We start from the raw sequence: 57,879 nt of genomic DNA on the forward strand, positions 1-57,879 counted from the left end.
TATCTTTATCTGTTGTACAGAACAGTCATGAAAATCTTGTGCAAAATATTCTTTTTGTATATTCCTCACTCTATAACTTGAGTACAGACGTCACAGATCCCAAATATCCAGTAGGAAAGTGTTGTTGGGGGCTGAACGTAGCGCTTTATGAAGCTTCCTCAGGTCACTGCTTGGGATATAAGAATATGTGACAGAGATAACAATAAACAACACAAGACAAGTTGTATGTGGCATCACTGTGGGGGGCAGGATGTGCCAAACAAGGAGGAGAAGAGATAAAATAACACAACGGAATATAGTGTGATACAATAACAAACACTGTTTCCACAGTCAGTGTGAGTCCGGCATGCCCTAGGAACTCAGGTCTAAAATGGAGTCAATGGGAGACGGCCTTCCTGTAATTCGGAGCTTTCTGGAGTTTCCCAGATAAGGGATCCCATATCTGTATAGACATGTGTTCCTTAATGGAGTAGCACTAGTGCCATGGAAAAGACAAGGTTGGCCAATAACTGTGTTTCATACTCCAAACCATAGTACGTTAAGCTGAAAAAAGACACGTCCATTAGATTTAACCGTTTCAGTCTAAATAAAACCTGCCTATAGTTATAGTTATATATATCGTTATATCACCCCTTAAGCGCCTCTTCTCCAGCGTGAACATGTCGAATTTGGCCAGTCTTTCCTCATAGCTAAGATTTTCAATACCTTTTATCAGCTTAGTTGCCCTTCTCTGTACCCTCTCTAATACAATAATGTCCTGTTTGAGTGATGGAGACCAAAACTGTACGGCATATTCTAGATGGGGCCTTACAAGTGCTCTATACAGTGGAAGAATGACCCCCTCCTCCCGTGACTCTATGCCCCTTTTAATACAGCTCAAGACCTTATTTGCCCTTGATGCTGCTGACTGAAAGGTGCTAATACTAAAGGGAAAGAAAGCTGCATAAGATTTACAGCCTGGAATTGTGGGTAAACATACAGCACCCCAATGTGGCTGTTATAGATTCTGCTTTATGGTTCCATCATCCCCAGACACTCAGTAGGTTATTATGGTTAATGGTGGAGAGGCGGAGTATTCACTACCCACTGAAATAAAGTTATAATCACCATATACTTCATAATTCCAGTGAAAACCAGTTGAATGGGATTAGGACTCCATCCACAATCCATTACAAAGGGGGAGCTACTTTGTGGGAGACCTTCCAGGGTTCCCAGTGTTTATTAAAGGGATGTGATCAACTCAACGAGCCCATGGTTACCCAAAATAACTACATTGAGTCCCATTATTCCACGGGGTAAATCTAAATCCATTATTTATGTAGCACATTTCCCACTAATTTCAGCAACAAAACAATATTATGGGCCACTGTTTAGACTTAGCAGTTATTACACATGGAATATGTATTTGGTGCTAAGGGTCAGGCTGATGAAATCTTTATTGTGTGAGAGTTAAACCTCGTCTTTTGGGCTGAACTGCCCTTGAACTTCTCCCTGGTGCACTTGCTCTGGGGGCTGCATTCTTGCAAGGAAAGGGCTGGAAAACCAAGGAAGGAAAGGAAGAAAACCTTAAAATAACTTCGTTTTCTATAGTTATAAGTATGTAAAAGGGGAATCACGTCTTACAAGAATAAAAACCACCCCACCCCTAGACCAACACAGGGTCTTGGATACTCCCTATGCAGGGAAAGATGGGCAAAGATGAAAAGATTTCCCAGGCCAAAAGTCTCCCTCAGGGATGGAGGGTTTCAGTGGTTGGTAATGGAATAGAATCAAATATATAGACTGGGTCATTGCACAAACACTTAAAGGATAACTAAACTAAACCCTAAAAATATGGCTAAAAATGGCATATTTTATATACTGAACTTATTGCACCAGCCTAAAGTTTCAGCTTGTCAATAGCAGCAATGATCCAGGACTTCAAACTTGTCACAGGGGGTCACCATCTTGGAAAGTGTCTGTGACACTCACATGCTCAGTGGGCTCTGAGCAGCTGTTGAGAAGCTAAGCTTAGGGCTCATCACTAATTATCCAGCAGAAAATGAGCTTCCCCTGTAATATAAGCTGATGCTACAGGGCTGATTATTAAATTCTGATGCTAATTGCACTGGTTTCTGTGCTGCCATGTAGTAATTATCTGTATTAATTACTAATCAGCCTTATATTGTGACATTTCTATTCTATGTGTACTGTATATTGTGAGTGGGTCCCTAAGCTCAGTAAGTGACAGCAGCACAGAGCATGTGCAGTGAATCAGCAGAAAAGAAGATGGGGAGCTACTGGGGCATCTTTGGAGACACAGATCTTTACTGCTAAAGGGCTGTGGTTGCTTTGGGCTGGTACAGAAGCACAAAACATAATGTACAACTTTTCAAGCTACTTTTTTTAGTTAAGTTTTAGTTCTCCTTTAAAGGGGTTGTTGACCTTGTATGTTGACTTTTAGTATGATGTAGAGAGTGATATTCCGAAACTATTTCCAATTGGTTTTCATTTTTTTTTTTATTATTTGTGGTTTTTGAATTATTTAGCTTTTTATTCAGCAGCTCTCCAGTTTGCAATTTCAGTAATATAGTTGCTAGCGTCCAAATTACCCTAGCAACAATCAGGGCCGGAACTAGGGGTAGGCAGAAGAGGCACGTGCCTAGGGCGCAATGAAGTGGGGGCGCCAAGCACGTACCTCTTCCTTCAGCCTACCCCTGGTCCAAACCCTTTCTCTTCCATTGGCACTCGTTCCCCTCTCCACAAATTTAAATATTGACTGCAGATGTGCATTTCGGGATGTGTATCCTCCATGACGTGCACACTCCGGGATGCGTGCACACTCTGTGACGCGCGCAATGAGCTGTGCACTTGGGAGCTGTGCCGGCAAGGGGGCGAATCGGCCAGCCGAGTTGCCTTGGGCGCCCAAGTTGCTTGGCCCGGGCCTGGCAACAATGCACTGACTCGAATAAGAGACTAGAATATGAATAGGAGAGGCTTGAATAGAAAGATGAATACTAACAAGTAGTGATTAAAATACATTTTTAGCCTTACTGAGCATTTGTTTTTAGATGGGGTCAGTGATCCCCACTGGAAAGCTGGAAAGAGTCAGGAAAGAAGGCAAATAATCTGCAAAATGTTGCAATTGTTACTGCACCCAACCAATACCTGCACCTTCTCGCTCTATATATGTTCTGTGCACCTTCTAGTTAAAACACAGGGAATCTCTGGGAGCAGAGAAAAAAAATGTACTTCACCAGCCTGACCCGCACCCTACCAAATCAATCCGAACCCACCCAACTGGCATTAACATTTTATTTGTTGTTTCGAGAGATTAGAGCCCAATAACTTGTAACTACAAGTTATTGGACCCTCCAGCAAAACACTTCCCCCATGCCCATTGCACATATATACAGAAACTGTGCAATATTCAGGACTTTCAAAAGGCTCCCAGCAACCACTGGGTCTAGTTTAATACTCATATTATTAGCCTTAGGAACCTTGTGAGACCCCGAGTTTTGAAGAAAGTCAATAGGGCCCTGCCTCAAGAATTCTTCTGTACCTCTCTGGATACCCATGGATTGACGTACCAATATTACTATATAAACTATACAGCCAAAAGTATTTGGACACCCTCCATGCACAAAGTCAGAGTTTGACCACACAGAGCCCTGACCTCAACCCAATAGGTTGGAAACCCCAGATGTGACTCTGTTCCCCAATATCACTCAGTACCTTTTAGGTATGAAGGAAAGCAAATCCCACCAACATCTATTTGAAACCTTCCCAGAAGAGTAAGGGACGTTATAGCAGCAAAGAGAGCGGCAACTTCATATGAATCCCTTTGATTAGGGAATGAGATGTTGGACAGACAGGATCCCCATACCTTTGACCTTCTAGTATATGTGTAATATTAGCCAGGGCAAAAAGCAGACTGAGGGTTTAATTGCTGCCCTGGGAACCCCTGGAACTATATCAGGGTGACTGTTACCCCAGTGTTTCTATATATCTGTAATCTTGTTATGAGCTAAGGGGGCCCAGCCTGAAGGCCAGTTAGAGTGAGATTTGGGGTGAGTGTTTAATTGTGCCCTGGGTACCCCTGGAACTATAGCAGGGTGACCGTTACCCCAATGTTTCTATATATCTGTAATCTTGTTATGAGCTAAGGGGGCCCAGCCTGAAGGCCAGTTAGGATGAGATTTGGGGTGAGTGATTATTTGTGCCCTGGGTACCCCTGAAACTATAGCAGGGTGACTGTTACCCCAATGTTTCTATATATCTGTAACCTTGTTATGAACTAAGGGGGCCCAGCCTGAAGGCCAGTTAGGGGGAGATTTGGGGTGAGTGCTTATTTGTGCCCTGGGTACCCCTGGAACTATAGCAGGGTGACTGTTACCCCAATGTTTCTATATATCTGTAACCTTGTTATGAACTAAGGCGGCCCAGCCTGAAGGACAGTTGGGGGAGATTTGGGGGTGAGTGCTCATTTGTGCCCTGGGTACCCCTGAAACTATAGCAGGGTGACTGTTACCCCAATGTTTCTATATATCTGTAACCTTGTTATGAACTAAGGGGGCCCAGCCTGAAGGCCAGTTAGGGTGAGATTTGGGGTGAGTGCTTATTTGTGCCCTGGGTACCCCTGGAACTATAGCAGGGTGACTGTTACCCCAATGTTTCTAAAATACTGTAAATAAAGGTATAGTTGCCTTAAATGGGTTGTTCACTTTTGAGTTAACTTTTATGTATGATGTAGAGAGTGATATTCTGAGACAATTTGCAATTGGTTTTCATTTTTTATTATTTATGTTATATATATATTTTGAGTTATTTAGTTTTTTATTCAGCAACTCTCCAGTTTGCAGTTTCAGCAGTCTGGTTGGAAGGGTCCAAATTACCCTAGCAACCATGCATTGATTTAAATAAGAGACTGGAATATGAATAGGAGAGGCCTGAATAGGAAGATGAGTAATAAAAAGCAGCAATAACAATACATGTGTAGCCTTACAGAGCACTTACTTTTTAGATGTGGTCAGTGACCCCCATTTGAAAGCTTAAAAGAGTCTGATGAAGAAGGCAAATACTTCAACTATAAACATAAATAATGAAGACCAACTGAAAAGTTAGAATTATCAAATACTAAAAGTTAACTTAAAGGTGGATCAACCCTTTAAACACTGTGAGAAAATTCTTTGCTGTCATAAGTGGTCACCTCTTAAAGAGGTAGCTCACCTTTAAGTTCACTTTTAGCATGTATTCTAAGCAACGTTTCAATTGGTCTTTTTTATTATTATAATTTTTGAATTATTTGCCTTCTGACTCTTCCAGCTTTCAAATGGGGGTCACTGACCCCATCTAAAAACAAATGCTCTGTAAGGCTATAAACGTTCTGTTATTTCTACTTTTTATTACTCATTTTTCTATTCCGATCTCTCCTATTCATATTCAAGTCTCCTATAACTCTCCTCAATTATAGGAGGGTGCTTAGCGTTATTGGGGTAGGACTAAGTAGTAACTAGGTGGTGGTTGCCCTTCCCCTTTTAGATTGTAGGCTCTGTTGCACAGGGCCTTCCTTACCTTTGCACTGGTACTGGTTGCTATGTATGTAATTCTGTATGCTCTATGGGGAAAATTAACTAAGCACGAAAATGCGCTAATGGCGGCTTCGCCACACTTCGCCAGGCGTAGTTTCGCCAGGGCTGCTCAAATCCACAAAAATCCGCCCAGGGAGGCAAAAGGTAGCGAAGTTGCGCTAGCGTTAATTCGTCAAGCAAAGCGAAGTTACGCTAGCGATGCCTAATTTGCATACGGCGCCAAGTTAAAGTACAATGAACGTATATGTTGCAGCAACTACATTACACTACACAAGCCTGGGAAACCTTAATAAAATAAAATAAAGTTGTTATATTGCCCTACAAATGTGCCCAGTGTATAGTTTATGTGCCATATGTAAGGAAATGTAGAGGGGAAGGAGGGTACCCAAAAAAAAAATTTCTCTCTTTTTCAGCCTATCACCCTGAAAAATGTAAAAGACACCAGCGTTTTTTGGGACTTAGAAAAAATTTCAACTATTTATAAAGATCCTCCTATCTACTCTATTGCACTTCACCTGAGCTGGCGAAGTCAAGTCTGACGCAAGAGGTAACGTTCAGTAAAATCCGCAAATTTGTGAATTAGCGTAGTTACATCCATTCGCCGAGCGCAACTTCGCCTGGCGTTAGGGTGCGAAGTAGCGCTAGAGTATGTCTTCTTCCCTAGTGAATTTACGCCAGCACCCGTTAGTAAATCGGTGAAGTGCCAAAATGGCGTCACGCTGGCGAATTTTCGCCTTTTTTTCCACTTCGCCCTTTAGTAAATTTCCCCCTGTGTGTAATTCATGTGGTTAATTACACAGTGGTGCACAATATGTTGGCTCTTTTAAAATTCATGTTAATAAGAATATTAATAATAATGCATGGTTGCTAGGGTAATTTGGAACCTAGCAACCAGATCTCTGAAATTGCAAACTGGAGAGCTGCTGAATAAAGAGTGAAATAAGTCAAAAACCACAAATAATAAAAAATGAAAACCAATTGCAAATTGTCTCAAAATATCACTTAAAGTAAATTTAAAGGCGAACAACCCCTTTAAGAGGAACATTTATGGGTGCAACAACGGCCCCGGCAATGAGGCCAATGGGCTGCTGAATCAATGTTGGGGGGTTGTCAACCAAATCAAAAGTTTTCTAAGGTCGAAATCTTCTATAACTAACACTGGGGTCCCAGGCAATGCACTGGAACATTACACTCACACAATGATAATTATAATAAAGACTTTAATCTCAATAGAGACGTATGGAGAGCTGGACATGAGAAGGTGAGTCTATCTGTGTGAGGCAGAACCTCTAGCACTGGAGTGAAATCTTGGCATCTGCAACAGATAAAACAAGGGTTAATATTTATTCAATACCTGTTTCCGTGCTCACCTGGGCAATAACCCATGGCAACCAATCAAAATATTTACTTTCATAGTTCTAGCCCTAGTTGGTTAAAAAAAATAAATCACTCTTTGGTTGCCGTTTGTTACTGCCCAGATGCTAATTTGTCCCCTCAGTGTTGGGAAATGGGTCAGAGTAGAAGTATAGGATCCATTATCCAGAATGCTTGGAACCTGAGGATTTTTGGATAAAGGATTCTTTCTGTAACATAGAGCACCGTGTCGTAAGGCTAATAAAAAAACATTTAAAAGGTCAATAACCCCATAACCTTCTTTTAGCAATATATATACACAACAAATTCACTTGACTCTATCTTCATAACAGAGATCCTCCATGCCCTTTATTCATTTAGTTGCCATTTCCTGTCCTGTGTTAAGATCATTCTAAGCACTGCATACTAGAGCTACACCTTGGAGATGACTATCTCAATAAAAAGACTGAACTATACTCCCCTCCTCTGATGTTCCTCCCCTTCAATGACAGGCAGTACTCTATTATCAACAAATAGCCCAATAAAGGCTTTCAAGCTCCATATAACTTATTTACACTAAATGCCATATATACCTTAAAGGGATACTGTCATGGGAAAACATGTTTTTTTCTAAACACATCAGTTAATAGTGCTGCTCCAGCAGACTTCTGCTCTGAAATCCATTTTTCAAAAGAGCAAACAGATTTTTTTATATTCAATTTTGAAATCTGACATGGGGCCAGACATATTGTCAGTTTCCCAGCTGCCCCCAGTCATGTGACTGGAAAAAAAACATGTTTTCCCATGACAGTTTCCCTTTAAAGGAGAAGGAAAGGCTAACATTAAGTAAACTTTATCAGAAAGGTCAATATAAATACACCAGTAAACCCTCAAAGTAATGCTGCTTTAGTCAAAAGAAACACAGCATTTCTTTCCTTCTATTGTGTATACATGGGCTTCTGTATCAGACTTCCTGTTTTTAGCTTAAACCTCCAGGGTACAGGCTTGAGCATGCTCAGTTTGCTCCTCTCCCACCTCCCCACCCTGCTGTAATTTGAGCCCAGAGATATGAGTGAGCACGGAGAGACTCAGGCAGGAAGTGATGTCACGCCAAGCTAATATGGCAGCTGCTATCCTAAACAGAGTTTCCTAGAGCTGATACTCAGGTATGGTAAAGCATTCTACAGAATAAATATTGTGTTATTGCTTGCACTATTGTGGCTAATCTATTGGAAATAAACTGATTTGATAGCTTTCCTTCTCCTTTAAGACAACAAAATCGCCAGTTTGTCCAAATCCAAGGTTGGCTTTGATTACATAGAACATATAGAACAATGAACGAATTCATAAGGAACGCTCCAATAAGAAAACAGCACACAGCAGCAGGTCCGATTTGTTACGTATATATTTTGAAAATAAGTTATTATATACCAGGCAACTTAAAGTAAGACTTGTGGATGGTTTGCTTAGAGTCCGCTGTCCATTCTGGTGGCCCGTTTGGCTTTCATTGGCAGCTGCGGATAACATGGTTTCTGTAGCGCCTCTGAGACTGAACTTCCAGAACAGGAATTAAGGGCCTTGAACACACTAACGTTTGGACATGGGACGCCCCACCCAGTCATAGTTGGATCACTCTTGCTTCTATTGATGATTTGGGAGACTAAAGTCCGACTGGCGACATTAGTGTGAATAAAGCCATAATGGAATGGAAGGGGCCCTCAGATGTACAAACTCAAGCATATCAAGACCATGAATGGGTAGAGAAAGCTCATTATTCTTCCAAAGTAAAGAAGCAACACGTGTGTAATGTCCCCAGAAGTTCACCTGCCGCCCCACCTGCTCCCCATACCATCACGTCAGCCATGTTTCTTCACATCTTATACACAGGACAGTCATTTCTCAGGAACATATTCACAGTTTGGCCTATTCCGACACATTGCTAGGACTGTACAGTGTAAACTCTCACTACAGGGCAACTGTGTGATCCCAAGGGCTGGATATCGCATCCCACAGCACAAATGGAGAATAATACCTTGAACTGTCATTTACATGTACCTTCTGGTCTAAAATAAAATAATTGTTGTGCACTTTATAATAAAAAAAAGATGACTCATTTAGTATGTGTTTCCCCCGGAGTGATAATGTTGCTGAGATCGGATGGTTTGGTGGTACCTGACTCTATAGGAAGAACTCATTTTACAGGAAAGATTAGGGGAAAACAGATCTTAAAGGAGAACTAAATCCCCCATTAATCAAAAATCGCCATCCCCTTGCGTCCATTGGTCCCCTCACTGCATTCTCCCACCTTAGTAACACAATGGAAAAAGTATCCATGTCATGTACCTTGGCATAATTACGCAGTGGAGCTCTTCTGCGCCATCTTCTGTATCTTCGGATACTCTTATTTTCCTTCAGCAATCTTCGGAGCTTTCCGCGCATGCGCAGTAGGCACGAATACCAGAATGGTCCCAACTGCGCATGTGTGAAAAAGCTCAGAAGATTGCCAAAGGAATAGAAAAGTATCCGAAGATACAGAAGATGGCGTCGAAGAGCTCCAGCTGCGCTACTCTGCATGAATACGCCAGGGTACATGATAGGGACACTTTTTCCACTGAGTTACTAAGGAGGGAGAATGCAGTGAGAGGGGCCAATGGACGGAAGGGGAAGGGGATGGGGATTTTTGATTAACAGGGGTTTAGTTCTCCTTTACCTAACACAGGGGTGTAGATTCCTACTAATGAATATGACAGAGATGAACTTTACTGAAAAGGGTACGGCACCTCCTGAACTGAGAGATTCCACTAGAGGGTGAGGCTAGAATACTCTGAAGGCAGCGTATGGGTGACAGGGAGTCTGTGACTCAAGCAGTGGGTGGGATTAGAACACTGATGGCAGCTTAAAGGGGAACTATCGTGAAAATGAAAATTTAATATAAGCTTCCTCATAAGTAGGAAAACTAAATATAATGCATTGTTTCTGAAATAATCAAGTTTATATTCACTATTCCTCTCTCAGCATCTGTTTCTCTTCATTCTGTCTTCATTCAGGAGTTGGGTGTCAGATGAATGATCCAATATATCTCATAGAGGGGGGCTCCCTTTCCTAGCAGATCCGCCAGAAGACCCTATACATGGGCAGATAAGCTGCAGAATCGATCTAAAGGACCAATATCGGCAGCTGTAGTCTGCCCATGTATGGCCACATTAAGACAGAGGCAGGGAGTCTGTGACTCAAAAAGTGGGTGGGACTAGCACAGAGGCGAGGTACGAAGTCTTTAACTTAAGCAGTTGTTTGGACATGAATACTCTGATAGCATCTTACATAAAAACATCAGGGACTATTTAACTTAAAGGGCAACTATATGTATATATAGAGAATAAAGTACCCCTTATTGTAAACTCTAAGGATATTATAAGTTACCGAGGAGCTCCACGACCATATAAAAACACAAGGCTGAAGGTCATGGAACTCCGAGGTGACTTCTAATATGTATTTTGCAACAGGGGCTACTTTATATATTATAATGCACAAGTTTTAGTGAGTCATGTGACAGAAATGACATCACTAAGATCCAATTATAACCAATGACATCACTAAGCACCATTTATAAAGATATAATACACAAAAGCCATGAATATCTTGTAAATTATATCCTTATAAACGGTGAGTTCTGATGTCATTTCTGTCACATGACTCACTGAAACTTGTGTATTATAATAAATAAAGTACTCCCAGTTGCAAAATATGAGGATATTAGAAGTTACCTCGGAGTTCCATGACCTGTATAAAAACACTCGGCCTTCGGCCTCGTACTTTTATATGGTCATGAAACTCCTCTGTAACTTATAATATCCTTATAATTTACAAGAGGGGGTACTTTATTCACTATATAATTTACAGGATATTTATGGCTCTTGTGTATTCGATGTATATAAATAAAACTTCCAGTAAAACTGGCAGTAGTAAATTTATACCCTAACACGTGACCTGTCAAAAGATTTGATCAAACAGGAATATGTGGGAGTGTTACTTCAGTAACGGCAGCGTTTCATTTTTGGATAATTCGGTGGCACTTATTATTTGAAGAATAAATCCTAACAGGCGTTACTTATATGTTTTTCCCTTTGAGGAATAGGACAAACACTGTCAGACTAGGCTACACAAAAAAATACATGACAAGGTTTAGTTCTCCTTGAAGTCGCTCAATAAAGGATACTCATTAATACAGACAGTTAAAAAGAAATAGCTTAATATCATTGGAGGTATCTGCCCATGGGATACACAGAGGCCTCTGTATCAACGCTCCAACTGCCAGTAATACTCTGCCGACACTACAATGAGGTGTCCCTATCGCATGAAAATAATAGAATACATAACACGGGCTGGAGAAATGGAAAGTCCAATGTCTCCTGAAGTCCATCTTCCCTTTGGGTTTAGTACATGTAACGAGCATGAAAGCAATAAGGGTTACGTTGTTAATGGAAGCTACATTTTGGTTCAGCATTTTGGATATATGGAAGAGCCATTTCACATTAGGTATACAGGTAACAAGGAGAAGAGTTGGCTCTCCGTCTCTATCTCTCATTCTGCATTCTATTGTTTTATTCGTGCACCTTTCGCTTGGACGGGGGGACGAGGTGAGAAGGAATGTCATTGGGAAGCTCGTGCCCCTCTAATTTAACCTTAATAAGATGATTGGCTAAAGCAAATTCCTCATCGTCCAACATCCCGTCCTTGTCTATATCGGCCAGTTTCCAGATTTTCCCGAGCACCGAGTTGGGCAGCTTGGACTTCACCATCTCTCTCTTTGCGTTGGCGCCCGTGACTTTTCCATTGACGGGAGAGAGGGTATAAAAGATCTCATCGTACATAGGTTTGTCCCTGGATACCACCCAATCAGCATCATCAATCCCTTCTCCTGCCCCCTCTCCATATCCGTGGCCAAAGGGCCCGTTCTGGGTACCATCAAAGGCTCCTCCTTTCACCACCTGAACTGGTTTCTGCGTCTCCTCCTGCCTGACTAGTACCATCAGGTGGGAAATATCGTGGGCAAGCATATCATCCACTGTCTCGAGGAGCTTGCTCTTCAGTGGCTGGAACTTGTTAAAGTCTTGTGCCAGCAACTGATCCTGAAGGAGAGCAAAAAGAAAGGGTCACTAGATTATGAAAGGGAAAATTTGCCTTAAAGGGTTACTGTCATGTTAAAAAAATGTTTTTTTCAAAACGCATCAGTTAATAGTGCTGCTCCAGCAGAATTCTGCACTGAAATCTGTTTCTCAAAAGAACAAACAGATTATTTTATATTTAATTTTGAAATCTGACATGGGGCTAGACATATTGTCAGTTTCCCAGTTGCCCCCAGTCATGTGACTTGTGCTCTGATAAACTTCAGTCACTCTTTACTGCAGTACTGTAAGTTGGAGTGATATCACCCTCTCCCTTCTCCCCAGCAGCCTAACAACAGAACAATGGGAAGGTAACCAGATAGCAGCTCCCTAACACAAGAGAACAGCTGCCTGGTAGATCTAAGAACAACACTCAATAGTAAAATCCAGGTCCCACTGTGACACATTCAGTTACATTGAGTAGGAAAAACAACAGCCTGCCAGAAAGCAGTTCCATCCTAAAGTGCTGGCTCTTTCTGAAAGCACATGACCAGGCAAAATGACCTGAGATGCACATACGCACCAATATTACAACTAAAAAATACATGACAGACACCTCCCACCTATAAATATAAATTGCCTGTGGCTAAGTTCAACTACGCTATGGTACATAAATAACCCCTTCAATTTTTGCACCCACACCTAACCATTATTCATTATATCAGATCTAAAGAAGGATAACAAATACAACACGGGACAGGCTCCGGTATTTACTTCTCTAGCTCATCTCACTAATTAAAAACCTGCAAGTCTCAACACGAGAGTCACCGGCAATGAGCTCATGACAGTGCCAGGCCTGGTCTATGTTGGCAAATCAGAAAATTCCATTAGGAAAATATAATGAGAAAGAACTACAATGGGGTATATTTATCAAAGAGTGAAGTTAGAGATTGCCACAGTCCTCTAGAGTGAAATTCCACCACTCTCCATTCATTTCTATGGGATTTTGAAAGGCGTATTTATCAAAGGATGAACTTTCACTTTCCCCCATTGATAAATACGCTTTTAAAAATCCCATAGAATGAATGGAGAGTGCCGGATTTTCACTCTAGAGGACTGCGGCAACCTCTAACTTGCAAGGATCTTTATAAGACAATTTGCAGTCTGCAATCTGGTTGCTAGGGTCAGCAATGATGTGGAATGTTTACTGTACCTGCATCTTCTTCAGGTTGGGGAAATCTCCCGGGGAGATCTGGTGCTCTCGTTCAATTCGGGTGTAAATCTCTCCCAAACTTGCAATGAGTTCCTTCTTCTTGTTGTCCTTCCCAAACACGGCGGGCATCTCCTTCTTCAGAGAACTAATGATATAGGCATGGACCTTGGGAGGAAACAATGGAAACATTATTTACCATTCTAGAAGCGGGAATCTATATGCTTAGGCAACATGACTGCCACTACAGGGAAATTACTGTTCCTGCTGAATTGTGCTTAGTACAGGGGAATACCTATGTTGCCATAGTTTTATGGTATCTCTCTGTACAGACTATGAGCAAACTTAGGGGCTGTTCCTGCTGAATTGTACTTAGTACATGGGAATACCTATGTTGCCATAGTTTTATGGTATCTCTCTGTACAGGCTATGAGCAAACTTAGGAGGCTGTTCCTGCTGAATTGTGCTTAGTACAGCGGAATACCTAGGCTTAGTTTATTTCAGTACTGCTGCTTCTTAATGTAAGAAGCTTTTTAAGCCCAGTCGTGTAATTAATGGAAGAGGTAATATTATATGGCTGACTACCATTTAGCTAAACAATCACTGGTACCAGGAACCCATTAGAAGGTGTAAGGAATGACATAATCTTTTCTCCAGATGCTGGAAGAATTTTTTCGGGTTACTGGAATCCCTTAAATTTGTGAGAATGGACACAGTGACCCACGACTGAGACTGTGCTCACAAAATGAGGAATCTAAAGGGAAAGTACGCCCTCAAAGTGCCGACAAGCAGGATGTGCCATTTCACTGGCTGGAATCTCTATATTTAGCCACAAACACCAGTAAATAGACCAGATGTAAACAAATTGTCGATTAACTAAAGTACTCCTTCAAAAGCACGGCTAAAGGCCGCCGTCCCTAGAGAGGCCATTCACTGCCCAGCCATACAGCCATGAATTTATCTCACAACTAAGAGTACAAATTGTGAACCAGCACAGGAAATAGCAGTCGTGCATTGCTGGTGTATGGAGGAGACCACCAATATTGCTATTTCCCAGGAACACTGCCCTGGTTTGATTTGTGTATATTTATGGGAATGCACAGAACAAATACTTTCCATTATTCCCTAAAATATGGAGCTTTCTAAATGTTTATTTATATGAAAAGCCCCTAAACTCATCATTATTTAAACACACTTGTTTTTTCTTACATATATTTACATATATAATGACTTATATGTAAATGCCTGTCACTGAGAGATTTCCCCTGCTCTAATTGGCTGATTCCAGCATGTGTCAACGAATTGCAATGCACTACTGACACACAGCAAGGGTTGTAACTATAAGTATGATGTAGAAAGTGATATTCTGAATCAATTTGCAATTGGTTTTCTTTTTTTATTATTTGTGGTTTTTGAGTTATTTAGCATTAATTAAACCCAAATAGGCTGGTTTTGCTTCCAATAAGGATTAATTATTATATATATTAATTAAAGTACAAGATACTGTTTTATTACTGCAGAGAAAAAGGGAATAATATTTAAATGGATTTAAATATCTCACATTTGAGAAAGGGCAATTACAGCCCGAAACATGTTGTGTATAGCAGCTTAAATAAATATTAATCACAAGCAGTTAATCTGCGTCAGAGTGCTCTCCTCTCTCCTACTGATAGTTCAATATTTAAATGGAGTCTATGGGAGACAGCCTTTCTGTAATTCTGAGCTTTCTGCATAACAGGTTTCCAGATCATGTGATCAATATACAGTGCAACCTACCTTTGCCAGACGGGCTCTTTTGATCAGGTCGTTAAGTTTCCTGAGAGCCGCATTCCGCGGTAGACTTTGGATATCCCGGAAGAGATCTTGCTCTTCGGCCTCAAACAGCTTGCGATTGTCGGGGATGAGGAGTGGGTGGGACCAGAAAGATCCGATGTAAACGCGAATAACTTCTGGTGTGTTAACGATCTTTCCTAAAGACCACATGAGGGCGCCGTAAACCCTCATCAGCTGTTGGGTCTCGATCTGGTCGGCTTTGTTGAGGACCACACGCATTTTGTCTTCATGGTTCTTCAAGGCCTTTATGACTTCTGAGAACTCGTCGGAGATGTCCAACTTGTGCGCATCAAACAGAAGGATGATACGGTCGACTCTTTCTGCAAACCATTCCAGCACAGCAGCAAAGTCATACCCTGAAGTGGAGACAAGGGTTCCAATGAGTTAATTAGCAACGACCCCCAAATAGGACTGGATGTGAGGCCAAAGGAATAAATAATCATTCAAATCACTACTGCATATAATACGTTTATTAGGAACAATAAAACAGAGATGTACATTTATTCAGACGATTCAGAACATTTTATTATAGAAGTATAATTTAAATTTGCTCAATTCTTAAATATATTTTTGCTGTGACTAATGGGCAGGATAGGATCTGTGCAGCCACTGGGACAGAATGTTCTGTTATACAGATTGCTAGAATCTCAGCCATAAAGCAGGGCAGGACTGCTGCTTACAATGGGGATCAGATCTGTGCAGCCACTGGGACAGAATGTTCTGTTATACAGATAGCTAGAATCTCAGCCATAAAGCAGGACAGGACTGCTGCTTACAATGGGGATCAGATAGGATCTGTGCAGCCACTGGGACAGAATACTCTGTTATACAGATAGCTAGAATCTCAGCCATAAAGCAGGACAGGACTGCTGCTTACAATGGGGATCAGATAGGATCTGTGCAGCCACTGGGACAGAATGTTCTGTTATACAGATAGCTAAAATCTCAGCCATAAAGCAGGACAGGACTGCTGCTTACAATGGGGATCAGATAGGATCTGTGCAGCCACTGGGACAGAATACTCTGTTATACAGATAGCTAGAATCTCAGCCATAAAGCAGGACAGGACTGCTGCTTACAATGGGGATCAGATAGGATCTGTGCAGCCACTGGGACAGAATGTTCTGTTATACAGATAGCTAGAATCTCAGCTGCCATAAAGCAGGACAGGACTGCTGCTTACAATGGGGACCAGATAGGATCTATGCAGCCACTGGGACTGAATGTTCTGTTATACAGATAGCTAGAATCCCAGCTGCCAGCAGGATAGGACTGTTGCTTACAATGGGGATCAGATAGGATCTGTGCAGCCACTGGGACAGAATGCTCTGTTATACAGATAGCTAGAATCTCAGCCATAAAGCAGAGCAGGACTGCTGATTACAATGGGGATCAGATAGGATCTGTGCAGCCACTGGGACTGAATGTTCTGTTATACAGATAGCTAGAATCTCAGCTGCCAGCAGGATAGGACTGCTGCTTACAATGGGGATCAGATAGGATCTGTGCAGCCACTGGGACAGAATGCTCTGTTATACAGATAGCTAGAATCTTAGCCATAAAGCAGAGCAGGACTGCTGATTACAATGGGGATCAGATAGGATCTGTGCAGCCACTGGGACAGAATGCTCTGTTATACAGATAGCTAGAATCTCAGCCATAAAGCAGGACAGGACTGCTTCTTACAATGGGGATCAGATAGGATCTGTGCAGCCACTGGGACAGAATGTTCTCTTTTAGTGGGGGGAAAAACATTGCGGAACAGTTATCGTGACTATAAATTACATGTCGGACACTAGAATGTAATTCTCTGTTTGAAAGAACATTTCCGGGGTTATTGGCCCCAATGATACACTTAAACATTAAGTTCCTCTCCGTGATTGCGGAGACTCCCAGAGACCATATGTCATTCTGTTCCGCTGGTGCTTGTGAATCCCTGAACCCTGAGAGCTTCTCTTCCTCTCTGATAATGAAATATATATTGTGGCTGTCAGACAGTAGGAAACCCGCTCATTCCTTACAGGGGATTCTCATGGGGCCCTGGCAATATACTGTGTGTATGTATATATATATATATATATATATATATATATATTTTTTTTTTTTACCAGAACTTAACCCGTACCTTCATAGAAAAGGTGCCCTTTCTTCCCTGCACTGTAACCTTGTATTGAATTCAGTGTATGATAGGAATGGGCCCCTCTCACTACGGCTCCCAGTATCAGATTTATTTCATTTCAAATGAGAAACACAAGGGGGCGAGGGAAATACATGTGGCAACAATTCCCATTTTAAATGCCACTCCCACTTTTAAGAATAACTAAATCAAGGTATATAAACCAGTTTTTGGGTAACAAAAAAAAAAAAACTCCCTTGAGAAAATGGGTAATAAATGCTGCATTAAGACAACAAAACTAATTATTGTCATTATTTCAATTAACTCATAACAGAGCAATAAAGTTTAAGTAAATAATTGGGGTAAGCCCAAGGCAACCACAGCCCTTTAGCAGTAAAGATTTATGTCTCCAAAGATGCCCCAGTAGCTCCCCATCTTCTTTTCTGCTGATTCACTGCACATGCTCTGTGCTGCTGTCACTTACTGAGCTTAGGGACCCACTCACAATATACAGTGTATATACAATATAACAGTCACAATACAAGGCTGATTAGTAAATAATACGAACTACTAGTACATGGCAGCTCTGAAATCATTGCAGTCTGCAGTAGAACATAATAAACAGGCCTGTAGCATCAGCTTCAATAATAGACAAGCCTCATTTTGTGCTTTATAATTTGTGACGAGCCCTAAGATCAGTGGTTTCTCAACAGCAGCCCAGAGCTCACTGAGCATGTGCAGTGCCACAGACTCTCCTAACAATACCCAAGATGGGAAACTCCTGTGATAAACAGGGAGGCCTGAATCATTACTACATAGAGATACTGGACCTAAAGGCTGAAGCAGAATGTTAAGCATATAAAATATGGCATTTCTACAGTACAGCATTTATTTTTAGGGTTTGGTTCTCCTTTAATAAAACCTAGGGAACCCACTTGAGTGGAACATTTGTGTGAATGTGTGTGTGTGATAAGAGGGCTGCTCGTCTAATCAGCATCTTACACTCATTACTGTCTATACAGGAAACAGTATTGTTTGGCCGAGTGTTTGTGTGAGACACAGATTGGCCCATTAGTGCTGAAATGACTCACAAGAGAATTGGAGAGAGAAGATCAAGTAAACAGTGTCGGCTACACAACGAGCTAAATGTTCTGTGTCCTTCAACTTAATATGTTAAGGGTCCCCATAAACGGTATATTTTATTAAAAGGAACCACACCGAGTATTATTTCCATACAGTATTTAGGATACGTTGCTGCAGAATTATATTAGTGCATATTAGTCCTTTAATTAGTATGCAGGAAGCTTCACCAATCGGAAGCCTCCTCATATATCAACACTGGGCAAACTTACCCATGAGCAGTAATGCATGGCAACCAATCAAATCGTTGTATTTCTTGTTCTACCTGCATCTGGCTGAAAAAAAGCCACTTTCTGATTGGTTGCTATGGGTTACTGCCCCATGGGCAAATTTGCCCAGTGTTGATAAATGAGCCCCAGTGCGTCCTGTAGCCTATTGACTCTGCTCTGGGGCAGTGGCACATGGGGTTATTGTGGGCACTTACCATTAGGTGGTTATTTACTAAAACTCAAATTTATCTTGTAGTGTTATTAAACCAAGCTGAACCAAAAAGCATTTCTATCTTTATTTTTCTTTAGGTTTTACTTCTCCATCCATAATTTTATCTTATTTATCAATAAAATAACTCGAAAAAGTCGGGTGGGAAAAAAACTCGATTAAAGCAAGCAAAAACACAAACCAAACAAATTTTCAGAGTCGCTAGATTTTTTTAGTTTATCGCTTAAAAACCAGAATTTTTGGATCATCAGACGAAATCCAGCGTAGATCACGATATGTTCATATTGTAAAAGGGACATCTCCCATTGACTTATACAGGACCTTCACAGGTTTGAGATGGCGGATTTTTGGATTCTGACTTTTTGCAGCTTTGGGGTATAATAAATCTTGAGAAATTAAATTTTTTTCCCCACTAGAAAAAAAATAGAGTTTAGTAAATAACCTAGAGAGTGTACTATTGCCCTAATTAACATTGTAATCTGTTCTAAATCAGTCTGAATCAGACATGTAACACCTTGGGGCCCATTTACTTAGCTCGAGTGAAGGAATAGAGGAAAAAAACTTTGAATTTCGAATGTTTTTTTTTTGGCTACTTTGACCATTGAATGGGCTACTTCGACCTTCGAATCGAACGATTCGAACTTAAAATCGATTCGAACTTAAAATCTATTTGACCATTCGATAGTCGAAATACTGTCTCTTTAAGAAAAAGCTTCGACCCCCTAGTTCGCCACCTAAAAGCTACCGAGGTCAATGTTAGCCTATGGGGAACGTCCCCATAGGCTTCCTAAGCATTTTTTGGTTGAACAAAAATCGTTCGATCGATGGATTAAAATCCTTCGAACGATTCAAAGGATTTAATCGTTCGATCGAACGATTTTTCCTTCGATCGAACGAATATCGCTAAATCCTTCGACTTTGATATTCGAAGTTGAAGGATTTAACTTCGACAGTCGAATATCGAGGGTTAATTAACCCTCGATATTCGACCCTAGTTAAATCTTCCCCCTTGTGTCCATAGGAGACAGGAGACTTTTGTGATTGGGAAGGCTAATTAATGGCATTTTATCCTAGGTCCGATTAGCTTCTAAGCAACAGCCCAGAGCTCACTGAGCATGTGCAGTGTCACTGACACACAACAGATGCCTAACAAGATCCAAGATGGGGAGCTGCTGGGGGGCAATTGGATCATTACTGTACTGATCCTCTGGCCTGGTAGAATAAGTAAAAAAAAAAAAATAATTAAATACAGCATTTCTATCTTTATTTTTCTTTAGGTTTTACTTCTCCTTTAAACATGCCAGAAGTTAAAAAATGCTGAAAAAAAAACAAAAAAATCACTGGAACTCAATGTGCGAATCCCGTGCCAGTTCCACAAGAGGAAATCGTTGCATGCGGAGCCAATTAAAGCAAACGACACCTGCCACTTCTCAGTCGGGGAGAGAACAGATTTTACTTGGCCAGCAGGTCCGTCTCCACGGTCCACAATGAAATAAACTGCCGTGTCAGTTTCTCTTTATCAGAGTCCAGAGAACACAATAGCGGTGCTTAGCAAAACAAGCGTGCGGGCAGGGGGCCTGCTGTTGTGACCGGATAAAGTAGGATTGACAGGCATTAAACATCCTGATCTCACAATGTGACTGCTGACACCGCCCCCCACCCCGAGGACTATGGGTAGAAGAATAACAGGATAAGTCCATTCACAATGACAGTTAGGGATGACCACACAGATAAGAGGAAGTCAAAATCTCTGTATTCAGCACACTGGCATCCTCTGTGCCCACATCTTCCCCTGGCATAATGTGATTATTAAAGGGATGTTGCACTGATCAATTACAGGTTTTTGGACAGAGAAAAAGTATCAAAAGGTTGTCTATACCCTCATACTGTACTGTCTAAGGGAAACAATATGGCAGCTCCTACCCATATGTATAAATACAAATATACAGAGAAGGAATGTTCTGGGCACACAATAAGCTATACCCTCATACTGTACTGTCTAAGGGAAACAATATGGCAGCTCCTACCCATATGTATAAATACAAATATACAGAGAAGGAATGTTCTGGGCACACAATAAGCTATACCCTCATACTGTACTGTCTAAGGGAAACAATATGGCAGCTCCTACCCATATGTATAAATACAAATACTGTATACAGAGAAGGAATGTTCTGGGCACACAATAAGCTATACCCTCATACTGTACTGTCTAAGGGAATCAATATGGCAGCTCCTGCCCATATGTATAAATACAAATATACAGAGAAGGAATGTTCTGGGCACACGGTAAAGGTGGCCATACACGGGCGATAAAAGATGCCGGCAGACCGAGCTTATTGGCCCGTGTATGGGGCCCACTGACGGGCTTTCCCGATCAAAATCTGGCCTGAAAGTCGGGCAGATGTTGATCGGGCAGAGCTAAAAATCCTGTCGGATTGTGGACCGCATCTGTTTGTTGATCCAACCGCCTCTATCCCTTGCATTATGATCTTTTTGTTGGGCACTAGGGCACACAATTGGATCAGTCCGATATTGCCCACTTCAAGGCGGGCATATCGGGGAGAGATCCACTCGTTTTGCTATACCCTCATACTGTACTGTATAAGTGAAACAATATGGCACCTCCTATCCATATGTATAAATACAAATATACAGAGAAGGAATGTTCTGGGCACACACTAAGCTATACCTGAATACTGTACTGCCTAAGGCAAACAATATGGCAGCTCCTATCCATATGTTCTGTATATAAATTAAAGGTTATGTATTTTAACATTATTTACATTATGATTCTATCAATTGTGTGTATTATAAAGCAAGTCTGGGAGTTAGGTTGCCAGGAGTTGCTGTGATATTATGAGCACGATACTTTGGCATTAATAAGGTAAATAAATATTAGATCAGCAATAAACCCAGTTCCAATGCAATAGGCGCATCTGTCTATTGCATCTGAGCAGCACCACTGCAGCGGTCGGTCAGTAGTAATAGTTAAAACTCAGTAGTCAGAACAATTAGGGCAAACGGACAGTCCATGCAGGTTCCAGCAGCAGTGGATTAGAAGCCATTTAATGCTATAGAATACCTCCGTACGTGCATCTGCGGAGCCTGCTATAGCCACTCTCCTCTCGCTCTGGACAAGGAAACAGAACACACACAGAATGAAAAGATACATGGGTGAGAGATGTGGGAGGTCTTGCCTTAAGAGGGTACACTTCAAGGACTAATCCACCCGATAAGGCCTAAAAATTTTTAAAAAATGTAATTCTCTCCAATATACATGCACAATGGCTTTAAAGTTATTGGTCAATGGAACGGACATTGAAAGCAGTGTCTGTCTATATTCTCTGCACTGCTAGTTCTGACTCCAGAAATAATGTAGACAAAAAGGACAGACAGACAGATGCTGCTTTCATTAGCAAGGACATGTACGCCTAATATTAAACCCACTGGTTGAAACGATATTGGAAAGTTGCTTAGAATGACATTTTTTTCATTGCGCAAAAACAGCTTTTGGGTGGAGTTTCCCTTTTATAGATTTTACTCCCTAGTCTTTGCCATCAGTGGTCAGACAAAAATGTATTTTTACAGGTGCACCCAACTGTCAGGAGCCTGAGCTGCCTACAACCATCTAAGAGGTCACTCTATACTTTCAGTAAATTGTAAGTAGGGATGCACCGAACCCACTTTTTTGGATTCGGCTGAACCTCCAAATCCTTTGCGAAAGATTCAGGCGAATACCGAACCCTAATTTGCATATGCAAATTAGGGGTGGGAAGGGGAAAACATCTTTTACTTCCTTGTTTTGTGACTCAAAGTCATGTGATTTCGCTCCCCGCCCATAATTTACATATGCAAATTAGGATTCAGATTCGGCCCGACAGAAGGATTCGGCTGAATCCGAATCCTGCTTACAAAGGCCGAATCCTGCCCGAATCCCGAACCGAATCCTGGATTCGGTGCATCCCTAATTGTAAGCTTGCTTGTCTCAAACTCCTTATAAAATCCCATAGGCCCCTGTTGTGTTATAACCTCAATACAAAAGCCAATCTGTGCAGCCCAGGGCAGGGGTTTGTATTCATGGTTTGTGGCCAATGGAACAGGGCCACATGGCAGGGATCCCTATTGATTTTTCTCTGTATCCAATACAAAACCGCAGGCAACTATAAATGATTCTGAATGTTAAAGGGATTCTGTCATGATTTTTATGATGTTTTTATTTCTAAATTACACTGTTTACACTGCAAATAATTCACTCTACAATATAAAATTTCATTCCTGAACCAGCAAGTGTATTTTTTTAGTTGTAATATTGGTGTGTAGGTGCATCTCAGGTCATTTTGCCTGGTCATGTGATTTCAGGAAGAGCCAGCACTTTAGGATGGAACTGCTTTCTGGCAGGCTGTTGTTTCTCCTACTCAATGTTACTAAATGTGTCGCAGTGGGACCTGGATTTTACAGTTCTTAGATCTACCAGGCAGCTGTTATCTTGTGTTAGGGAGCTGCTATCTGTTACCTTCCCATTGTTCTGTTGTTAGGCTGCTGGGGGGAAAGGGAGGGGGGTGATATCAGCAGCAGTAAAGAATGACTGAAGTTTATCAGAGCACAAGACACATGACTGGGGGCACCTGGGAAACTGGCAATATGTCTAGCCCCATGTCAGAATTCAAAACTAAACATAAAAAAATCAGTTTGCTCTTTTGAGAAATGGATTTCAGAGCAGAATTCTGCTGGAGCAGCACTATTAACTGAAAAAAACATTTTTTCCCTTGACAGTATCCCTTTAACTTCATGTTTGTCCTATTGGTAATAATAAAAAAGGTTCCTATAGTGTATGAGAGACTAATGTGAGCTTTTGCTCTGTGGGCAATCATCAGGGTCGGCTATGTGAGCATTAGAATTGTCAGTGATCAGTAGAGCTTTAGGAATGAACATTGTACTGGAAGAAACAAAGTGGCGACTCCTTTTCCTAGAGAGACACAAATTACCCCTTTGTATAAAAAAAATACAAAATGCACAAAATTTGTTATGGGTGCGGAGAGTCTTTTTTATCTATTGTTTAGGGATGCACTGCTGTCCTGTCAGTAACAATTAGGGATCCCCGAATCCTTCACGGAAGATTCGGCCGAAGGGAACATATTTTACTTTGTGTTTTGTGACAAAAAGTCACACAATCTCCTTCCCTGCCCCTAATTTGCATATGCAAATTACGATTAATATTCAGTTTGACCGGGAGGAGGATTCAGCCGAATACTGCTGAAAAAGGTCGAATCCTGGCCGAATTCCAAATTCGGTGCATCCCTAATTGTTACTGACAGGAGAGCAGTTACTGTAAGGGATGCACCGAACCCACTATTTTGGATTCGGCCAAACCCCGAATCCTTCCCGAATGATTTGGCCGAATACCGAACTGAATCCGAAAGGGGAAAACATTATTTACTTCCCTGTTTTGTGACAAAAAGTCACAGATTTCCCTCCCGCCCCTAATTTGCATATGCAAATTAGGATTTAGTTCGGCCTGGCAGAAAGATTCGGCCGAATCCTGGATTCAGTGCATCCCTAGTTACTGTGACCCCAAAAAATAATTCAGCCGTGTGACTTCAGCTACACATTGAAAGGCTGCTCAGCCATTGGCTGCAATGATAAATATGTGGGACAGCTGGGGTATCACCAATAAGTAGCACAGGCTACTGGTGTACGTGTACTTGAAAGTCCGACTTCTGCCACAATTGGAATCACCTGACTCTCTGTGGTCCAATCACACAGCGGTGCTGGCCTGAGAGCAAACTCAGAGGTTTCATCTTCTTTATTCTCAGCTTGTTGTCCCAGTTGAGTTGGCAGAGGGTAAAGGCAAAGGCCGGCCCCCGCACCACACGCTCGGAGACAATAAACACAGCTGAAAGATGAAGGGTTTTTTCGTACGTAACAGCCCTGGGCACAAAGTCAACCGACAGTGAATGCGGTTATGTGGAACCCACAGTGCAGGGTGGAAAAAATACAAAGATATTCAGCTTCTTGTTATTACCAGCAGGAGGTGCCTATTGCTCAAGCTGGTTAGCCACTGTAGCTGCTTGTGCCATGGGAATAACTAAACACTACCCAGCATTTCTTCTTAAAGGAACAGTAACACCAAAGAAAATGAAAGTGGTTTAAAGTAATGAAAATATCATGTCGTGTTTCCCTGCACTGGTAAAACTGAGCTGTTTGCTTCAGAAACACTACTATAGTTCATATAAACAAGCTGCTGTGTAGCCATGGCGGAAATTGAAAAAAGTCAATATGGCACAGGTTAAATAGTGGATAACAGATAACACTAGGGATGGGCGAATGTGACCCGTTTCTTTCGCCAAAAATTCGCCAGTGGCGAAATGATGCCGACGCCCATTAAGGTCTATGGGCAAAAAGTTTTTTTGAAGTGCAACGTCATACAAGTCTATGGACGTCATTTCTGCGGCAAAACAAGGAGAAAAATTTGCCCATCCCTAGATAACACCATTATGTTCTACAGAGCTTATCTGCGGTGTAACCTGAGCCTTTTCTCTTTTGAATGGCTGCCCCCATTGCTACACAGCAGCTTCTTTATATAAACTATCAAGTGCAGGGCAACACTGTATGATATTTGTATTACTTTAAAACAATTTCATATACAGGAGCCCGATTTTACGTTTTTTTTAAGGGATGGTGTAAAATCCAGGAAGAAATAAAATCTGGGAAAAGTGTTATACATAATATAATAGGTGGGACCACAAAACCACAATGTAAAATGAGGGAAAACTTAAAATCAGGGGATGTAAAATTGAGGTTTCACTGTATTGATGTTACTGTTGCTTTAAAGGGGAACTCCACCCAAATGCACGCCTTGCACAGTTGTGTGATTCTCTGTCTTCTTCACAGAATGATCAAAGGGCTGTGGGAATGGAGTCTTTTTGCAACCTGAGCTGCTATGTTCCATCTAAGTGCCTTCCCAACAATATGAGGATAAACAACTTCTGTACAAAACACCTTTAATGGAGACGTTAACTACAACACAAGGGTACGATCTCATAAAGGAAGGGAAAGGGGTGGGTGAGACCAATACTGGGATCCAGATATAACTTTCTAGGCAACGGGGGAAGAATGTGGCATGGGCAATAAGTTAGCAGTGTGTAAAATTCCAGGAATTTGACATAATATAAAGGGATTGGAAAAATCTACTGCTCAGGAACCTTTTATGATGATGATGATGAGTGGGTCAGATGGCAGGGAAGGAATTCCAGAAACCTACTTCTTACATTTTTCTGTTTTTTGGCAGGCAGTCACTAATTATATTTTCTGTACCATTCCCGCCCTTAATTTAATGTTTGAAGTATTTATTTTCCTTGTTATGGGTCTCCTTTGTAGTAAGCATAGAAGATAAAGCAAGGCAACAATTAATACAGGGCTGCATTTAGAGCCTCATCGGGTGCTCCAGGAACAACAGTTCCCCCTGAAGGTGCCAAAATTCCTGCCTGGGCCCTTTACCCCTTTCCATTCACAGATTTGTGGGTACGCTTTGCCTTGGGGTGGTTAAAGGAAAAACCCCCCTCTCTTCTCAGCAAATGCCCCTAACTCTTTACTTACCTCTCCGTGCAGAGTTCACTGGCGACATCTTCTTTTCTTCGGAATGAGACCGGTGAAGCGACGCATGCGCAGCTGGAGCAGTTTTCGGTTTCGCGACAACTGTGCATGCAAAGAAACTCACGAAAATTGCAAAAGTGCCGGTCTCATTCGGCTGAAGATGTCGATCGTGAACTCCGCTGGACAGAATTTGAGTGGAGGAGTAAGTAAAGGGTTAGGGGCATTTGCCTGAGGGGCAGCTTGGCTGGGGGGACTATGTAGGGTTTATTTATTAAGGGGTTGTTTCTCCTTTAAAGGAATTATTCAGTGTAAAAATAAAAACTGGGTGAATAGATAGGCTGTGCAAAATAAAAAATGTTTCTAATATAGTTCGTCCAAAAATGTAATGTAATGTATAAAGGTGACTGGATGTCTAAAATAATAGCCAGAACACTACTTCCTGCTTTACAGCTCTCTTGGTTTCCACTGACTGGTTACCAGGCAGTAACCAATCAGAGACTTGAGGGGGGGGGGCACATGAATCATAACTGTTGCTTTTGAATCTGAGCTGAATGCTGGGGATCAATTGCAAACTCACTGAACAGTTATGTCCCATGTGGCCCTCCTTATAGTCACTGTTAGAGAGCAAAGCAAGAAGTAGTGCTCTGGCTATTATGTTATACATCCAGTCACTCCAGCCTTTATACATTACATTTTTGGCTAACTAACTATATTAGAAACATTTTATTTTGCACAGCTTATCTATTTACCTAGTTTTTATTTTTAAACTGAACTGTTTCTTTAAAGGCACTAATATGCTGCGGAACAGACAATCAGAGAATCACACACACCATAGCTTGGAGCAAAGGGGGTATACACAGCACTGCTAGGGGTCCCACTAGGAAGCTTGCATCTGGTGTTGCCTCATTTTTGCATGCCCACCTATCTGCAGTAGAAGTAGAATGTGTGGCCCTTTTAAACCATCAGGGGCCACATGTAAGGATTCTGAAATCTTAAACGTTGCCCGGTTGACTGATGTGAACTAAATGCTGATTGGTTGCTAGAAGTTACTGCATGAGTTCTCACGTTAGTAAACAAAGGCCGGAGCAGAATTATGCTGGCAGGGATGGGCATGAGAGTGTGCCAGCTGCCAGAGAACAGAGCAGGTTACACAAACAATGTACAAAAAGGGAATGAGAATGACTGGGGCTGCAAACCCTTTAGAGGACAAATATTTGACTTCAGAGCACACATTTCAACAAACAGAAGGAATTGACTGTCTAAATTGTTTGACTGAAAGCAGCTGCAGATTTATAACTCCTGGGAAGCAACCCACACTAGACATATTTAAAGGAGAAGAAAACCTTATTTTAAGCAAGAGGGCCCTTGCACAGGCCACCCCCCCCCTAACCATTCCAGCAGACTTCCAAAAGGGACCCCACTTCACTCCACTTGATACACATATGGGGGTGTGCCATACTATTTCTCAGACAGTACACTATGAGGGTCCAGGTATGGGGTTCCGTTATCGGAAAACCCATTATCTGGAAAGCTCTGAATTATGGGAAGGCTGTCTCCCATTGACTCATTTTATCCAAATTTTTAAAAAAAATATGTATATTTTCTCTGTTGTAATAAAAAAGTATCTTGTACTTGTTGATCCAAACTAAGATGTAATTAATCCTTATTGGAAGCAAAATCAGCCTATTCAGTTTATTTAATTTTTACATGATTTTCTAGTAAACTTAAGGTATGAAGATCCAAATTATAGAAAGATCCATTATCCGGAAAACCCCAGGTCCAAACCATTCTGGATAACAGGTTCCATACCTGTAATAATAAAACAGTAGCTTGTACTTGATCCAAACTAAGATAAAATTAATCCTTATTGGAAGCAAAACCAGCCTATTGGGTTTATTTAATGTTTACATGATTTTCTAGTTGACTTAAGGCATGAAGATCCAAATTACAGAAAAATCTGTTACCCGGCAAGCCCCAGGTCATGAGCACTCTGGATAACAGGCCCCATACCTGTATAGCCTATTGTGTGCCCAGAACATTCCTGCTCTATATATTTATACACAGGGTTGCATAACAGTTTCCATATTTGTTGCCTTATTTAATTGTCTTTTATTAACCCAAGTCACACTGGGAGTTCTAGCACAGTACAAATGGAACAGCCTTAGCAGTGTATGAAACATGGCTTTCAGCTAATGGCACAATCAGTTATTGGTCCTCATTTTCCCATTTGCTGTGCGGGTACCTTCATACCTCCCAACTGTCCCGGTTTGAGTGGGACAGTCCCTCTTTTGACAGCTCAACCCACAGTCCTGCGTTTGTACTGTAAAGTCCCAATTTTTCTGCACTGAACAGCCAAAAAAGAAACACTGTTTCTAACTTAATTGGCTCATGGCAGAGATACCAGAATAGATAATTAATATACATTTGTAACAGTTTTGTCCCTTGGGAGAAGTCAGACACACAGCTTAAAGGAGACATTTTGTGTAAACAATAAGAATGTACCGTACCAGTGTATTATACTCATTTAGATATAGAAGAATTGTGCTTAGTGTTTCAGGCTGATTTATTGAATATTTCTGCAAAAACCCTAATAATCCCTCCCTTCTTTTCCACTTCCTGCTCCCTGAATTCCCAGGCTGTGCAGGGGGTGGGGGGGGGGGGGGCGACGACTCTCAGCTCACTGCACTGTAGGACAGGAACCAATCAGCAGCTAGCAGGACCTGATAGGGAACTGAAGCCTGCCAGTGCTTGTGTGACTGCAGGGCTGTGATTGGCTGTCCCCCTCCTACTGTAATTCTGGCAGGGACTGTTGGGACACGCCCACCCCTCATTTTAGACATTGACAAGGACCAGAGAACATCTATAGGGAGCTCTAATAATTTTCATTTATCGTGTATGTCTTCTTTAAAGGGCAATTTACCTTCAATTTACCTACAGTAAAACTGTAAAAAAACATAAAAACTACAGACGTGTTCAAACTTTCATAACCTGGGGATTAGGAGAGGATTAGGGTGACGGAACTTGAAAAATGTCCCTTTCCAAATACAATAACAAGAGGCCCATCAGCAGCTCCACATTCTGCCCTCATACACACATTACACACACACACGTATACACAAGCTCAGCACAGATACACACAACACTCTCTCCCAGTCACTGTGCACCTCTTTTTATTTGTTATAATACAGTATATTCTTATTATATTGTAGTCTATTTGTCTGCAGACACATATCATGTCTAACATACTGAATAACCAATGGCTTATCTTTAGAGCTACTGTATATGACTGAGCTTTAGTCAATATTACTGTATATGACTGAGCTTTAGTCAATATTACTGTATATGACTGAGCTTTAGTCAGTAATACTGTATATGCACAGCTTGGGTCAATAAGCCCTGCAAAGTCAAAGTAGTTTTGTTGGCATCATCTTTTTCAGACATTATGCAAATGAGTGTTTGCTGGCCCTTTAAAAGGATACAAGCCTTTATAAAGTATGTCAAGATACAACTATTCACTATGATTTTGCAGGTTATATTAAAGGAGTTGCTCATACATTTTGGGGGTTATTTATTGAACCTCAAATTTTTGTGGTCGGGCTTTTTGGGACAAAACTCTTATTTTTTCAGGAAAAAAATAACTATTTATTATAACTATTTATTATACCCCCATGCTGCAAAAAGCCTGAACCTGAAAATCCGCCATCTCAGACCTGTTGATGTCCTGTATAAGTCAATGGGAGAGGCACCGATCCCAAATTGAAGTTATCGTGGTCTTTGGTGGATTTAGCCTGAAAATCTGACTTTTTTAGGTTTTCAGGAAAGAACTCGAAAAAACTCGAGCATTTCAGGAGAAAAGTCAGAAAAAAATGGTACAATTCTGGGTTTTCTCTTGATTTTTTTACCGATCCAATTAAATCTAGTTAATTTATTAATAAATAAGCCAGAATCGGTCATGGGAGTTTGGTCGAGCTTTTTTTATTGGGACAAGGAGATAAATTTGGATTTTAGTAAATAATCCCCTTAGTATGATGTAGAGAGTGTGACTGTGAGACAATTTACAATTGGGCTTCATTTTCTATTATTTATGTTTTTTCAGTTATCCTTTTTCGTCAGCAGCTCTCCAGTTTACAATTTCAGCTCCTATCTGGTTACTAAAGTGGACTGTCATTTGAAAATGATCCTAGCAACCAGGCAGTGGTTTTAATGAGAGACTGGAATATGAATAGGAGAGGGCCTGAACAAAAAGATAAGCAATAATAATATTGTAGCCTTACAGAGCAATAGTTTTTTGGGCTTCTGGGGTTCAAGCATTTGAAAGCTTGAAAGAGACAGAAAGACTATAAAAAATGAAGACTAGGGATGCACCAGTCCACTATTGTGGATTCGGCCGAACCCCCGAATCCTTCGCGAAAGATACGGCTGAATACCGGACCGAATCAGCATATGCAAATTAGGGGTGGGAAGGGGAAACATTTTTTACTTCCTTGTTTTGTGACAAAAAGTCACGCAATTTCCCTCCCCGCCCCTAATTTGCATATGTAAATTAGGATTTGGTTCAGCCAGACAGAAGGATTCGGCCGAATTCGAATCCTACTGAAAAAGGCTGAATCCTGAACTGAATACTGGATTTGGTGCATCCCTAACGAAGACCAATAAACAAGTTTCTTAGAATAGCCCCTTCTATGATAAACTAAAAATAAATTTAAAGGTGAACAATCTCTTCAAAGGAGAACTAAAGCCTAACTAAAGAAGTAGCTAGAAATGTTGTACATTATGTTTTGTGCTTCTGTACCAGCCCAAGGCAACCACAGCTCTTTAGCAGTAAAGATCTGTGTCTCCAAAGATGCCCCAGTAGCTCCCCATCTACTTTTCTGCTGATTCACTGCACATGCTCTGTGCTGCTGTCACTTACTGAGCTTAGGGACCCACTCACAATATACAGTACACATAGAATAGAAATGTCACAATATAAGGCTGATTAGTAATTAATACAGATAATTACTACATGGCAGCACAGAAACCAGTGCAATTAGCATCAGAATTTAATAATCAGCCCTGTAGCATCTGCTGGATAATTAGTGACGACCCCTAAGCTTAGCTTCTCAACAGCTGCTCAGACACAGACACTTTCCAAGATGGTGACCCCCTGTGACAAGTTTGAAGTCCTGGATCATTGCTGCTATTGACAAGCTGAAACTTTAGGCTGGTGCAATAAGTTCAGTATATAAATTATGGCATTTTTATCTATATTAATTCTTGGGCTTTAGTTCTCCTTTAAGAGGGATGAGTTTGTCTACATTAGGTTTAATACAGAGGGGAAGGTCTATTAAAGAGTAAACGGGTAACCCTACAGATTTTCCGCAGAATTTCTAGCTATTCAGCCTTACAGAAAGATTGGCACAAGGAACTGAATCCCATTGTAGTCTGTGGGCAATGATAAAATCGATCAGTAGGGGTATTTATCCCTTTAAAGAGGAAGAAGCGGTAACATATCTGTACACTGAACACTAACACGATGTGGAGGCCACACCCCTGATGCTGTACAGAAGCACGGAGCAAAGAAGCTGCACACGGAAATACAGTCGCCGTACCTCGACTTATCCTCTGTTTCTCTCCGGACAGGATTCCCGGCGTGTCGATGACGCTGATGCTCTCCAGCACGGGATTGGGCAGTTGGGCGCAAACAAATCTGCAAAACACAAGAGAATTTTAGCAAAGCTAAAACAACAAAAAGATTGTAATAATCATATCTGTGCTTTGATCTCAGGTTATTGGGCCTAAACACTTGTACTATATGATTTCTGCCTGTGGCACATGGTGAGGAAACTTGTGCTTTTGGCCCCACATTTCCCTCTGAAGTCTCCCTGTTATTGTTCCAATATGAAGTACAATTTCATCCGTATTTTTATCAAAAGAAAATGCTAAAGAATTCTGTGAGCCTAACACAGAATGACTCCCATATCTCACCTACATTCCCCCATTTAAATTCATACTGTATGTGACATGTATTTAAAGGGGAACTATTGCGAAAATGAAAATGTAATATAAGTTTCAGCATACTGAAATAAGAAACTTTCTAAATACAATCAGTTCAAAATTCTGTACCATTTCGGAAATAATCAAGTTTATATTCACTATCCCTCTCTCGGCATCTGTTTCTCTGTCTGTCTTCATGCGGCAGTTGGGTGTAAGATATTCATTGACAGTTAGATCCAATATATTCTTTTGGGGGGGTCCTTTTGTCTAGAAGATGTATTAGAGCTCAATCTATTAAAAGCCCCAGACATCATGTCTCTCTACATGCAGGATTTCTGCAAAAGGCAGTTATTTTGTTAAAATTTGTTTGAACTGATTCATCATCTAGGCAAAAGGACCCCCCCCCATATATATATTGGATCTAACTGTCAATGAATATCTGACACCCAACTGCTGCATGAAGACAGAATGAAGAGAAACAGATGCTGAGAGGGAGATAATGAAGATAATTTTGAACTGAATTTAGAATTTTTTAGAACTGATTGTATTGAGAAAGTTTCTTATTTCAGTATGCTGAAGCTTATATTACATTTTCATTTTCGCGATAGTTCCCCTTTAATATCTGTGGCTTCCGCTCACTGCACTCTACAAACTCAGCAGTCAAACAGTATCGCAGAGTAAGTAATTATAATTATTATTACGTAATTAAATAGCTCTATTGTATCACACTGACATTCCATTTATATGATTACTGGCTGTGCATAAAGGATATGTCTCATTCTCCCAGAATGCACTGTGCTGAATTCTCTGTTCCCGGCCACAGGTATGCTGTATGACTGCCATTCCAGGCTGCGTCAGCACTCTAGAATGCTCGGCTTGAGATTTTATCTGCAGATCTGCTCTAGTCATACCATGGGTAGATTTGCATCGATATTGGTTCCCATGGGTGTAAATCATGGGAGACTCATTGCATTATGGGATACACAGGTAGGAGCCAAGGGAGGGACTTAAAAGTGAATGAACTACACTAACTGAGCCAGATTCTTCCTCTCATAAACCTGGGGATGGGACTTTGTAGGTCCCTTTAGCTGCACATTGTCAGCACTATGACTATCCCTTCATATTGTGTGCACATTACCCAATGGCCTTATGTATGGCTTCACAGTTGTAAGAAAACATAATGGAAATACACAGACCTCATCTGTATAATTCAGCCAGCAGCCTTGTGCCTTTATATGGTCACAAAACCCCTCAGTGACTCCTAATATCCTTATCATTTACAGTAGGGGGTACATTATCCCTTATAATACATGAGTGATACTCAGAGTTCCCTGTATAACTCAGCCTGCAGTCTTGTGCCTTTATATGGTCACAGAACCCCTCAGTGACTTATAATAATTTACAGTAGGGGGTACATTTACACCAGTGCATACATGACCCTGCATTACAGATACACAGATTTCCAGCATATACAGGAATGGGACCTGTTATCCAGTATGGTTGGGACCTGGGTTTTCCAGATAATGGATCATTACATAACATAAACATATAATAAAACATTAAATAAACCCAATAGGCTGGTTTTGCTTCCAATAAGGATTAATTATATCTTAGTTGGGATCAAGTACAAGCTACTGTTGTATGATTACAGAGAAAAGGGAAAGATTTTTAAACAATTTGGATTATTTGGATAAAATGGACAGGTATGGCAGATGGCCTTCTTGTAATTCTGAGCTTTTTGGATAACAGGTTTCTGGATAACGGATCTCATACCTGTATACTAACTAGGGATCCGAATCCACTATTTGGGATTTGGCCGAATCCCCGAATCCTTGATGAAAGATTCGGCCGAATACCGAACTGAATCCGAATCCTAATTTGCATATGCAAATTAGGGGCAGGAAAGAAAAACATGGAAAAAAATCTTTTGTGATGAAAAGTCACGTGATTTCCCTACCCGCCCCTAATTTACATAGGCAAATAGGATTCGGTTTGGCCACACAAGGATTCGGCCGAATACGAATCCTGCTGAAAAAGGCCGAATCCTGGCCGAATCAAGAGCCGAATCCTGGATTCGGTGCATCCCTAATCCTAACAAATCTCAGCACTGCATGCACAGCCAGACATTTGGGTGTATCCATTCATTATACCAACGAGGGGGTGTGAGAGTTTAATTAGAGCCTAGAGCCCAAATACCATGTTATGCTGTAATGGGAATCCCCATCGCCTGCACATTACAAACCCTCAGAACCCTTGCACTTCATTGCTGTGTAATTATCTGCTCTGTGTGAAATCTCACAAGTTATTGCAGATACCACTTTCCATAAATACGACACTCCCAGATTATCCAACATAACCAATACGAGGAGTCCAAAATGCGTGAATATTGATGGACTGTTCTTACCAGTACCCTCCCTAATGCCATGAGTGATCAGAAGACCACAGAGAAGTCTCATCCTTTTGTATGTAACGTTCAAGGATTCAGCTGTGTGGCCCCAAAGATGGAAGGCAGAAATTTAGCGATTTAATGATACAGCTATGGTATCTGTTATCTGGAAACCCGTTATCCAGAATTCTCTGGTTATGGAATGGCCATCTCCCACAGAGTCCATTTTATCCAAATAATCACAATTTTTAAAAATGGTTTACTTTTTCTCTGTACAGATATAGGACCTGTTATCTAGAATGCTCGGGACCTGGGGTTTTCCGGATAACGGATCTTTCCGTAATTTGGATCTTCATACCTTAAGTCTGCCAGAAAATCGTGTAAACATTAAATAAACCCAATAGGCTGGTTCTGCTTCCAATAAGGATTAATTATATCTAAGTTTGGATCAAGTACAAGCTACTGTTTTATTACTACAGAGAAAAGGGATATTATTTTTAAAAATTTGGATTATTTGATTATAATGGAGTCTATGGGAAGCAACCTTTGCGTAATATGGATCTTTCTGGATAACGGGTTTCCGGATCATGTAATAATAAATCAGTACCTTGCACTTGAGCCAAACTAAGATATAATTAATTGTTAATAGGGATCCACCGAATCCACGATTCGGTTCGAGATTCGGCCAGGATTCGACCTTTTCAGCAGGATTCGGCCGAATCCTTCTGTCAGGCCGAACCGAATCCGAATTTGCATATGCAAATTAGGGGTGGGGAGGGAAATCGCGTGACTTTTTGTCACAAAACAAGGAAGTAAAAATTTTTTTCCCCTTCCCATCTCTAATTTGCATATGCAAATTAGGATTTGGATTGGGTCGGTATTTGGCTGAATCTTTAGCGAAGGATTCGGGGGTTTGGCCGAATCCAAAATAGTGGATTTGGTGCATCCCTAATTATTAACTTATTGGAAGTAGGGATGCACGGAATCCACTATTTTGGATTTGGCCGAACCCCGAATCCTTCGCGAAAGGTTCGGCCGAATACCGAACCGAATCCTAATTTGCATATCCAAATAGAGAAGGGAAAAACATTTGCTACTTCCTTGTTTTGTTACAAAAAGTCATGTGATTTCCCTCCCCATCCTAATTTGCATATGCAAATTAGGATTCAGTTCGGCTGGGGAAAAGGATTTGGGAAAATCCGAATCCTGTTGAAAAAGGCAGAATCCTGGCTGAATCCCAAACCGAATCCTGAATTCTGTGCATCTCTTATTGGAAGCAAAACCAGCCTATTGGGTTTATTTATTGTTATACATGATTTTCTAGTAGGCTTAAAGTATAAAGATCCAAATTACAGAAAGATCCATTATCCAGAAAACCCCAGGTCCAGAGCATTCTGGATAACAAGTCCCATACCTGTATATACTGTGTGTGTAGCAATGCCCTTCACTCTGAGATGAGCTAATCCCCCGTATGATGCTGGTCACTCACACAGGCTGACCCATTGCACTCCAGCAGGAACCTCTGAGTAATGTTTCTGCGCTTACTCTCCACTCCTCATCTGTGTTCATATTAACTCATATTAATGGGATTTAAGTACCGGAGGCATCAACTGCTTCCTCCCCGGCCCAAGCTAATAAATCCATCACTAGCAGAATTAACTCTTTCTTCGCTGCGGCTACCAGTGGTTTTCTGTATAGACAGGGATAACAACCTACAGGAACAGCCGTAGGACTTAAAGGGACAGTAACACCAACAATGAAATTTTTGAAAGGAATGAAAAGATAATGTACTGTTGTGCTGCACGGGTTTGATTCGGAAACTCTACTATAGTTTATTTAAACATGCAGCTGTTTAGCCATGGGGGCAGCCATTCAAAGCTAAAAAATAGAAAAGGCACATGATACACAGCAGATAAGCTCTGTAGTATACAATGGGATTCTTGAGAACTTATCTGTTCTCTATGGAGTATCCTGCGCTTGAATGGCTGTCCCCATGTCTACACAGCAGCTTGTTTATACTAACTATAGTTGTGTTTCTGAAGCAAACACACCAGTATTACCAGTGCAGGGCAACACTACATATCATTTACTATTTAAAGGGGTAGTTCACCTTTAAAGGGGATATTCACCTTTGAATTAACTTTAAGTATGATGCAGAGATTCATATTCTGAAACAATTTGCAATTGGTTTTCATTTTTTACTACTTGTGTTTTTTTGAGTTATTTAAGCTTTTTATTCAGCAGCTCTCCAGTTTGCAATTTCAGCAGTCTGGTTGCTAGGATACAAATTACCCTAGCAACATGCATAGATTTTAATAAGAGACTGGAATATGATTAGGAGAGGGGCTGAATAGAAAGATGAGTAATAAAAAGTAGCATTAACAATTCATGTGTAGCTTTACAGGACATTTGTTTTTTTTTAGATTTGAAAAGCTAGAAAGAGTCAGAAGAAGAAGGCAAATAATTCAAAAACTATAAAAAATAAATAATTTGAAAATTGAAAAGTTGCCCCTTTAAGTTAACATTCAGTATGTTATAGAATTTCCAATTCTAAGCAACTTTTTAATTGCTCTTCATTATTTAGTTTTTTTTATGTTTTTTTAATTATCTGCCTTTTTCTTCTGACTCTTTCCAGCTTTCAAATGGGGGTCACTGACCCCATCTAAAAAACAAATGATCTGTAAGGCTACAAATATATTGTAATTGCTACTTTGTATTACTGATCTTTCTATTCAGCCCTCGCCTAATCATATTCCAGTCTCTTATTTAAATCTATGCATGGTTGCTAGGGTAATTTGTATCCTAGCAACCAGCCGGCTGAAATTGCAAACTGGAGAGCTGCTGAATAAAAAGCTAAATAACTCAAAAACCCACAAATAATAAAAAATGAAAACCAATTGCAAATTGTCAGAATATCACCCTCTACATCATACTACAAGTTAACTCAAATGTGAACAACCCGGGAATATTTTTTTCCCTATAGATGACAATAGTATTTTATTTTTCTCCATTAATATATGCATAACCTAACGAATCACTGGGGGAGGGAGTAGTTTTGATGACATTTCTCACCTAGCTGTATTGACACATGAAAAGAAAAAGACACTTTTTTATGAAGTACGAACACTCTTACTAGGGATGAACCGAATCCACTATTTCGATTTGGATTGGCCGGGCAGAAGGATTCGGCCGAATCCGAATCCTGCTGAAAAAGTCTGAATCCTGGCCCAAATCCTGGATTCGGTGCATCCCTAATTCTTACAGTATGTAGGTTGGAAGTTATACAAATACTCACCTATTCAGGAAGGCATTCCCAAATGCATTGAGTTTCCTAAAAGGTTTCTTGGGATCTACCACTAGAGCGTTGCCAGGAATCACTCCCTCCACATCCCCGTGCATCACTGCAATGAAAGAGTCCGTTGTGGGTTCGGGTCCAATGCGCATCCCTGGGAAGTCCTGCTCTAGAAGGTATCTGCAAAGAGAAGGGGCAGTGTTAATACTTTAGCTCTAAACAGGCTGTATATGAGCCATATCTGGTACTAAAAGGATTACATTCAGTAACAAAGCATGATATCTGACACCACCATTAAATCAGATTTAAAGACAGTAAATTATAGGATGAATTCATCATTAAACTGCTGCTCAATGAACAGTTTTCTCTGAACTGGGGTGTGAGGCTTATTAAAGGAGAAGGAAAGCTACAAAGGCAGTTTATTGCCAATAGATTAGCCACAATAGTGCAAGCTATAACACCATTTTTATTCTTTAGAATGCTTTAGAAGCTCTCTGTTTGTTTAGGATAGCAGCTGCCATATTAGTTTGCTGTGATATCACTTCCTGCCTGAGTCTCTCCCTGCTCGCTCATAGCTCTGGGCTCAGATTACAGCAAGGAGGGGAGGAGGGAGAGGGGCAGGGGGACAGGAGCAAACTGAGCATGCTCAAGCCCTAGCCCTGGCTGTTTAAGCTGAAAACAGGAAGTCTGATACAGAAGCCCATGAGTACACAATAGAAGGAAAGAAATGTGGTGTTTCTTTTGACAGAGGACTCAGAGTAGTTTGAGGGTTTACTGGTGTATTTATATAGACCTTTCTGACAAAGCTTGCTTAGTTTTAGCCTTTCCTTCTCCTTTAAGTACAGATGTTCTTGAATGCATGATGCCAAGGAACCATATTCAGTTACAGATCTCTCATTGCTTCTATCGAAACAGTTGGATAATGCCTATTTGCTTTCCTTGATACCCTGATGGCCCAAGCAGAATAACAGTGGGGGAAAAATTTAAGAATAATACCAATTTGCTCTCCTAAATAACCTTAACATTTCAGGAAGGCTAATGAGGGTGAGATTGGGGGATAAAACCCAGGTAGAAGAACTCTTATGTACCCCCGAAAGCACAAGTAAATGTTCAGATAGGGTGAGATTTGGGGAAAATGCCAATTTGTTCTCCTAGATACCCCTGAAACCTCAGGTAGAAGGTCAGTAAGGGTAAGATTTGGGGATAAACCCAAGTAAAAGAACAAGGAGGGTGAGATTTGGGGATAATGATTATTTCCTCTCTTATAAACACAGAATGTTCAGGTAGAAATTCAGATTGGGTGAGATTTTGGGATAATACTAATTTGCTCTGCTAGATACCCTTGAAACCTCAGGTAGAAGGTCAGTAAGGGTGAGATTTGGGGATAAACCCAAGTAAAAGAACAACAAGGGTGATATTTGGGGATAATGCATATTTGCTCTCTTACATACACCTGAAAGCCCAGGTAGAAATTCATATTGGGTGACATTTGGGGAAAATGCCAAATTGCTCTCCTAGATACCCTTGAAACCTCAGAAGGTCAGTAAGGGTGAGATTTGTGGATAAACCCCTGGTAGAAGAACAATGAGGGTGATATTTGGGGATAATGCCCATTTCCTCTCTTACATACACCTGAAAGCCCAGGTAAAAATTCAGATAGGGTGAGATTTGGGGATAATGCCAATTTGCTCTCCTAGATACCCTTGAAACCTCAGGTAGAAGGTCAGTAAGGGTGAGATTTGTGGATAAAACCCATGTAGAAGAAAGAGGGTGAAATTTGGGTATAATGCATATTTCCTCTCTTATATACATCTGAAAGCTCATGTAGAAATTCAGATACGGTGCTGGGGATGATTCCAATTTGCTCTCCTAGATACCCTTAAAACCTCAGGTAGAAGGTCGGTAATGGTGAGATTTGGGGATAAACCGAATTAGAGGGTGAGATTTGGGGATAATGCCTATTTCCTATGTTATATACACCTGAAAGCCCAGGTAGAAAGTCAGATTTGGAACACTATGTTTATCTTTATAACCACCCAAAATACTTTGATTTCTAAAACAAACAATGAGATGAATAATCAGGCTGAGCTTTCCCAGTTGTTATCCATAGCCCCTGGTCACACAGGAAGGTGCACCTCTAGCCCCAGGAGCCAATGAAATGCCTTGTTATTCCTCAGCTGAAACAAATTCTGGGGCATTTCTCCACTGCTAGATTTGTTAATAAAATCAAAGTACTTGAATGCAAATGTCATTGCTGCCACATCGTGGGAACTTCTATAGATGAAATGAAAAGTTCACACATCCAACTTGTTTTTCAGGCTCTAAATTGGCCCTAGGGCCTCTGGAGACAAGTCAGCACATTTGTTTTGCCTTAAATATGCTTGTTGGGGCATTGCTCTCCCTTTAATTTCAAGTGCCAAACACTCTACCCAAAGACAAAAACAGAACATGACCTTAGGCTAAGCTTCTGCATATGGAGAATATAAAGGTCATTAAAATTGAATTTAAATGTGTGTTAAAAAAAATGTAACGTGTTAATGGAGATCTAGATACTGGAAGGGAACACTTAGCTGTATAAATGGCAGTATCCTTGTAATTTATTAGGGATGCACCGAATCCACTATTTTGGATTCGGCCGAACCCCTGAATCCTTCGCAAAAGATTTGGCTGAATATCGAACCGAATCATAATTTGCATATGTGAATTAGGATTCGGATTCGGTTCAGCCGGGCAGAAGGATTCGGCCAAATCCAAATCCTGGCCGAATCCTGAATTGAATCCTGGATTTGGGCATCCCTATAATTTATTGCTCACAGATATCCTCCCGCCAGCTCACCCTTTCTCCACCCTTCTCTCTCTCTCTTTCTCTCCTTTAATCCTCCTGTTTCCCCCTGTATTCTAAAAAATGCAAAATAAAATCTTCAAAATTTTTATTAAAGAACATGGAAAACCACAACTGTGAGGGGTGGGTAGTTGGGGTATATGCCACTTTGTAAGGCCCCCTCTGGCAGACCCAGCCACGAACCTCTCCCTTCCTTCTGGCATCCTTATACAGTAAAATCCCACAATGCTTGTGATTTAGCCCGTTTTGCATTGGCAGCATAGGTATTTCCTTGTTCTAAGCACAATTCAGCAGGAACAGCCCCTAAGTTTGCTCATAGTCTGTACAGAGAGATACCATAAAACTATGGCAGCATATGTATTCCCCTGTACTAAGCACAATTCAGCAGGGACAGCCCCCTAAGTTTGCTCATTGTCTGTACAGAGAGATACCATAAAACTATGGCAGCATAGGTATTCCCCTGTACTAAGCATAATTCAGCAGGAACAGCCCCTACGTTTGCTCATAGTCTACAGAGAAATACCATAAAACTATGGCAGCATAGGTATTCCCCTGTACTAAGCATAATTCAGCAGGAACAGCCCCTAAGTTTGCTCATAGCCTGTACAGAGAGATCCCATAAAACTATGGCAGCATAGGTATTTCCCTATACTAAGCACAATTCAGCAGGAACAGCCCCCTAAGTTTGCTTATAGTCTGTACAGAGAGATACCATAAAACTATGGCAGCATAGGTATTCCCCTGTACTAAGCATAATTCAGCAGGAACAGCCCCTACGTTTGCTCATAGTCTACAGAGAAATACCATAAAACTATGACAGCATAGGTATTTCCCTGTACTAAGCACAATTCAGCAGGAACAGCCCCCCTAAGTTTGTACAGAGAGATACCATAAAACTGAAAGCCCTGCCTAAACATGCTTAGGAACATGGAACCTCGGACTCCGCACCCCAGGGATGAAGTAGACAATATCCCAGTCTGTCAGCAGCCCCATAACTTTCATTTTCACTACATAGCTTATTTCTAATGAGCAAGGGAAAAGCACAGTCGGAAACAACCTTCAGTGGCAAACAAACCTATTAACAGTGAGGTAATGCTTGAAATTATACTTGGTGCGAGGAAAAGGAAACTGCAAGTTATCTCCGAATACCACAGTCTAAAACGGATTTTCAGATAAACTTAACCTTTAAAACAAACACTGAGGCCTTCATTATTCAGTTAGAAAATAGTAAGTGCCAAGTACCCGCTGTAAAGGAGGCAGGGAGTTCCTCTGGGAAGAACACGCGGTATATGTATAGGACCAGATATCCAGAATGCTCAGGGTTTTCCAGATAAGGGATCTTTCCATAATTTGGAGCCTCATACCTTAAGTCTACTGACAAATCATTTAAACATGAATTAAACCCAAAAGGATTGTTTTGCCTGCAATAAGGATTCATTATATCTTAGTTGGGATCAAGTACACGGTTCTGTTTCAGTATTTGAGAGAAAATGGGAAACATTTTTAAAAATTTAAATTACAGGTATCGGATCGGTTATCCGGAAACCCGTTATCCAGAAAGCTCCGAATTGCTGAAAGGCCGTCTCCCACAGACTCCATTTTATCTGAATAATGCACAGTTTTGAAAACGATTTCCCTTTTCTCTGTGATAATAAAACAGTAGCTTGTACTTGATCCCAACTAAGATATAATTAATCCTTATTGGAAGCAAAAACAACCTATTGGCTTTATTTAATGTTTACAGGATTTTCTAGTAGATTTAAGGTATGAAGATCCAAATTACGGAAAGATCCATTGTCTGCACAGCCCCAGGTCCCAAATAATCCAGATTTTTAAAAACGATTTCCTTTTTCTCTGTAATAATAAAACAGTAGCTTGTACTTGATCCCAACTAAGATATAATTAATCCTTATTGGAAGCAAAACCAGCCTATTGGCTTTATTTAATGTTTACAGGATTTTCTAGTAGAAAATGAAGATCCGAATTACAGAAGGATCCGTTATCCGGAAAACCCCAGGTCCCGAGCAGTCTGGATAACAGGTCCCAAACCTGTTTTTGATTAAAATAAGGTCTATGGGTAATGGGCCTTCTTAATTAAGAGTTTTCTGGATAACAGATCCCATAGCTGTACTTCTGTGTAATTAACTGCTGAAATTTCTACTCTCTGCCCTGAATTCCCACCTTGCACCATTCACTGGCAAAATTTCTGTGTCTTCTGCCTGAAATCTGGGAACATTATATAGGATACCTTTATATTCTACATTCAGTTTGGGAATATGGACCAGACAGGAATTGACGTCCCACGGTGCCAGCGAGTGTCAATGTGCTGCCTCTGCTACATAACATCTCCCAGAATTACACATGCACAGCAATGCGCAATTAATCAGTATAATGAATACAGAGCAGGAAGTGCTGCCATCAGCTTGGTTTTGCAGCAGTGCTGGGAGTTGCAGTCCCTATAAATATCTACATCAGATAGGGATCAACTGGGTGGGTCAGTTGTACATGTGGCCCCTCAGTATGAATGGGAGGTAGCACTCATATCCAGTGTCAGGCATTATACAGTATAATCATATCCAGTGTCAGGCATTATATAATCATATCCAGTGCCAGGCATTATATAATCATATCCAGTGTCGGGCATTAATGTGACAGTTGTGAACTTTGACCTGCCCTTCCACAGTCACCCAAGGAGAAAAGGAAATTGTGAAGGAAACGGCAAAAACGTATCTTTCTGTATCCTGCTCTTCCCCCATGACCCAGCAATAAACAACCCTGAACTGTTGGGTGGGCATAAACAGGGATCAATCAGTCCTGGGTCAGTTACTGGATACTTTAAAGGAGAAACAAACCTTTAATAAAAAATACCTACCCCCCTGCCCTATGTAGACCCCCCTCCCCCCCAGCCTAACTGCCTCCCGGGTAAATGCTCATAACTCGTTACTTACCCCTCCGTGCAGCTTCTGTTCATCGGAGTTCACGGGCGCCATCTTCTTCTCTTCGGAAATCTTCGGCGTGACACTGGCAAATGGCGCATGCGCAGTTGGAGCAATTTTCTTTGTCTCGACAACTGCGCATGCGCCGAAACTCACGAAATTGCTGAATCGCCAGTCTCATTCCAAAGATAACCAATGTGGCTGAAGATGGCGCCCGTGAACTCCGCTGGACAGAATCTGCACCGAAGGGTAGGTAAGGAATTATGGGTATTTGCCCGGGGGGGGGCAGCTAGGCTTGGGGGAGGGGGTCTTTGTATGGTAGGGGGGTAGGGTATTTTTTATTAAGAGTTTGTTTCTCCTTTAAAGTTTTGCTAGCTGAACTGTGGAGTCGGAGTCGTGGAGTCTGGAGCAATTGAGTTGGACAGGGACAGATTTTCTCCTTTTTTGCAGCTTGAATGGCTGCCCCCATGCCTATACAGCAGCTTGTTTAAATAAACTATAGTAGTCTTTCTGAAGCAAACATACAGCTTTTACCAGTGCAGAGCAACAGGACATTATATTTTAATTACTTTAATACACTTTCCGTTTTTGGTGGTACTGTTCCTTTAAAATCTGAGAAGCTCCTGCTTTGAGGCCACTGGGAGCAACATCCAATGGGTTGGTGAGCAACATGTTGCTTGTGAGCCACTGACTGGGGACCACTGCTCTAGGTAATAAAAGACATAATCAGGACTAAACTAACCTGTAGCCAATCAGAGCACAGGTTTAGACCAACTTTTAGCAAATCAGAGCATAAGAATGTTTATAGGGCTAAAGCAACCCATAATCAATTAAACCTTCAAAGAACTAGACCACCTTGTGGCCTAACATAGCACCAGAAAGACACAGAGCTAGACCAGTAGCCAATGAGATCAGTAGAAATTTCACAGAGCTAGACTAAGAACTAGACTAAGAACTAGACTAAGAACTAGACTTAGAACTAGACTAAGAACTAGACGAAGAACTAGACGAAGAACTAGACGAAGAACTAGACTAAGCGGTTTTCCTACTACATAGAAATACCTTGTAAAAGTGCAAAATAACTATTTCAATTTGTTCATGTTCTTGTGGTGTTGCTACCAGACAAGAGCACAACAATAACTGGGCACATTAGGATCTATGTTCCCAAAGTGGTTTAGTATTTCTGCTTCATTCTTGGTTAGAAAGGGAAATTCTTATGTTTCCTGAAGTCATCAGAAACAAATGAACAGATAAGTGTAATACAGTATGAGCACTCTGGAAGGTACAGGATTATGCTGTGTCTGGCCCCAAGTTATATCCTTAGTCATCTTCACAACTATATCAGCCATAATTCACCTACCCTGAGAACATTATCCTCTCTATTTCTTCTCCAAGAACATCATCATTGCAACCTACTCCAAAATAAAATAATTTACACCTGTCCCAACAATGGCACCTTGTCTATTCTTCCAGAACAGCATAATCTCACCTTTCCATCATCCTTCCTCAATGTCATCATGTCTTAATATTACCTTGTCTTACCCATGCCACCTTCCCCAACAATGTCACCCTGTGCCACCAACACAATATCATCTTGCTTTCCCCAATATCATCCTTTCCATATTCACGTCATCCTGCGTTACCTTTCCCAAACAACATTATCCTGTCTAGCCTGTCCAACGTTCTCCTGTCTAGCACTATCATGTGCCACATTCCCTAACATCATCATCCTTTTACCTTTACCAACCACATCATTCTTGCTTTCCAACAAACTCATACTTCATCATCCCTTGCAAACATATACAGCAAACATCTCCAGCAACCTCATTCTGTGCCACCTTCCTCAGCAAACTAATCACCGTCCCCAGCGGCATCATCCTGTGCCACCTTTCCTTGTATCACCTTGTACCCACCATACCTACACTATCAACATTAGCCATTAGCTCTATATATGGGAGCACAACCAGCTCTACCAATAAGTTTTGGAAAGAAGCCTATCATCTCTATCTATCTGTGCCAGAGACCTGAGCCCATCAGCCCTACAGACCTGAGCCCCTCAGCCCTACCGACCTGAGCCCCCTCAGCCCTACCGACCTGAGCCCCCTCAGCCCTACCGACCTGAGCCCCCTCAGCCCTACAGACCTGAGCCCCTCAGCCCTACAGACCTGAGCCCCTCAGCCCTACAGACCTGAGCCCATCGGCCCTACAAACCTGAGCCCATCGGCCTTACAGACCTGAGCCCCCTCAGCCCTACAGACCTGAGCCCCTCAGCCCTACAGACCTGAGCCCCCTCAGCCCTACAGACCTGAGCACCTCAACCCTACAGACCTGAGCACCTCAACCCTACAGACCTGAGCCCTACAGAACCTGAGCCCCTCAGCCCTACAGAACCTGAGCCCCTCAGCCCTACAGACCTGAGCCCCTCAGTCATACAAAGTTACATGGGACCTTCAGTAGAGATCCCCTTCACTGCTACAAAAACAAATCCATCAGACTTACAAAGTGAGACCACCAGTCAAACAGGAGGCTATCTACTATTGTTAAATGCATGATTTGTGCCAGACTCGGTTATTTTGTTAGATTTTGTTTGTGGTGAAATCAATTATTTGAGTGAAGAAAACAGGGTTCTGGCTACAACGTAGCTTGCAAACCGTTCATATAGCTGTTAGTATTCCAGGAGTCTGTGCAACCCCTAAGGTAATCTGAAGAAATGTAGAGCAAATGGAACAAACAGCTTGAAGGCAGTAATTTGTAACTGCAAAATTTTCTTTTTATTTTAGCAGTGTAAAACACACACTTTGTGTTTTACACTGCTAAAATAAAAAGAAAATTTTGCAGTTACAATTATTTGAGTGAGCTCAAATACATTTGCAAGGGACGTCATTCAAAATCAGACTCCTACATGGTGAAAAGAATGACGACAGATAGAAACTGAGATTAATCTGATTATTTAAAAATGGCAAAGCATTTTTAATTGATTGTATTTAGAAAATGTCTTATTTATTTGTGAAGCTTATATTAAAGAGGAACTATTGTGAAAATGAAAATTTGATATAAACTTCATCATACTGAAGTAAGAAACTTTCTAAATAAACAAAGCATCTGTTCCTCTTCATTCGCTCTTCATGCAGCATCTCTTATAGGAGATGAATAACAGCTCACTCATATAACTGATTCCAGTACAAACAAAATCTAACAAAATAACTGCCTTTTGCACAAATCCTGCATGTAGAGAGACATGATGACTGGTGATTTTAATAGAGTGAGCGCTAATACATCTTCTAGGCAAAAGGAGCCCCCCTATAAGAAATATTGGATTGAACTGCTGCATGAAGACAGAATGAGGAGAAATAGATGCAGAGGGAGGAATAATGAAGATAAACTTGATTATTTCAGAAACGGTACAGAATTTTTAATTGATTGTATTTAGAAAGTTTCTTTTTTTCAGTGTGCTGAGGCTAATATTAAATTTTAATTTTTATAATAAATCCCCTTTAAATTTTCATTCTGGCGACAGTTCCCCTTCAAGGCTACAAGTCGGTAACTGTTGCATTGATGTAGGCGTGTCACAGAAGAGAGTCAGGCTTTTCCATAAGAGTGGAGTCCATAGACCCAAGATACAGGAACAGTCTCAACATGCTTGCATACCTATCAACTGTCCCGTTTTCAGAGGGACAGTCTTGACAGCTCAACCCGCAGTCCCTTGCTTGTACTGGAAAGTCCCGATTTTCTCTGCACTAAACCCCACAAACCCTGAGCAGTACTACAAGCCCCATTACCTGATGAAGCTGGTCTTCCCTGTAGAGTACTGTCCAACCAGCAGGACCATGGGCTTGTTATCAAAATCTGCATCCTCCAGAGCCGGCGAATGAAATTCATGGAATTTGTAATATTCTTCCAGGGGGAGCAGCTTGGTCTTGTAGAGCTTCCTCAGGCCATCGCTGACTGTCTGGAACACCTCAGGGTCCTTCTTGCGGTCATCAGTCCCCAGCCAGCTGAACATGTTGGACTGCACTAACTGGAGCTGCCAAGGGAAGGTTCTCTGCAGGGAGTGACTCCTACTGATCCCCTGGGATCTGCAAAATCAAATCTCTCCTTTTTTCCCACTATATTACCAAAAAAATGGATCCCACTCCTATTTAGCTTTGGTTTTCAGCTCTAAAAATCTATAAAACCCTGCAAGGAGCCCAATGCTATGCAAGTGCAAAGATAAATGTGCCCCCTCAGAGCTGTGTGCACCAATATGCCTCTCCCAGAGCTCTCATGTCATCCCATACAAGAGAAGACACAGATATACAGCAGTGCTATCCCCAGTTGGATTTTAACAGCCAGCTTCCCAGGAAACTGACCTTCACAGGAAGTGCCCATCTCCTGGCAGAGCGTCCAGACTGTTGCATAGGAATGAAGCCGGAGGGGGCGGGGGCAAGTCTAACGAGGTGCGGCCAGCTTAGCTCCTCAGTACTGCAGTGTAGAGAAATGATCTGCAGCTTCATGTACGTGTTATGCTAGCGGCACCTACAGGAGAGAGTCTGCAATAGCATTCTACATCCCCTGTACCTATAAATAAACCTTCAGAGGTAATAAGGCAATTGTTTAAATAAGTGTGTGTGTGTGTGTGTGGCGCCTGCAGCATGCCGGGAAACCTGTCTTATTGTTCTAACTATATTAGCTTTAATTTCATCATTTAATTTCTGTGCAGCAGCCTGCCCTAACTCTTTCAACTGAAGGGAAGGAAAACATTGAAATCTGAAATAGAATTAGAAGTCACCGAGAGGTTCTGTGACCATATAAAGGCACAAGGCTGCAGGCTGAGTTATACAGGGAACTCTGAGTATCACTCATGTATTATAAGGGATAATGTACCCCCTACTGTAAATTATAAGGATATTAGAAGTCACTGAGGGGTTCTGTGACCATATAAAGGCACAAGGCTGCAGGCTGAGTTATACAGGGAACTCTGAGTATCACTCATGTATTATAAGTGATAATGTACCCCCTACTGTAAATGATAAGGATATTAGAAGTCACTGAGGGGTTCTGTGACCATATAAAGGCACAAGGCTGGAGGCTGAGTTATACAGGGAACTCTGAGTATCACTCATGTATTATAAGGGATAATGTGCCCCCTACTGTATTACCATATAGTAGTTAGGAAAACCTGACTATGTACCCGCCTGATTTTGTAATTTCCTCAAGTTTTTTCTAGAATCTTTATACACTACAAGGCGTCATCTTGTTTTTCCAGTAAAACAAGAACAACTAGTATAAAAAGTAAAACAAAAATGCAGAAAAATTAGGAATATGTTTATTGTGTAAAATATAAATGATCATTTTTACAAAAAGTGCCTGTAACCGGAGGGACATTCTGCAGCAGAGGCATACGAAGTGCCCTCTTCTGGACTGTAATGGTATTGCATGATTTCATTTAAATGTGAAAACGGTGTTCACTTTGCAGTTGGTCACTTTTTAGCGTTTTCCTATTTTAAATGCAACATTATGTAGTGAAGCTGTTCAGTGGGACATTCTGATACGCCTCCCCATCCCTTTTCCATCCTATGGTCGGTGATTGGTGCAACTAATACACATTTGCCTTGTGCATTTTTGCCACCTTCTAAGCATTTGTTTGAATCTTAAAGGGATCCTGTCATCGGAAAACATGTTTTTTTTCAAAACGCATCAGTAATAGTGCTACTCCAGCAGAATTCTGTACTGAAATCCATTTCTCAAAAGAGCAAACAGATTTTTTTTATATTCAATTTGAAATCTGACATGGGGCTAGACATTTTGTCAATTTCCCAGCTGCCCCCAGTCATGTGACTTGTACCTGCACTTGAGGAGAGAAATGCTTTCTGGCAGGCTGCTGTTTTTCCTTCTCAATGTAACTGAATGTGTCTCAGTGGGACATGGGTTTTTACTATTGAGTGTTATTCTTAGATCTACCAGGCAGCTGTTATCTTGTGTTAGGGAGCTGTTATCTGGTTACCTTCCCATTGTTCTTTTGTTTGGCTGCTGGGGGGGGGAAGGGAGGGGGTGATATCACTCTAACTTGCAGTACAGCAGTAAAGAGTGATTGAAGTTTATCAGAGCACAAGTCACATGACTCGGGGCAGCTGGGAAATTGACAATATCCCTTTCCCATGACAGTATCCCTTTAACACCTTACATCTTAAATCTGAGTTGTTTTCAGAGACCTAATGACTTAACCTAAGATGGAGTGCAGGAAAAAAAATACTTTTCGAGAGCTGAAATTTTACATGCAGGAAAATTCTGTGGATTTGGTTGATCCTGGGGTCTGATTAACTCTTACTTAACTCTTACCATTGCTATCTCTGTAATCGCACCACAGCAATTAATAAGAAGTTTATCAGGAACTGTTTTGTGTAGGTGGGACAGCCTCCTCTTATAGATATATATAGTGTATTACTTTGGAAGCATTTGGGTTGGGTCTTTTCAGCCAGCTGGTGATGGATGTGGAATTTGGCTTCTATAGAAACTAGAGTTTTGGGAGAATGGGTGGAACAGCATTAAAGAGTGATTGAAGTTTATTAGAGCACAAGTCACATGACTTAGGGCAGCTGGGAAATTGACAATATGTCTAGCCCCATGTCAGATTTCAAAATTGAATATAAAAAAATCAGTTTGCTCTTTTGAGAAATGGATTTCAGTGCAGAATTCAGCTGGAGCAGCACTAATAACTGATAAATTTTGAAAAAAAAAATTTCCCCATGACAGTATCCCTTTAACGCCTTAAATCTTAAATCTGAGTTGTTTTCAGAGACCTAATGACTTAACCTAAGATGGAGTGCTGGAAAAAAAAACACTTTTCAAGAGCTGAAATTTTACAGAATGCAGGAAAATTCTGTGGATTTGGTTGATCCTGGGGTCAGATTAACTCTTACTTCAGACCAACTACAATTTGTTTCAGAATATTAATTGCCACATGAATTTATATTTAAAGTGAATGTGAACCCCTTTTGCACATTATCCTTTGATCCATTGCTATCTCTGTTATCGCACCAAAGCAATTAATAAGAAGTTTATCAGGAACTGTTTTGTGTAGGTGGGACAGCCTCCTCTTATATATATATATAGTGTATTACTTTGGAAGTATTTGGGTTGGGTCTTTTCAGCCAGCTGGTGATGGATATGGAATTTGGCTTCTATAGAAACTAGAGTTTTGGGAGAATGGGTGGAACAGGGTTAGATGCAGGTGAATCAAGCTGGGACCTGTCCAACTGCATCAACCTCCTCTTGCCTTTGATAATTACAGTAACAATTCCATGATTAAACTTTCAGCAGAATGATAACATCTATTATGACGTCTGAATTTGAAGCTAAAGCAAATGATTTGTGCTTCTATTGTTATATTCATTTCAAAGCTCTTCTAGGGTAAAGAACACTGCAACCCAAGATACTGATGAACCCTATTCCAGGTCAAACCATTGGATTTTGTTAAACTACAACTTCCTTGAGTTGTCAGGAGCTGCTGGGAGTTGGACATGATTGCACCAAGTTTCCATTGTTTGTGTCATTTGTTTCAAGGAATATTTAAATCTAACTTCCTGGTCTTACTTGATACAGTTAGAAATGGAAAAGGATAAGGAAAATACATTTATAGATTTGGTTTCTCATCTTCCTCGGACATGTTCTGCAGTATCAGACGTTGCTTCAGTGCCAGTGGCCCAGAAATCAGTGCAGGTTCCTCCAATCAGGAGCCTCCCTGCATAGAGTGTGTGCTCTATTTCTTTGGGGCCCCTGACCACCAATGTTTTAAACTTGTAGGAGGGCCCAGGCCACCAATGTTTTTTTTTTTTAAATTTGTTAGAGGGGGGTTCAACCAGGAGTGCAGCCCTAAGGGCAGAGACAGACGAGAAGATTCGGGAGATTTAGTCATCCGCAAGTCACAAATCGACTCTTCTGCGGGACGATTAATCTCCCTGAACTGCCTCCCCGCCGGCTAGAATCGAAATCGCTGGTGAGATGGCACTCGGAGTGCTTTGTTTTCCGAAGTTGCCTAACAAGGAAAATATGGGTGACTTCAGAAAACGAAGCAATCCGAGTGCCATCTAGGGTTGCCACCTTTTCTGAAAGATTTTACTGACCGGTGGGGGGGTGGGAACAAAAGGGGCAGTCTGCGATGCAAAAGGGGTGGAGCCACACACTGTGATGCAAAAAGGGGCGGGGCAGCATCGCAAGATGGCCAGAAGGCCGAAAAAAAAGGTAACTTCTGAATGAATTGGGGGTGGGCCAAGGGCTTTTTTTTTAAGGGTATTACAAATTTACTTGCAACTACATTGCCGGTAAATTTGTAATACCGGTCAAGACCTTGGCAGGTGTTTTACTGGCTAGGCCATCCCGCTAGCCATTTAGATTCTAGCCGGTGGGGAGGAAGTTCGGGGAGATTAGTCGCCCGAAGTAGAGGCGATTTGTCGCTGGGCGACTAATCTCCCCGAATCTTCTCATATGTCTCTGCCCTAAAAGTAATACCTGTCAGGGGGTGAAAAATAACTTAGATATGCAATTGTGATTGGTTGGGTGGCTTTGGGCCAACATAACATACTTCTAGCAAGCCTCCTACCTGCTTAGCATGTCCCCACAATCCCCTGCCTCTCCAGTATTTGTTCCAGCAAACAATCATTGTTATGTATATATCCAACTTTGGGCCATATTCAATTCTGTAAGAAAAAGCTTTCTCCAGTTTTATCACGTGGCAAATCCTGGACGAGATGCAATTCAAGGAGAAAAAACTTTTCTCCAAAGTCAGCTCCAGTCCCTAGAGTTTTCAGGTGATAAGCTGTGAGATAAGTTTTTCTGAATTGCTTCTTAAATTGAATCCCGTCCATGAGTTTCACGGCATAAACCTTTATCTCAGTGAATTGAATCTGGCCCTTTATTCTCAAGATTCTATATAAAACGTGGGAGAAGAGCACTGGCACACATGGGGTTAAATCACACATGTAACCAGAGCAGTGATCCAACAGCTTTCAAAAGGTTCCCGGGAGTTGGGGAAGATCGGATTGTGCTGTGTTATTGTGATTATGCAAGAGATGCCATTAGGATGTTGACAGGGTGAGCTCAGGATGCCACAGGGTTGGATCACGTGTAGGAAGGCTATTGTGTAAATTTCATTTGCCCTGTTACATTTAGCTGCCCTGACTCAGACCCTGTGCTTAATTAAGGGATATGATCTTAATACTTATCTAACAGCAGCATTACACTAGCTTCATACATAGGGAGCTGTGAGCCCCCCAGCAGTGTGCCAGGCAGGGGAGTGCAGGGATTATGCAAATGCTGAACTGGAACTGCGTGGGCAGAATCAGGTGCAATGAGTACTACGCCCAGCCATCCATTTTCCTTCTAGGAATCCTCACCACAAGCCGGAAGCCACGACCACAAGTTGCTAAATAAACATACGGGCAGGCTAATTGGCTCCTGATAAAACTGGCTCTCGTGTGATAGGGACTTTAGAAGCTGATGGCACGGGCACTGATGGGAACGATGTTTAATATCTGTAAAGAGTTGCTGAATATGTTGGTGCTAAATAAAGAAAGGATTATAACCAGTGATGGACGGATTTTTCCGCCAGGCATGGAATCGCCACAAATTTCTGCACTTCGCCACCTGCAATTTTTTTTTCCAAGAAAGTGGTGCAAATATTCGCTGCGGAAAAATTGGCTGTGACAAAAAAGTTTTTGTTTTTGTCGCCCGCATGAAAATTCAGTCAGAAGAAAAAGGCAAATAATTCTAAAACTATAAAAAATACATAATGAAAACCAATTACATTTTTTTTAGAATTGGCCTCTCTATAGCAAAATAAAAGTTAACTTAAAAGTGAAGCACCCCTTTAAAATATATATACTGTATATACTGTTATATAACTAGAAAAACGTGACATTAAATTGCACACGTGGAACAGACACCATGTTTTCATTGACCGATGACCGCAGCTACGGCACATTCTCAATGTGGCAAGATAAATAGTGGTTTAGGGTGTGGGCCTTTCTTACTGAAGGCATCAGTCATGGACAGTAGTTAATGTCTGCAGATGAAAGATGGATTTCACTTTCTTGTCACCTTACATCCCGTACCATTCCCTGAGTAGCCGTGTTATTGTCTCCCGTGCTGTTGTTTTGAGAATGACTTACAAGGAAAATATTCCTTTCATGTACTCTTGTTTCACAACCTATTGTTACAGAAGGGTGTTGAGTGCATGTGCACTTAGCGCTCTTCTTAATGTACATATGTCCTGACTCACGAGACTGGAGAGGCAGTATTACTCTATAGGAAGATCTTGTGGACTAAAGCAGGAAACCCTCTTAACTCTACTTTCATGTATCTCCAAAAACAATGATATTGATTCTACCTCTTGCCACCATCAATGATTTAATTACTTTCTTCGTTGGCATAGATTCTAAAAAGGAATCCAAAAACAGCTGTAGGACTTCTCCAGGCACGGTTTTGAAATCCCTCCAAACACGGAGTCTTCTAAGAACGTTCACTTGTTATTACAATATGGTTTCCAGAGTTCTATTTATTAAACGCAGGGCACGGTTACATGAAGTTCTTCCACAGACAAAGTTTGTGTCTGATAAGGTGAGGTCCTTCAGGACAAAAGTTTGTCTACAGGCACGAGGAGCCTTCTACAAACATGGTTTGTTATAGCTAATAGGTGGTTTAGATATTGATATCCCTTTCCCAGGAATGGTTACCCAGGGTCCCTTTTTCATGGAATGATGTATCTCTCCAGGCAATGTTAATTCAAAGACACCAATCTCTTAGGCATGATTTGAGGTCCTTCTGAGGCAGAGTTAGTGAGTAGACGAGGTATATCGGAACAAAAATCCATCTATGTTCATGGTTGCTTTTCCAGCAGAGATATCAATTCTGCATGTATGGTTAACTGGGATCTCTTCTTTTATGTAGAATATATTTTCATATATCAGCAATGGTCATCTAAATTCCTATCTTTAGGCTCTGATAGTCTGATACCTTTGCACACATCTCTTCTCTTGACACAGTAAACGGAGGTACATTTTGAAAGACAGATTTCTGCTCTTCAGGCATCGTTACCTGAGGTTATTTTTCTAGCACTAACATCCTTTCTCCAAACATGGTTACCTATGGACTTAGGCACTGTTATCCCTTCAACAAGCAAGACTGCCTAAGAACATATCCTGAGGCACTGATACCCCTTCTCCAAGCATAGTTACCTATGAACTTATCCTTAAGCACTGATACCCCTTCTCCAAGCATAGTTACCTATGAACTTATCTGTAGGCAGTGATACCCCCTTCTCCAAGCATAGTTACCAATGAACTTATCCTTAGGCACTGATACCCCTTCTCCATGCATAGTTACCTATGAACTTATCCGTAGGCAGTGATACCCCCTTCTCCAAGCATAGTTACCTATGAACTTATCCTGAGGCAATGATACCCCCTTCTCCAAGCATAGTTACCAATGAACTTATCCTTAGGCACTGATACCCCTTCTCCAAGCATAGTTACCAATGAACTTATCCTTAGGCACTGATACCCCTTCTCCAAGCATAGTTACCAATGAACTTATCCTTAGGCACTGATACCCCCTTCTCCAAGCATAGTTACCAATGAACTTATCCTTAGGCACTGATACCCCTTCTCCAAGCATAGTTACCAATGAACTTATCTGTAGGCAGTGATACCCCTGTCTCCAAGCATACTTACCTATGAACTTATCCTTAGGCAATGATACCCCTTCCTTAGGCAGTGATACCCCTTCCTTAGGCAGTGATACCCCTTCTACAAGCATAGTTACATATGAAATTATCCTTTGGCACTGATACCCCTTCTCCAAGCATAGTTACCTATGAACTTATCCTTAGGTACTGATACCCCTCCTCAAATCATATCTACCTATGAATTTATCCTTAGGCACTGATACCCCTTCTCCAAGCATAGTTACCTATGAACTTATCCTGAGGCACTGAAATCCCTTCCTTAGGCAGTGATACCCCCTTCTCCAAGCATAGTTACATATGAGCTTATCCTTTGGTACTGATACCCCTTCTCCAAGCATATCTACCTATGAACTTATCCTTAGGCACTGAAACCCCTTCCTTAGGCACTGATACCCCTTCTCAAAGCATGCGACTTATGAACTTAACCTTAGGCCTTGTGAGTCACTCCACTTCCCTCATGTCCCAACATGCATAAGGCTACCCAAGATAGCTGCCTTGACCACTGTAAAAGTGTTATGGGCACTTATGGGAAAACACGCAACTCACGTTTGCATCTAGTCAGTGGCTAATGCAAGAGACTCGCCTGTTGTAGAGAAGGATTCAGCAGATCATGCTTTGTTGGTGATGCCACGTTAATCCTTTCTAAGTGTTATTACGAAGGTGTTGACAGAAGAGGAAATACTGAAACTTTACCAGCAGAATGTTCTTAGCATTCATTTGATGCCGTCGGCTGAGTATTTACCCTAGTAGATAAATATATTCATTATCATCCTGTAACATCTGGCACAGTAGTAAGTCATGCATCTCCTAATTGGTTTACCAGAAACTATGGAGTTTTGAATTTTTGGATATAAGCCTTTACCTGCCAATACAAGACTTTGCCTGCATAGCTTACAATCTAATTTCTTGTGAAAGTAATAGAGGAACCAGTCTCAGGCGACTGCTTATCATGATCAGGCGATATTTTGACAACAAATACAAGATGTTAATTGGCACCAGAGCTGACTCCCTGGTCTAATAAGCAAATAGAACCTGAGACTGCAGAGGTTACGCTTTATTTTATGACAAAAACAAACAAGGAAACAGAGTTAAACAATGCCACAGCCTTCGCTGGTATTATATCAAATTTACACACCATAAAGTTTATATAATTGTGCAAGTTTTTGAACTTATTCAGAATTTTAATCTTTGTTTAATAATAATAAATAATACTGAGAATAACACTCATTCTTATTGAGCAACATCAGCGACTGTACATTAAATGAATCAGAGTTGACGTCACAAAGTTCGACCCTCTCTTTCTCTCTCTGCAGCAAGATTAAGGAATATTCATTATGTTTATTATTTGATGTTACAATGCGTAAACAGGGGGCAAAATGCCCAGCAATAACAAAATAATTTGCATATGGAGCAATTTGGACTGAAAAGCACCGGTTTCGCTTTCATGTCAATGGGAGGCAGTTTGTGGCCAATTTTAAAGCTAATGCAAGGCTATGACACCCAGCCAATTTCTGTATCTGAATTTCTTGTATATTTTAGGTACCCCTCCCCCCCATGACTTCAATGGAACAACATGGCACCATAGGCTAAGGAACCCCCTATCCCCCCAGGATGTAACCCTACCATTCAATTAAAACACAGAGACGTATTTTGGCAAAAATCTGTGGAGGTCACAGGCTTTATTTAACAGTTTAAGCATCAAGGACTAGGTACACCCTGACCCCAGCTGAGGGCTCTTATTCTCCAAACGTGGGCTCACTGCCCAAAAAATTGTAATCTCAAAAAACGTGGGCTCACTGCCCACAAATTGGTCAAACATGAAGCAGTGATCATGGGGCCGAGCGCCCTCCGTGAACGCTTTTTAGCCCATCCCCCTGCTTCCTCATTGTGCATAAATGGCGCTAACCCAGTCTCTTGCATGCCTCAGACAAGACCGTGCAGTCCAAATCTGATGCACACTTGCGACTCCATAAAGGTAAGCCTGCACCATGACCAACTCGTACTCCTAGAGCCGCACTGAAGCACACTGGCTCAATACCACCTTGATCTTCCCTGAGCCGCAGCTGACCCAGGCAAGTACTGTTGACCACCACAGATAATGGTACTCCAGAGGAAGGCAAAAACTCTAGCGATTTTCAGCCAATTAGCGCTACAAGAAAAATTCCTTCCTGACCCCATCCAGGCGATCGGTCGTAAAACACCCCGGAGCACTGTTGTTTCAAATGGGTTGGTTTCAAAGTCCTTCTGATTGGACAAACCCAGTCCCAGGGTGAGGAGGGTTCTTGGCACTACATTACCCAGCATCACCCCTTATCCCAGGGGCTGGAATTCAAATATTATGAGATTTTCGAAATACACATTATATAT

At 41.3% G+C, this 57,879-nt stretch overlaps 1 protein-coding gene across 1 annotated transcript; it reads right to left on the reverse strand.

Annotated features, from left to right (window-relative positions):
• Window positions 1–11,092: 11,092 nt before the first annotated feature.
• ehd3.L (EH domain containing 3 L homeolog) lies at window positions 11,093–48,174 on the reverse strand. The gene is made up of 6 exons (XM_018262675.2): window positions 47,573–48,174; window positions 38,019–38,195; window positions 31,953–32,050; window positions 15,015–15,427; window positions 13,242–13,406; window positions 11,093–12,052 (listed from the first exon to the last, which is right to left on the reverse strand). Exons 1-6 carry the CDS (start codon window positions 47,794–47,796, stop codon window positions 11,525–11,527), a joined length of 1,605 nt encoding a protein of 534 aa, XP_018118164.1. The 5' UTR covers window positions 47,797–48,174; the 3' UTR covers window positions 11,093–11,524.
• Window positions 48,175–57,879: the final 9,705 nt, after the last annotated feature.

Source organism: Xenopus laevis, chromosome 5L (genome assembly GCF_017654675.1).
Source record: "Xenopus laevis strain J_2021 chromosome 5L, Xenopus_laevis_v10.1, whole genome shotgun sequence".
Classification (NCBI taxonomy): domain Eukaryota; kingdom Metazoa; phylum Chordata; class Amphibia; order Anura; family Pipidae; genus Xenopus; species Xenopus laevis.

Coding starts and splice junctions, on each gene's coding strand:
- ehd3.L (XM_018262675.2), bottom strand. CDS start 47,796: ATGTTCAGCTGGCTGGGGACTGATGACCGCAAGAAGGACCCTGAGGTG. Junction 32,051..38,018: donor GGGAATGCCTTCCTGAATAG/GTGAGTATTTGT, acceptor TGTGTTTTGCAG/ATTTGTTTGCGCCCAACTGC. Junction 15,428..31,952: donor GAAACAGAGGATAAGTCGAG/GTACGGCGACTG, acceptor TCTCCACTTCAG/GGTATGACTTTGCTGCTGTG.